The sequence below is a fragment of the Aquarana catesbeiana genome, linkage group LG13 (assembly GCF_042186555.1).
Source record: "Aquarana catesbeiana isolate 2022-GZ linkage group LG13, ASM4218655v1, whole genome shotgun sequence".
Lineage (NCBI taxonomy): Eukaryota > Metazoa > Chordata > Amphibia > Anura > Ranidae > Aquarana > Aquarana catesbeiana.
Genome location: NC_133336.1, coordinates 121,462,078 through 121,534,166, shown reverse-complemented (window position 1 = coordinate 121,534,166; position 72,089 = coordinate 121,462,078). Strand labels below are relative to the sequence as shown.

At 45.5% G+C, this 72,089-nt stretch overlaps 1 protein-coding gene across 1 annotated transcript; it reads left to right on the top strand.

Annotated features, from left to right (window-relative positions):
* Positions 1 to 26,130: 26,130 nt before the first annotated feature.
* SPTSSA (serine palmitoyltransferase small subunit A) lies at positions 26,131 to 41,117 on the top strand. Its single transcript, XM_073610139.1, has 2 exons — positions 26,131 to 26,417; positions 40,437 to 41,117. The coding sequence occupies exons 1-2, from the start codon at positions 26,138 to 26,140 to the stop codon at positions 40,538 to 40,540; spliced, it is 384 nt and encodes a 127-aa protein (XP_073466240.1). The 5' UTR covers positions 26,131 to 26,137; the 3' UTR covers positions 40,541 to 41,117.
* Positions 41,118 to 72,089: the final 30,972 nt, after the last annotated feature.

Sequence of the window (72,089 nt, the reverse complement as noted above, 5' to 3'; positions counted from 1 at the left end):
CCCACCAGACATGAAGATACGTGCCCGTGGCTGCATTGCATCGCCAACAGGTAGATGGAGTGGAGGGGAATATTTTCCGCAGAGTAGCGGGGTCTCTGTACCATCTCAACATAATCTTAAAATTCTTCTCTTGTGAGTAACAAGAGATTGAGGACTTGTGTGCGAAATGGAATGCAGTTTGCCATTCCGCTCCGGAGATGGTCTTTCCCAAGTCTGCCGACCACATCCTAGTGTAAGTGGGTAAGTCAGTTTGTGTGAGGGCTTGAATCAGACTGTAAATATGTGAAAGTAAATGTCTAGGTAATTCTTGAAGAGAGCCCAGGTGTTCAAATTCAGTCAGAGGGCGATGAGTCTGGGAAGAACTGAACAAGTGTTTAGTGAAGGTTGTTAGGTGTAGGGAGGTAAGCCAGTCCTGGGTTCCCGTCGGGATGTTTGGAGTGCCATTGTCTGCATGAATGAAGGTATGAGCTTGTGGCCAAGAGGTGCGAAGGAAAGAACCTAGAGCGTGTGCCCCTATACCTTGTGGGAAGGCTAGGTTATCAAAAAGTATAAGATAAGGGGGACGGATCCGAGGACAGAAGCTCACATAATCCTCTCCTATACCAGAGCACCAGGGCAGCTATAGTAAGTGGTGAAGAGCTGGATAAATCAGGTAGGTTGCCCTTGTAGCCCCAGAGGAGAGCCCTTAAATCGACTGGAGACATATCCTGTTCAAGGCTCATTCCCCTGTCGCCATTCTAGCCTAAGCCAGAGCGAAGAGTGCCTGATCTGATACTTACATCACATCTCCCAGGAAGCTGTATGATCAAGCACACAGAGTGGCTGGGGGTAGACCAGAGGGTGGGCCCGGTACATCAACAGTAGCTGGCTTCCTGCAATCAGAAGAGACAGCAAGCTGAAGAAGACCAAGATGGAGATAGAGGTCCCAGTGTATGTCACCTAAACAGCGAATCAGCAATGGATTTGCTGTGCAGGTATGTGTTTTGAAGAGAACCCAGCAATACAGATAAGAGGAAACATTAGAGCCCTTTCACATGGGGGTGGTGCGGGTATTAGCGGTAAAGTGCCGCTAGTTTTAGCGGCACATTACCGCTGTTATAGCAGCACTTTTTTTTAACCCTTTATTCGCTTGCTAGCGGGGCGCTTTTAACCCCTGCTAGCGGCTGAATAAAGGGTAAAAGCGCTCAGGCTTTCACACTGGGGTTGGCTTGAGAGGTGCTTTTCAGGCGCTTTACAGGCACTAAAACGCTTGAAAAGCACCTCAGTACGAAAGGGGTCTAAATGTGTGTGTGTGTGGGGGAGGGGGTTGTTGAGTTGAATACTGCTTTAAATAGAGGAGCCTGTCCATCAATGACAGCTGCACAGTGGGAACCTTGCTTTTCTTGGGAAAGCAATGATGTCATTCAGTGATCCAACTCTCCTCCTGCAGAATCAGAGCTCTCCAATCAGCAGGGCGTATGAGCTGCTTGCAGCTATAGGTCTGACTCAGTAATGGGCATGTTGGACCTCTAAACAGAGACCACTGCTGGCAGGGGAGTGGCCCTTTTTTTTCAGGCTGTAGCTGCTTTAGGAAGAAATTTACCTGTAAGGACTTTGGTTTTGATGTACCTGGAATGTATTTAGCTGAGGTTCAGTTGGGCTCCAAGAAAAGTAGTAAAACTGATTGCAAAAGCATGAAGGCACTCAATCTCTACAACAAACATTTATCTAATTATTGTGAACTAAAAAAGTTAGGCGCTGTTACTTATAAACATAAGCCTTACTATGTACCTAATAATTTACCTTTCTTCCCTTCTCAAAAAATAAACTCAATATGGATATTATCATGTGAAAAAACCATTAAGTGAGAAATAGCAGGGTGAAAATGCAAGACACATAATACAACATTAATAAGTTCATGTGTCGCAACCAATACTAGAATTGTGCAATAAGTACAGTAATTACTAAATGTGTATGTAGCAATAACTCTCGGTGGAGCTGCTGGTTTAAGCGGGCTGTTACCGTCACCTTCTTCACCTCTATTTCACCGGAACCGGGTCTAGGGTCCCGTTGAGTTTACCATATACACTGCAGACACCGGACACTTGAGTATCTTTTCCAATGCTTTAATAAACGTAAATTGAAGGAAGTAGCAGGAAAGAGGTAGAGGGAAAGTTGCAGGGAAGCTCAAATACCTTTTCTTAATATTCTTTATGTAGCATTAGGGATTGAAACTTGTAGCTGAATATACTCTCTCTGTAGAGTTGAATCTTTGCCCGCCTGGATGGGTTCCTCTCACTAACCTAGCAGCCAGTAGGTAGCACGAACAAAAGTCTCTGCCACAGACTTGATTGAAATAAAACCCGTACAATCCTCTGCCACAGGATGTATTGGTTCTCGATGAACAGCGAACACAGCACCAGGACCTTTAAGCCAACCCGGCAGTGCTATGCGGTAGGATTACTTTAGGATACGTCCTCCAACTGAGTCACCAGGCCCCTCTCCAGACCAGTACTCTGCATGATCCTTCCGTGACGGGTCCTCCCCTGTGATCTTCTCAGTTGTCCAGCTTCTTCACACAGGACAGACAGCTCAGGACCACTCCTCTGCCGCTGTAGTAGGCCCCAGACAAGCCTCTGGGCCCACCCACATGCCGCAGCGCCGTGGGCCTCCCGGTCGGAGGACCACGAGGTAGTACTCTTAGCGCATACCTGTCGGCCAGGAGGGCCAGCAGGTGGACGGAAAAAAACCCTGAAACATGGCGTCTGTCCCATAAATACCCTCTCCCAGAATGCAACTCGGAGGACCACCTCCACCGAGTTATCTCCGGGACAAAGGAGCACTTATACACTTCAACGTGTTGCCTTTCCAACACTGACCCATAGTAACAACGACACCCACAGGCACAGTGTGAAATTACATGCAACTCAGCTGAGCTGGAACAGAGGCAAATCTGACTATGTATGAACAGATAACCCACTAAATTTACCTATCAGCAGTAGATTAAAAATCTACCAGCGCTACATACTCCCCCCACTACAATAGACGTTGTCCCCAACGTCTGTCAAAACAACTCCCAAGCCTGAGAGTAGGTATTTGAACTTAAAAACTTGGATAAGGGCAAAGAAGAAGGAAAGACAGTATAGATATGTTACAGTTTCAACATTTATATAACAATATGCTCACATCCGCAAACAAAAATCACATTATAATTGTCACAACCCCCACTATCTATCTAGCTGAAAAGCCTAACAGCTTGATAAGGGATCCACTTGTTCCTGAAAAAAAACAAAGTTAGACACGCACTAAATTAAACATTTTTAGGAGCAAAGTCTCATTCCAAAAGAAGAATGACACTCTCTTCCCGTATATCTTTTAATGAAACAAACTAAAGTAACTTTAGAAGTCCGTCCCTATTTTTAGGCAAATCACGTCCTTTCAATAAAGAAAATCCAGCTAGCAAAGAGTCTTTGGATTTAGAAGTGCTGGGATAAACATTATCTCTTGACCAGGAAGATCTCTAGACACTAACACTATCTGACTATACACCCCAAAGTTCTTTGTTCATAATCACCAATAAAACCGGGGATCTGGCAATGTCAGTTTCTTTCCCAGTTTATCCACTGTAGTGATAAAGTACACAATATCATCTTTTCCAGGCCTGCAAATGACCACTTTGTCAGCATAGATGTGCCGACCATAGTTCCAGTGTAGGAAACATCCACTGAAGCGTTCGTCCATGGCAACAGAACATCCAGTTTTCCGGAAAGGCTTAGGCACAGACAAATAGTCCCAAACAGCTTCACTGTACCAGAGCTCCCGGTTGGCCTCAATTTCTTGCATAATGTCCTGAGTAACATAGGGAAACTCCAGGCCATATTCCGTAACAACACGTTTGTTAAGCACTCTCTGCGAACGTGCAAGTTTAGGCAAAGATCTATTTTTTCCCAAACCAGGAGGCACACAAGAGTTTGGTGATTTACTCACCATAGACCCGACGGGTGTCGGAAGCAAAGTAGCAACTTTAGGCAATGTCTCCTTGATAGTACGATGTGGCTCCACACAAGGTGATGTCTTCCCAGAATCCAAGGTTGTCCACTCTGAGAAAGTCAAGGCAGAAGCAACATCTTCACCCTGAGCCCATAACAGTTCCTGTGACATAGTCTCAAATAAGTAATCATCACCGGAGAGATCCGACATGGAATCTATCTCCGAATCTCTCAACTCCTCTGTTGGCAAATATTTACACAGAGTCCCAGACATGTCCCCCTCTGATCTCTCACCCGTTCCTGACGCGGACTTCTCCGGATCCATATATTTCTCCGGCTCCGGTTCGGGCAGTCTCCGGGGTAGGCCTCGACCATGGCCGCGGGAAGCCTTCACATATCCCACCTTCCTCTGGACAGGTGCAACGGGGATAGGTGTAGTGGACGCAGAAATCAAAGTAATGTCTGCTGATAAAGTAGTGACAGCGGTATCTCCCTCAGGAACACTCTCGGTGGCAACAGACGAAATCACAGCCTGTCGTTCTTCAGAAGCAATAGTAGCAGCTTCTACTGTGGCAGTACCTGTAGCCCAGTCCACCCGATAAGCACAGGGCGACATAGTAGGTTGCTCCACTATGAACAAATATTCTCCGCACTGCAAACAACGACCAAATGGACGGAGATGTATGGCCAGTCCTTCACACTTGTGACAAAGCATGCCCAGCCCTTCAATATCTCTGACTGTATAGAGAACAAACCTCCCCTGCGGTTTCAGACGAATACCGGTATCTGTCAGCAACATCCTAGGTCCCACAGTTGGCTGTATCAATGAAAAAGACATGGCCGCACTCTGATCTTCTCAGCACGATCAACGGACAATTCCTCTGCCGCTGTAGTAGGCCCCAGACAAGCCTCTGGGCCCACCCACACGCCGCAGCGCCGTGGGCCTCCCGGTCGGAGGACCACGAGGTAGTACTCTTAGCGCATACCTGTCGGCCAGGAGGGCCAGCAGGTGGATGGAAAAAACCCCTGACTCATGGCGTCTGTCCCATAAATACCCTCTCCCAGAATGCAACTCGGAGGACCACCTCCACCGAGTTATCTCAACGTGTTGCCTTTCCAACACTGACCCATGGTGACAACGACACCCACAGGCACAGTGTGAAATTACATGCAACTCAGCCGAGCTGGAACAGAGGTAAATCTGACTATGTATGAACAGATAACCCACTAAATTTACCTATCAGCAGCACATGTACAACACTACATGTATACTTGATTAAAATTTAAAAATAGGAAAATTAAACTACAAAATCAATTCCATTATAATGTATTCTCAGTCTTTATGACCATCCACCGTGCTGAGTGCAAGGGAAACCCTACGGCAGGGGTCTTCAAACTATGGCCCTCCAGTTGTTCAGGAACTACAATTCCCATCATGCCTCGTCATGTCTGTGACTGTCAGAGTTTTACAATGCCTCATGGGATGTGTAGTTCTGCAACAGCTGGAGGGCCATAGTTTGAGGATCCTTGCCCTACGGACTTGAATCGTGCTCCACCAACAATCTAATTGCACTCACCAAAGCCACAAGGTCACTAGGATCAATCACGCCTTTTAATTTTATGTCATTCCAATCACATCAAGTATACACATTTAGTACCGTAATTACTTATTGCACAATTCTACTATTGGTTGCGACACATGAACTTTTGAATGTAGTATTATGTGTCTTGCATTTCCACCTTGCTATTTCTCAGGTTGGCGCCTTCTTTTATTGATTCTTGATTCATCTAATTATGCTGAGATGGCCAGTGACACCCTAGAGCTATATAAAATTTAGCATTGCAATGACCCAAATGTATGAATGAGATGAAGCGGACCTGCCAGAACATATCCTTGATCATAGGCATGCGCAAGGGGTGTGCCAGGTGTGCTTGGGCACACCCTAATTCTGGAGTTGGCAACCTGTCAATCACGATCTACCTGTCAATCAAGTTGGTGATGGGTAAACCGCGATCCTTTCTTGCCAGCCCCCAGAACCTGGACAGGAAGGGCAGTGGGGGTGAGATGAAAGTAGGCTTCTTCTCCTCTCCCTCTCACCGACATTCAGCTGCCACAGGAGGAAAATGCAGGGGATCAGTAACAATATATGCCCCCGCCAACCCTCCTGTTCCTCTTCTTTCTGCTGCCTCAGGCCCCCTTTATGCTCCCCTGGTCCCCCCTGTCTTCATCATTTCAGACTGGAGAGCGGAGAAAAGGCCGGTAAATATTTAATTTACCGGCCCCTTCCTTTTCTGAATGAACACAATGAGTGATCGATACTGATCGCTCACTATGTTCATTCATAGCTGAAGCATAGTAAACTATGTTTACTATGCTTCAGTTTGTGAATGAACAGGAAACTGCTCAGAACAGGGCACTTCCTGTTCATTCACTGTCCACTGCAGCTGAGGCAGCAGAGAAAGGGACTGGGGAATCTCTGTCCTCAGTCCCTTTTTCTATCTCAAAAGTGAGAATCAAGGGTCTGTTTAGACCTCTTACATTTCACCAAAGCCCCCAACTAGGCTCCTAAAAAAAATGTAAAAAAATAAATTAAAAGCAATATTGAAAAAAGTTATAAAAAATAAAATTGTCAAAAAAAAAATATATAAATATAAAAAACTACTGCCACTAATCTCTGCCTACTGACACCATCCACTGCTTTAGTGACTTCGTCCTCTGCCCTACTGACAAAGTCCACTGCCTTACTGACACTGTCCACTGCTCTATTGACTGACACCAACCTCTGCCCTACTGATACATCAACCTGACTGACACCATCCACTGCCATACTGACACATCAACTGCTCTACTGACTGACACCATCCACTGCCCTACTGACACATCCACTACTGTACTGACTGAAACCATCCACTGCTCTGACTGATATCATCCACTGCCCTACTGACACATCCACTTATCAGGGAAAGAGTGGCATTCCCAGGCACAATAGGAATCACGAACAGGAGGTGTAAGCAGAGGCACGCCGTCGCGAAACAACGCACAAGGATGTGCAGCAACGTGAACAGGCAAGCGCATGCACGGCGGCACATGGTGCAGTGCTGGTTTATCGTCAGCTTCCCTCTGTGTTCCTGTGCCTTGTTTATCCTGCTTATCAGACTTCCTGTGTACCCGGCTTGCCTTGACCTGCTCTCCTTGATCTCCCGGCTTGGCCTTTTGGCTTGTATCCTGACTTGTTCCTGCTTGCTCCCTACATCTGACTTGCGGACTCTGCCTTACCTATCTCCTGTGCATAGACCCGGCTGGCTCCTGTTTACGCTTATTCTGGACTGTCTTACTGTGAATGACCCCTGGCCTGGCTCCCGACTCAGCTGTCCGGTCTGCTCCACTGGTCCGCACTTCCTGGACCATCCAAGCACGCCTGCCCTGCAGTATACCTGGCCTGTTCCAGCAAGCTCCTGGCAACCCGTGCTTCTGTGGGTACCACACCCCCTGTGTCACCTCCAGGGGTGTGCTGCCCTCGGCCACAAGGGGAGCCCTCCCAGCATCTCGCCTCATACCAAGTTCCTGACACCACTGCTGTACTGACATTGTCCACTGCCCTACTGGGACACCGTACATTTTTTAATACATTTTATTGTAAATCAAGTCCATGGGTGTGGTCTTGGTGGTAAATAATGTGGTAAGTAAATCATATAGTCCAAATATAGAAAATACTATGTAGATCAGGCATGTCCAAAGTCCGGCCCGCGGGCCAATCGCGGCCCGCGGTCCGGTTTCGGACGGCCCGCCTGGTAATTTTGACATATATATCTTTTGTGGCCCCCAACGAATCCCCGAGCGCCGGGGGCCATAAAAGATAGATATGCTGGCTGCCTTGGAGGGGGCGGGACAAGCGCCGTACAGGATACAGGAGAATTTCCTGTTTACACGGCGTCCTGTGTAAAAGGAAGTCCCGTCTCCTGCGCTGCCATTGGACAATTGTTTTGTCCATCATAGGAGGCGGGACTTTCAATTAAAGAGGCCGCCGTGTAAACAGGCATTTCTCCTGTATATCTGTTGGCGCTCGTCCCGCCCCCTCCCTGTCTCCTCCAAGGCTGCAGATGGACATGAATCAGGCTGCACTGACAGCAATGGTGAGTCTGCATTCATGTCAATGTGGTGGGGGCTGCCGTATTTATGTCAGTGTGGTGGGGGCTGCATTCATGTCAATGTGGGGGCTGCATTCATGTGAATGTGGTGGGGGCTGCATTCATGTCAATACGGTGGGGGCTGCATTCATGTCAATACGGTGGGGGCTGCATTCATGTCAATACGGTGGGGGCTGCATTCATGTCAATACGGTGGGGGCTGCATTCATGTGAATGTGGTGGGGGCTGCATTCATGTGAATGTGGTGGGGGCTGCATTCATGTCAATACGGTGGGGGCTGCATTCATGTCAATACGGTGGGGGCTGCATTCATGTCAATACGGTGGGGGCTGCATTCATGTCAATACGGTGGGGGCTGCATTCATGTCAATACGGTGGGGGCTGCATTCATGTCAATACGGTGGGGGCTGCATTCATGTCAATACGGTGGGGGCTGCATTCATGTCAATACGGTGGGGGCTGCATTCATGTCAATACGGTGGGGGCTGCATTCATGTCAATACGGTGGGGGCTGCATTCATGTCAATACGGTGGGGGCTGCATTCATGTCAATACAGTGGGGGCCACATTCATGGCAATGGAGTGGGGGCCGCAGATGGGCACTGATTAGGCTGCATTGATGGGCACTGACCCTTATTTTGCTTCACAGTTCTTTATTTAAAATTTAAGATTTTTTTTCCTGAAACTTCATTTTTAAAGTGAAGGTGCATGTTATAAGCAGATTAAATCCGGTATATCCAAATAACACGCCCAAGCTCATCTATTCACCACACACAGCACAAAGGCAAGAGAATTCTTGTTGGGCCGTGTATTAGTGCTCGGATGGACACACTTAGACCAAATTTTAATGGTTTAAGAATGTCAGGCAAAATGGTCGGCCCTCAAGCATGTTCTATTCATCAAATCTGGCCCTCTTGGAAAAAAGATTGGACACCCCTGACTTAAAGTGAAGCAATACCTTTTTTCACTTTTGGGGGGATAGGGGCTGTAGTGGGGTGTCAGGGGCTGTAGAGGGGGGGATCAGGGCCTATAGCAGAGGGTCATGGGTACAGAAATCCACTTACGTTTAGGCCAGGCATGTCCAAAGTCCGGCCCGCGGGCCAATCGCGGCCCGCGGTCCGGTTTCGGACGGCCCGCCTGGTAATTTTGACATATATATCTTTTGTGGCCCCCAACGAATCCCCGAGCGCCGGGGGCCATAAAAGATAGATATGCTGGCTGCCTTGGAGGGGGCGGGACAAGCGCCGTACAGGATACAGGAGAATTTCCTGTTTACACGGCGTCCTGTGTAAAAGGAAGTCCCGTCTCCTGCGCTGCCATTGGACAATTGTTTTGTCCATCATAGGAGGCGGGACTTTCAATTAAAGAGGCCGCCGTGTAAACAGGAATTTCTCCTGTATATCTGTTGGCGCTCGTCCCGCCCCCTCCCTGTCTCCTCCAAGGCTGCAGATGGACATGAATCAGGCTGCACTGACAGCAATGGTGAGTCTGCATTCATGTCAATGTGGTGGGGGCTGCCGTATTTATGTCAGTGTGGTGGGGGCTGCATTCATGTCAATGTGGGGGCTGCATTCATGTGAATGTGGTGGGGGCTGCATTCATGTCAATACGGTGGGGGCTGCATTCATGTCAATACGGTGGGGGCTGCATTCATGTCAATACGGTGGGGGCTGCATTCATGTCAATACGGTGGGGGCTGCATTCATGTGAATGTGGTGGGGGCTGCATTCATGTCAATACGGTGGGGGCTGCATTCATGTGAATGTGGTGGGGGCTGCATTCATGTCAATACGGTGGGGGCTGCATTCATGTCAATACGGTGGGGGCTGCATTCATGTGAATGTGGTGGGGGCTGCATTCATGTCAATACGGTGGGGGCTGCATTCATGTCAATACGGTGGGGGCTGCATTCATGTCAATACGGTGGGGGCTGCATTCATGTCAATACGGTGGGGGCTGCATTCATGTCAATACGGTGGGGGCTGCATTCATGTGAATGTGGTGGGGGCTGCATTCATGTGAATGTGGTGGGGGCTGCATTCATGTCAATACGGTGGGGGCTGCATTCATGTCAATACGGTGGGGGCTGCATTCATGTCAATACGGTGGGGGCTGCATTCATGTCAATACGGTGGGGGCTGCATTCATGTCAATACGGTGGGGGCTGCATTCATGTCAATACGGTGGGGGCTGCATTCATGTCAATACGGTGGGGGCTGCATTCATGTCAATACGGTGGGGGCTGCATTCATGTCAATACGGTGGGGGCTGCATTCATGTCAATACGGTGGGGGCTGCATTCATGTCAATACAGTGGGGGCCACATTCATGGCAATGGAGTGGGGGCCGCAGATGGGCACTGATTAGGCTGCATTGATGGGCACTGACCCTTATTTTGCTTCACAGTTCTTTATTTAAAATTTAAGATTTTTTTTCCTGAAACTTCATTTTTAAAGTGAAGGTGCATGTTATAAGCAGATTAAATCCGGTATATCCAAATAACACGCCCAAGCTCATCTATTCACCACACACAGCACAAAGGCAAGAGAATTCTTGTTGGGCCGTGTATTAGTGCTCGGATGGACACACTTAGACCAAATTTTAATGGTTTAAGAATGTCAGGCAAAATGGTCGGCCCTCAAGCATGTTCTATTCATCAAATCTGGCCCTCTTGGAAAAAAGATTGGACACCCCTGATGTAGATGAAGTGTTTGCTCGTGTCCATACACTGAAGGAAAACCAAAAGTGGATGGTTGAAGTCCCAAAGGACTGGTGAGTGTGATGTAGATCCGTGGGAGTAAAACAACATCGATGGTGCTCAACAGCAAATAAGTAAAAGAAGATGGGTACTCTTACTGGATGAGGTGAACTCCCTTGTCAGCGACAAGGAGTCAGTAAGGCAATAAGCCCCATCAGGCTAAGGAAAGGAAATCCGGAATGCTGGAACTGGCGGGGTGAACCTCAGCTGGCAGAACCTCCAAAGGTCATTCGGTGGGTACTCAGGGTGGAAGTTTCCAGGTGCAAAGCCTCAAAGTCACAGCCCAACACACATGCCCCAGTTGAAGACCATTGGAGCGAAACGCGTCGGGCGGTTACCCCCCTCTCCATGCTGCCCTTGTTATTAACTTTGTGATCACTGTTTTATGTTGTATGGCTTTTTAGCAATAAAAATCCCCCTGTTTTTATTTGCACTATGCGGAAGCAGTGATTTTTTCTTTTACATAACCCCTGGACAAGAGCAATATTCCTTCTGGGCGATCTGTGTCGGGCTGTGACTTTGAGGCTTTGCACCTGGAAACTTCCACCCGAGTACCCACTGTCAGAGAAGCTCTCCAAGAAGATCGGCTATTGGGCGCTCCGGTGTGCGCCGGTTCGCGTCTGGGTGCGCCGGCATGGGCGCGCCATGGCGCTTGGCGCCAACCGCCCTATTTAATGTGCTGGAACCTTCTGCTTGGTGCTGTCCAATCTGCTGCTCCCAGTGCCTGAGTTCCTGTTTCCTGTCCACTTACTGTTTGCCTGTCTGATCTCCTAGTGACCCCGGCTTGTCTTGGACTTCTCTTGTTATCCGCCTGCACCTGACCACGGCTTCCCTTGACTACGTCTCTGCCTGCTCCTCTGTACCATGTTGCCCGCCTGCTGCCAACCCTGCCTGTGACCCGGACTTTGAGCCTGCCTGTTCCTCTGTACCTTGCTGACCGTCTGCTGACAACTCTGCCTGAGACCGGACCTGCCCTTTCTGCTCCTGCTCTGCACCAGCCGCTTAGTCCCTTACTTCCTAGGACTTCCAGACCATACGCATCAGGATCCTGGGCCTTACCTCCGCCAGGCTCTCTTACCACTCTGCGCTCCTGTGCCTTCTGTTTACACTACCAGGGGCCGGGAACCAGATACGTACGGGAGGCCTCCCCTGCTATACCGGGTTCGTCATTCAGGTCCGTGTAAGTCTGACACCCACCGAATGACCTTTGGAGGTTCTGCCAGCTGAGGTTCACCCCGCCAGTTCCAGCATTCCGGATTTCCTTTCCTTAGCCTGATGGGGCTTATTGCCTTACTGACTCCTTGTCGCTGACAAGGGAGTCCACTTCATCTGGTAAGATTACCCATCTTCTTTTACTTATTTGATGTTGAGCACCATCGATGTTGTTTCACTCCCACGGATCTACATCACACTCACCAGTCCTTTGGGACTGCAACCATCCACTTTTGCTTTTCCTTCAGTTTAATTTTTTAGAGCTGCATTTTTCACCTTTACCCCATTTTTTGTCACAACGTATGCTGCTGCTGATTTATTTTGTTTTTTTATATAGAGCGCAGTGTTTTTTTACACATTTTTTAATACATTTTAAAATGTTGCTTTACACTTATTTATAAGCGTGTATGTATGCGTGTGTGTATGTATATATATATATATATATATATATATATATATATATATATATATATATATATATATACATATATATATACAGTCGTGCTCAAAAGTTTGCATACCCTGGCAGAAATTGTGAAATTCATTTTGACATTAATATTGAAGATATGACTGATCATGCCAAAATACTGTCTTTTATTTAGGGATAGCAATCACATGAAGCCATTTATTATCACATAGTTTTTTTTTTATCCTTTTTAAATCATTAAATGATAACAGAAATCACCCAAATGGTCCTTATACAAATTTTACATACCCTGGAATGTTTGGCCTTGGCACAGACACAGAAGGTGGCACACACACAGGTTAAATGGTTAATTTCCCACATTTGTGGCTTTTTAAATCACAATTAGTGTCTGTGTATAAATAGTCAATGAGTTTGTTATCTCTCACAGGGATGCACTAAGCAGGCTAGACACTGATCCATGGGGAGGTAGAAAAGAACAGCCAAAAGACCGGCGTAACAAGGTAATGAAACTTTACAAAGATGGAAAAGGTTATAAAAAGATATCCAAAGCCTTGAATATGCCAGTCAGTACTGTTTAATCATTTATTAAGAAGGGGTTTATAGAACTCCTCAATTTTTGCATACCATTGGCCTGAGATCTGAGCCAGCCTGTGCTAGGTGTGGTAACATAGGTACGTTGATACATCTTCTCTGGCGGTGTCCTAAACTCCATAGATACTGGGTGGAGGTGATTGGTACCTTACATGGGCTACTGGATATCAATATCTCAGCCGAACCATTTATGTGCCTATTGGGCTACTGTGATATCTCTACTTATACTTTTTCAGGCAACACTATTAGGTACGCATTCTTTGTTGTACGCAGACAGATTGCCCTTAAGTGGACCTCTCCCCATCCGCCAACTGTATCTGACTGGATTTCAGATCTTAATAGGATTATGATATTTGAAAAACATACATATTTTTTAAGGAACGCCATTAATAAGTTTGAAACTATCTGGTCAAAGTGGCTTGATTCTATATCCCTGGCATTGGTATAGACCAATCTGTACTATGTATACTGCAATATCAGATATTGGACTCTAGGTGACCATCTTTATATAGGTATCTATGGGTAAATATATATGTTTTTGGTTTTTCTTTTTTCCAGCGAAAGCTGTATTTTGTGGCCACCTTCAGTGTTTCTAAGCATTAAAGGTTTTTTCTTTTTTTTTTCTTATACTCTAATGCCGCGTACACATGAGCGGACTTTACGGCAGACTTGGTCCGGCGTACCGGATTTCGTCGGACAATTCGATCGTGTGTGGGCTCCAGCAGACTTTGTTTTCTCAAAAGTTGGACGGACTTAGATTTGAAACATGTTTCAAATCTATCCGACGGACTCGAGTCCGGTCGAAAAGTCCGCTCGTCTGTATGCTAGTTCGACGGACAAAAAGCCACGCTAGGGCAGCTATTGGCTACTGGCTATGAACTTCCTTATTTAAGTCCGGTCGGACGTCATCACGTACAAATTCGTCGGACTTTGGTTGATTGTGTGTAGGCAAGTCCGTTCATTCAGAAAGTCCGTCGTAAAGTCCGTCGAAAAGTCCGCCGGGCAAAGTCTGCCGTAAAGTCCGCTCGTGTGTATGCGGCATAAGAAACATTGCGGGGGTGGGGGTTTATCTTTTTTCTTTTTATGTAGTGTCTGTTTTGGTTTATGTGATTCTGTTTGGATAATTTGTTTGTATTGTTTTAATGTTCTTTGCATACAAAAATAAAAAGAACCTGATTTAAAAAAAAAGTGGAAAATTAGGGGCTCTTTTGATACCAAGCCAAGGTCAGATAGACCAGGAAAGATTGCAGCCACAACTGGCGGAAGAATTGTTCAGGATTCAAAGAAAAACCTACAGGTAAAACTGCAGGAGAAATACAGGCTGCTCTCCAAAAAGATGGTGTGGTTGTTTTTATCTCAACGATACTTGAACAAAAAAGAGCAGCATGATTGAACTGCCAGAAGGAAGCTTTACTGCGCCAATGCCACAAAAAAACCTATGAGGCATGTCAGGGTGTTGTTGGGCATATTGTAACCAGGCTTTTTTTGTGGAACTTGTACAGTAAAGGTTTCTTTCTGGCAACTTGACCATGCAGCTCTTTTTTGTTCAAGTATCATCCTATTGTGCTCCTTAAAAACAACCATCTTTTTCCAGAGCAGCCTGTATGTCTCCTGAGGTTACCTGTGGGTTTTTCTTTGTATCCCAAACAGTTTCTATGGCAGTTGTGCCTGAAATCTATCCTGATCTACCTGACCTTGGCTTGGTATCAAGAGATCCCCAAATTTTCCTCTTCTTATTAAGTGATTGAACAGTACTGACTGGCATAATCAAGTCTTTGGATACCTTTTAATATCTTTTTTCCAACTTTGTAAAGTTTCATTACCTTGTTACGCAAGTCTTTTGACTGTTCTTTTCTACTTCCTAATGGCTCAGTGTCTAGCCTGCTTAGTGCATCCATGTGAGAGCTAACAAACTCATTGACTATTTATACACAGACACTAATTGTGATTTAAAAAGCCACAAGTGTGAGAAATGAACTTTTTAATTGCAATTTTAACCTGTGTGTGCCACCTTCTGTGTCTGTACCAAGGTCTAACATTCCAGGGTATGTAAACTTTTTTTGGGTGATTTCTGTTATCATTATGATATATATATATATATATAAAATCTATACACACACGCATATGTTGGAGCTTTGAAGTGCACACCCTAATGCAGTAAGCTGCGCACACCTATGTCCTTGACGAATGCATAAACAGACAAGACAGTCTCAGTCTTGCTCATTTATCACCGCCCACAATTTTATGTGCACGTGATTTTGATGTAAACTGGTATTCGTCAATGGCTGGCAGTTAACCAATACCTCTCTTGAAGTAGGCTTTTGTACATAGATGAAGGATCCACACCCTAATAAAGCACATACACAAACAGCTATATGCTATAGTTACTGTGTAAGTAAACTCTAACAATACATTTCTCTTATTTTATACATTTTGGTTTGTTTAATATACCTTTAAAGGCATTTTATTATATCACTTAAAAAAAACTGTTTCTTCAGACAGAAATCTTGTGAGCTGACAACTTCCTGCACTCTACCTCTGGACTGTTATCAGTTGGCATTGTTCCCTGTTATCTTTACAGACCACAAAACACCCTCCAGTGTTATGGAGAAGAGAGTAAAGCCGAGTACACACTATTTGTTTTTTGTTCGTTCAACCCCCGTGGGTTGAAAAAAAAAACTGTCAGCTCTGGTCGGGGTCGCCGTACTGACCACGCGAGGTTAGTTCAGCGATCTCCCCCTTTTTTTTTTTTTTTTTAGAACTGGCTGTTGTCTCCCGACATTCTGCCCATTTGTACCTGGCTTAAAGGGTAACTCCACTTTTGTTGAGAAGAAAACATTTCCCTCTGGGTGATCTATGTACATTACAAGGATTTTAACAAACTTTGTTGCAGATTCCTACATTTTGTTATTCTGAAGAAATCCCTGTGTGTTTGTTTGTGCCCATGTGGGAAAGTGAGTCTAATGGGAATGGTTTCATAATTATCAATCAGCTGCTGCACCTGCAGGGCTGTAATGAGGAAAGCTGTTGGGCCTGCATGCCTTTAGCTGTGATTTTCTATTGAAAGTATTGACTTGTATCTTTGTGTAGACTTCTGGGAAAATTGGTGAGCCAATCACACAAGCAGGAAATTATGTTTCTGGGGGGCGTTCTGTACACATTCTGTGTATAGAACACCTCCAGGTAGTCATATTGCATTGCAATTTCAGAAAATTACAGAGCTGCAGATTGAAAAAGAAAGGTGATTTTGAATAACATTCAATTAATATATGACTTGTGTTGCAATTGTATACGCTATATTATTTTTTCTTTATTTGCTATTTTTTTCCCCACCAAAGTGGAGTTACCCTTTAAGTCACTCTCCCTCTCTTAGGGTGACAATGGTGCCCAGTACAGTTGTTACCCCAGGACAGGAAGTGTGTTAATGGCAGGATTGCCAAGTGACAGATGAAAAAAGTGTTTAAAAAAATGAAAATGAATGCAGCCACTGTACTTAAAGCGGAATTCCACCCAAAAGTGGAACTTCTGCTCATTTGTCTCTTCCCCCCTCCATTGCCACATTTGGTACCTTTCCGGGGTGCGGATACCTGTCCCCACTTCCGGGTGAATTACGTCACTGCTTGGCTCCCTCCTCCTTCACCCGCCAGGTAGGAGAGCGCATCGGTGCCTCGCGCATGTGCAGTAGGGACCCGGCCTAGTATCAATACCTGTTTTAATGATCATGGTATCACTGTGCTTGATTGGCCAGCAAACTCACCTGACCTAAACCCCACAGAGAATTTGTGGGGTATTGTCAAGAGGAAAATGAGAGACATCAGGCCCAACAATGCAGACTAGCTGAAGGCTGCTATCAAAGCAACCTGGGCTTCCATAACACCTCAGCAGTGCCTCAGGCTGATCGCCTCCATGTCACACCGCATTGATGCAGTAATTCATGCAAAAAGGAGCCCCGACCAAGTATTGGTGTAGTGCATACTTTTCAGTAAGCCAACATTTCGGTATTAAAAATCTTTTTTTTTTTTTGTTGGTCTTATGTAATAATGTAATATGTACTTTTCTGAGATACTGAATTTGGGGTTTTCACTAGCTGTAAGCCATAATCATCAAAATAAAAAATAAAAAATGCTTGAAATATATCACTATGTGTGTAAACGCATTTATATAAAATATATGAGTTTCATTTTTGAATTGAATTACTGAAATTAACTTTTTGATGATATTCAAATTTTTTGAGATGCATCCCATATGTAAGTTGGTACAGCGAGAGAACAGACTTGATAAGCTGTTTCCATTCAGAGAGGGTTACCGGGAGGACCTTTTCCAGGTGAATAAAATACTCTTTTTGGTGTAAAAGTAAAGTATACAAACTAGATTTTTGGTATGAGAGCTAACCAGTAGGTCCTCCACGAACCCCATCAGACAGACTCTAGGGCACTGAATATTTGAGAGACCCATAGCCAAAAAAAAAATGCTAGTTGTTTTACTACTATGATGATCATGCATTGACTTGACTACTTCCTATATAACTGACCCAGAGCAAGCATGCACATCAGGGGTTATAACTTGTCTTCCTGCATGCTTGTACAAGGTCAAGGACTTAAGTTTTTGAAGCCAGCATTATCCAGGCAACTAGCAACTTCAGTCAGGGGTTGTACAATGGCACACTTGTCACATCACCCGCCACCAGATGCGTATTGTCACTTGCCAGGTCGCCTGCCACCAGATGCAAATTGTCGTTTGCCACGTTCACCTGCCACCAGATGCAGCTTGTCACTTGTCACGTCGCCTGTGAAACGGATGGGGATTTTCACTAGCCACGTCACCTGCCACCAGATGCAGCTTGTCACTTGCTACGGCGCCTTCCACCAGATGCGGATTGTCACTTGCCACATCGCCTGCCACCAGTTGCTGATTGTCACTTCCCACTTCGCCTGCCACCAGATGCAGATTGTCACTTGCCATGTCACCTGCCACCAGATGGGGATTGTCACTTGCCACCAGATGCAGCTTGTCACTTGCCACTTGCCACATCACCTGCCACCAGACGCAGCTTGTCACTTGTCATGTCCCCTGCCTTCAGATGCATCTTGTCACTTGTCACGTCACCTGTCTTCATATGCAGTTTGTCATTTGTAAAGTCACCTGCCTTCAGATGCAGCTTGTCACTTGCCACCAGGTGCAGCTTGTCACTTGCCACCAGATGCAGATTGTCACTTGCCACAATGCCTGCCACCAGATGCGGATTGTCACTTGACATTTCACCTGCCAGCAGATGCAGATTGTCCCTTGCCATGTGGCATGCGAAACAGATGGGAATTGTCACTATTCTGCCACCAGTTGAAGCTTCCCACTGTTGCCTGCCACCAAAAAATACCAGATGCAGCTTGTCACTTTTTAAATGTAAAGGCAATTTGGTGGCAGGCAACAATTAGAGCAGATCTGGCAGTCTCTACCCAGCTTTTCAGCACATGGCTCCCAGAGTGAGGGCAGGCTCAGCTGCCCGTGGCTGCACAGTAAGGGCGGAACTGTGGTGATGCAAGGAGGGCGGTGAGAGACAATGTCATCTATCTGCTTGCGCGCCTGCCGGCCTGCCGCACTCGTGGCCCGGCTGCAGAGAGGCCGCGGCACGGTGGTTGGGGACCCCTGCTGTAGAGTAAAACCGCTTAGCTTATACAAAAGTATGACACTCACAACCATAAGGCGTAATCAGGCATAGTATTGGGTGAACGGTTCAGGCCAAGCCCAAACACTTGAATTTTCAATATGTTGTTAGGAGCGGAGCTGGGAAGCCATCCGCCACGTCCCTAACAACGGTTGAGTCATCAGCAGTCAGCGGGCTTTCCCACTGACAGCTGAAAGAAAAAAAAAGTGCTGGTAAAAAAGTCTGGCCAAAATTTTTTAAAAAAGGGAAGGAAGGGGGGGGGGGGGGTGTTTGCATTCCTGCCAGGTGACAATTCTTAAATAGGTAAAGGGTGGGGGCCACCTGTTGATGTCACCTGGTGGCCCCGCCCTTTGTGACATCACCGACCCCTAACTAATTTAAGAACTGTCACCTGGCGGAGGAGGCACTCGGCAGTCGGCCCTCAATAAATGCAGCGGTGATGCAGCGGGCGCCGTGATTGACGATAGATTTACATAGTTACATAGTCAGTCAGGTTAAAAAAGACGCAAGTCCATCTAGTTCAACAAAAAAAAAAAGAAATCATACAATCCCATATACACAATCCTTCAACCACAGTTGATCTACATCGGGGGACATTGGTTTTTAATTTTTTTTAATAAAGGACTTGTCAAAAACTTTTTTAATTTTTTTTTGGTGAATGAGTAGGGGTATAATGTACCCCAAACTCATTTACATGGGGGGGGGATCTGGTGGCTCCCTTGTTAAAGGGGGACTTCCAGATTCTGATAAGCCCCCTGCTCGTAGACCCTCAAAACCAATGGCCAGGGTTATGGGGAAGAGGACCTTGTCCCCATCAACATGGGGACAAGGTGCTTTTTGGGTGGCCCCAAAGCACCCACCTCTCATGTAAAGACCTGGTATGATTCAGGAGGGGGGTTTTGCTTGTCACCTCCTTTCCTGGCCTGCCAGGCTGCATGCTCGGATAAGGGTGTCGTATCAAAGGGACCCTTTGATAAAGTCAACACGTCAGGGAGGAGCCAGGTGCCGCTGCTTCTGGGTACGGCCGAACCCGGAAGCCCTTGCTTTTACTGTGGAACGCTTTGATTTTAATGTAAGTTGCTACTTTTTTTTTGAATAAACATCTAAATATACTACACTAAGGAGCCACTTCTTCTCTTTTTATCATTCATCTGAGGACATCCGCTGAGTGCACAAGAGTGTTTACGCTGGCTCGTTTACGTGTGTCCCCCGGGACCTGTGACAACTACTTGAAGCTTATCCCTAACATACAGTTCTACCACTTGTTGGTCCATACCTGATTCGGCCCATTGGGGGCCGCGACTACAGGTGAGAGGCTGGGGGAAACAGTTACCGCACTCCGGAACAGGATCGGATCAACACACTGAATATTAGACACTGGTTGTTACAGTGTTTGCCCACTGCACATGCACTTTTGCATCACCCGTAGAAGATTTTATTGTGCTGATATCGGGAGTCGCACCGTATGCGTCTTTGAAATGCACTTTTTGCCCCTTTTTTTCATTTAATATTTGGACATTCATTTCATGGCAATATGTGTTATTAGTTCACACACTTTTTGCACATCTTTATTCATGTATATTATTGCACTTGCACTTTTGCATCACCCGTAGAAGATTTTATCGTGTTGATATCAGGAGTCGCACTGTATGCTTGTTTGAACTGCACTTTTTGCCTTTTTTTTCTCATTCAATATTTGGACATTCATTTCATGGCATTATGTGTTATTAGTTCACACATTTTTTGCACATCTTTATTTATGTATATTATTGCACATAATTTTTATGCACATTGCACTTTCATCATCGAGTTCACTTTATTGCTCTATTGTACTATATTACTGTCAGTGTTTTATACCCATTGATCATTGCACATGTCATTTATTAATCATTTTTATTACATTTTATTGTGTTATTATTTTTGAAACTATCGATGCCCCCCGCTGAAACCACCGCCTGTGGAAGGGAATTCCACATCCTTGCCGCTCTAATGCGCTTACACACGATCGCACATTCCGACAACAAAATCCATGTTTTTTTCCAACGGATGTTGGCTCAAACTTGTCTTGCATACACAAGGTCACACAAATCTTGTTGGAAATTTCGAGCGTCAGGAATGAGGTGACGTACAACGAGCCGAGAAGAATGAAGTTCAATAGCCAGTGCGGCTCTTCTGCTTGATTCCGAGCATGCGTGGAACTTTGTGCGTTAGAATTGTGTACACACAATCGGAATTTACGACAACGGATTTTGTTGTCGGAAAATTTGAGATCCAGATCTCAAATTTTGTTTGTTGGAAATTCCGACGGAAAATGTCCGATGAAACCTACACACGGTCGGAATTTCCGACAACAAGCTCCCATCGAACATTTCCCTTCGGAAAATTTTACCGCGTGTACGCGACATTATAGTAAAGAACCCTCTACGCAGTTTAAGGTTAAACCTCTTTTCTTCTAATTTTAGTGAGTGGTCATGTGTCTTATACTTTAAGCTAGTCCCATTATAAGCCTTCATCCAACTATCATGCCTCAGTTTTTTGCTAGTGTCCAAGGAGGTTGGATGCCTTTTCCTCAGCTTTGCAAAGACATTATTTTTCTACCTTTTTTTTTTTTCATTTTCATGTCTCTTAATCAAGAAACTTTGTACACTGTAGATCTTTTTCTTCTATGTCTTCAATCAAGACTTCCAGTACACAGCTTGAGCTAGTCTCTGCACAGCAGCTATATGGATCAATTTATTCTCAGTAACAGCTTTGGATTCTGGATTCTGCTGGATGGAAGATTGTAGGGCTAGCCTGGCATGTAATCTTTATGCATGGGGCTTTGCATTGTGGTGCCTTCCAGACCTTTGTGCACTTGGTGTCCAGACCCATGGCACAGCCTCTGGTGTGCCCCCGTCTTTTGAGGACTCACATATTGAGTAAAGCCGGTTGGGCTGAGTGACCTACATCACAGTTAAGTCTGATGGAAATGAGCGCTGATGTCATCTGCTAGGTGGAATTTTGTGCAGGCATACACACTTCTTTTGACACCATTTAGCCAAGAGAAAGCACTATCCTCCTGGATCATATACTGCCTTCCTTAAGTTGATGTTTTCAGACCAAGAAGTCCTGGATGCTATTTGCTTGACTCTGCTCAGGGAGGGGATGGTTTCTTCCCCCCATCCTTGGAGGGCTTTCCTAATAGATGTATCCCCTTACCTACTCCTTGGGACTGGTTCTCTGAAACATGCAATTTTCAAATCACCTGGGGATTCATCTGTTGGTTAGACAATGTTCAGCAAATCATTTGTGATCACACTGCCTTTCCTAGAGCCAAGATATTGTCTTTTGGATCCCCCACTCTGATGATTCCCATTTTGAATAGCGGGAGCTCTGCACAAGAGTACCCCACCTTCTTGCTTGCTATGAAGGTCCTGTACTTCTCTGGAGGTCAGCAGAGTAAACACACTATTCACGTGCATACAATTTCCCCCAAGAGGGACAGTGTAAGTCTGGAGGCCTTTGAGAGATCCTTTTCTGTAACCTTCTGAGGAAGTCTCCTTAGGGTTCAGTACTCTCCCTATTCTCTACTAGGTGAACATTTCTAGTACAAACACTAGGTAAGATTCCTACCCTTTTCAGGATTCTGTTCTGTACTGTGGTAGGTTTGATTATTCCTATGAGCATATTGTTTTTAACTGGTTAGGCAGGCTTGCAGTGTGATTATCATACTCCTAAAACACCTATGAGTCTTAGTTGGAAGGACTCGGTCTCATCCATTTGATCCTGATGTTGATCTTTAACAGTTTCTGTGTTTAGGGTGGTATATGTTCAGGGATGTATGCCCAGAACACAAATCCTCTACACTGTGGGCATATCTCCCTGATATTATATCCCTTATATGAATATCTCCCTGTTATTTACTTTTATTATTTATTTATTATAGTTACTTATATAGCGTCGTCAATTTACACAGCGCTTTACATATTTATTATCCATTCACATCAGTCCCTGCCCTCAAGGAGCTTACAGTCTAAGGTATAACCCATATATTAATATCTCCTTAATGTTATATTCCTTATATTAATATCTCCCCGAACCTGGGAACAGCTCCAGAGAGCGTCCAGCTGCCACCGCAGATTTCAGCTAGTAATAGGTTTTCATGGGTTGCTGGCACTGGGCTGGATGCTCCAGCTGGGCCTCTGAGACAGCCATAAACATCAGGATTTGACGCTGAGGGCAAACCACTCACAGGTACAGGGCCTGTGGAAGCCACTTGTGTGTACAGGGCCTGAGAAACCATTTGTGTGTACAGGGCCTGAGAAAACCACTTGTGTGTATGGTGCCTGAGGAAGCCATTTGTGTGTATGGGGCCTGAGAAAGCCACTTTTGCGGAAAGGGCTTGAGAAAGCCACTTGTGTGTACGGGGCCTGAGGAAACCACTTGTGTGTACGGGGCCTGAGAAAGTCACTTGTGTGTACGGGGCCTGAAGAAAACACTTGTGTATATGGGGCCTGAGGAAGCCACTTGCGTGTACGGGGCCTGAGGAAGCCACTTGCGTGTACGGGGCCTGAGGAAGCCACTTGTGTGTACAGGGCTTGAGAAAGCTACTTGTGTGTACGGGGCCTGAGGAAACCTACTTGTGTGTACGGGGCCTGAGAAAGCCACTTGTGTATACGGGGCCTGAGAAAGCCACTTGTGTATACGGGGCCTGAGAAAGCCACTTGTGTATACGGGGCCTGAGGAAACCACTTGTGTGTACGGGGGCTGAAGAAAACACTTGTGTGTACGGGGCCTGAGGAAGCCACTTGCGTGTACTGGGCCTGAGAAAGCCACTTGTGTGTACGGGGCTTGAAAAGGCCACTTGTGTGTACGGGCCTGCGGAAACCACTAGTGTGTATGGGGCCTGAGGAAGCCACTTGTGTGTACGGGGTCTGAGGAAACCACTTGTGTGTACGGGGCCTGAGGAAGCCACTTTTGTGTACGGGGGCCTGAGGAAACCACTTGTGTGTACAGGGCTTGAGGAAACCACTTATGTGTATGGGGCTTGAGGAAGCCACTTTTGTGTACGGGGGCTGAGAAAGCCACTTGTATGTACGGGGGCTAAGTAAGCCACTTGTGTGTACGGGTGCTGAGAAAGCCACTTGTATGTACGGGGGCTAAGTAAGCCACTTGTGTGTACGGGACCTGAGGAAACCACTTGTGTGTACGGGGCCTGAGGAAACCACTTGTGTATACGGGGGCTGAGAAAGCCACTTGTGTGTACGGGGACTGAGGAAACCACTTGTGTGTACGGGGCCTGAGAAAACCACTTGTGTGTACGGGGGCTAAGAAAACCACTTGTGTGTACGGGGGCTAAGAAAACCACTTGTGTGTACGGGGGCTAAGAAAACCACTTGTGTGTACGGGGCCTGAGGAAACCACTTGTGTGTACGGGGCCTGAGGAAACCATTTGTGTTTACAGGGCCTGAGAAAACCACTTGTGTGTATGGTGCCTGAGGAAGCCATTTGTGTGTATGGGGCCTGAGAAAGCCACTTTTGCGGAAAGGGCTTGAGAAAGCCACTTGTGTGTACGGGGCCTGAGGAAACCACTTGTGTGTACGGGGCCTGAAAAAGTCACTTGTGTGTACGGGGCCTGAAGAAAACACTTGTGTATATGGGGCCTGAGGAAAACACTTGCGTGTACGGGGCCTGAGGAAGCCACTTGTGTGTACAGGGCTTGAGAAAGCTACTTGTGTGTACGGGGCCTGAGGAAACCACTTGTGTGTACTGGGCCTGAGAAAGCCACTTGTGTATACGGGGCCTGAGAAAGCCACTTGTGTATACGGGGCCTGAGGAAACCACTTGTGTGTACGGGGGCTGAAGAAAACACTTGTGTGTACGGGGCCTGAGGAAGCCACTTGCGTGTACTGGGCCTGAGAAAGCCACTTATGTGTACGGGGCTTGAAAAGGCCACTTGTGTGTACGGGCCTGCGGAAACCACTAGTGTGTACAGGGCTTGAGGAAACCACTTATGTGTATGGGGCCTGAGGAAGCCACTTTTGTGTACGGGGGCTGAGAAAGCCACTTGTATGTACGGGGGCTAAGTAAGCCACTTGTGTGTACGGGGGCTGAGAAAGCCACTTGTATGTACGGGGGCTAAGTAAGCCACTTGTGTGTACGGGACCTGAGGAAACCACTTGTGTGTACGGGGCCTGAGGAAACCACTTGTGTATACGGGGGCTGAGAAAGCCACTTGTGTGTACGGGGACTGAGGAAACCACTTGTGTGTACGGGGCCTGAGAAAACCACTTGTGTGTACGGGGGCTAAGAAAACCACTTGTGTGTACGGGGCCTGAGGAAACCATTTGTGTGTACAGGGCTTGAGGAAACCACTTGTGTGTATGGAGGGCTGAGAAAGCTACTTGTGTGTGCGGGGGCTAAGGAAGCCACTTGTGTGTACGGGGCCTGATGAAACCACTTGTGTGTACGGGGCCTGAGGAAACCACTTGTGTGTACGGGGCCTGAGGAAACCACTTGTGTGTACGGGGCCTGAGGAAGCCACTTGTGTGTACGGGGGCCTGAGGAAACCACTTGTGTGTATGGGGCTTGAGGAAACCACTTATGTGTATGGGGCCTGAGGAAGGCCACTTTTGTGTACGGGGGCTGAGAAAGCCACTTGTATGTACGGGGGCTAAGTAAGCCACTTGTGTGTACAGGACCTGAGGAAACCACTTGTGTGTACGGGGCCTGAGGAAACCACTTGTGTATACGGGGGCTGAGAAAGCCACTTGTGTGTACGGGGACTGAGGAAACCACTTGTGTGTACGGGGGCTAAGAAAACCACTTGTGTGTACGGGGGCTAAGAAAACCACTTGTGTGTACGGGGCCTGAGGAAACCACTTGTGTGTACGGGGCCTGAGGAAACCATTTGTGTGTATGGGGGGCTGAGAAAGCTACTTGTGTGTGCGGGGGCTGAGGAAAACACTTTTGTGTACGCGGCCAATAGGGGATAGGGCTGCTCTATAGAGGCCTCCCTGAATGCATACAGCTGGTAGTCATGAGTCAGTCCATAGTGAACTATGACTAGGCTGGGCTCTCTGGACTTTGCTCTGTGTATGATATATGAAGAGTGTGAAGCCATTCACTAAACAGGCAGGCTGGGCTTTCCGTCAGCAGTAGCAGAGAAGCCACTAGCAGGTCACACGTTGTTCTGGCAGATGCCGGTCTCTATATGTGACAAGTCTGTCTAATGTCACCCTCTGTAGTTATATCTCTCTCTCCCGGCCAGCTCCTTCCTCCTCCCTCAACTACACACACCATGACACGAGGATCACCCCATCCGGCCACACCCGACCCAGCCTAACACACGGATCACGTGACCGCCCTCCTCCCACGTGACGGCGGAGAGAATGTGTCATCCCCTCTGCTATAATGGCAACAAGGTGGGCGTGGCGGGCGCGGGGTCACGCGGTGTGTTGTGCTTCGACAATCATTACGTCACCGGACTCCGGCACTGGGACAAGGAGGAGATCGGAGTAGATCGCACACAGCGGAGGATGAAGGTGTCGTGTGAGGCCGGGGAAGGGGGCTCTCTGGGCCGGGCCTGGAAGCACATGTCCTGGCTCTACTACCAGTACCTGCTGGTCACCGCGCTCTACATGCTGGAGCCCTGGGAGAGGACCATCTTCAGTATCCTTCTAGACGGAGAGAGGGGCACCCACCCCACCCGGCCTCAACAGCTCCCCCCAGGGGAGAGGAGGGTGGGGGGTGCTGATGGAGTCTTCTCCCCTCTATGTATGTATGGGGCGGGGGGTGCTCATCACACCCTACAATCTGATTGTACAACCTCCTTTAGATCTAACATATAAGGGCACACCTGAACAACCCATTCAGTCTGTGTGCAGACAGACCCTCCTACTACATACATGTTGGTGGATCTAAAGGAGATTGTGCAAGCAGATTGTACAGTGTATGGCCCGTGTTGCTGACAATTTTGTTAAAGATCCTCCTGTCAGTCCCTATGGAGGGGCTCCCTCTGTAGCTGGATGCAGCAAGGTGTCACTTCCATCACCGGCTCTCCAGAGTCAGCAGATCGTCATCTGGCTGTGTGTACAGAGGGATCCCTCCCATAGGGACAGATGGTGGCCTCGTGGTGATCTGGGCACTGGTGGTTTGATTGTGGAAGCAGAATCGGTGATGGTGGTCTCTGAGGAGGCAGATCTCTCCGTCTGTGGTGTGTCTATAGATGTTTCCTGCTGGATGGTAATTTGCTGCAAAACGACTTTTTTATTATTGGTTTTGTGTCAGTTTGTAGCTGAGCTTGTCATCTGAACAATGTAATCCCTTTTGTGTATTCTATTTGTTTATTTTCTCAGCTGTATTTTACAAGAAGGCTCCTTGTGCAGCTCAGGTTATGACAGTCTGAACACTTACCTGGAAACATTTCTGAATTTATTTGTAATGGTTTTACCCAGGATTAACGCATTGGATTCAACTGGAAAAATACGTGAATCCTGGATGAAAACCTCATAAATAGACCCTCTAGAGGGGAATCCAAAACCATTTTTTCTTTTCCTTTTGGGTACAGTATAATATTGCCAGTGACATTGGTGATTGGGAGAGTTGGTGGTTAAGGGGTAAAAAAAAATCACCTAGAGTTGTGTGTTCGGGGCGGGGGGGGGGGACCATAGGGTCCCATTCGTGGTGTCGGTTGGGGAATGGTAATCCCAACATTTGTTGGAGGAATAGTGCTCCATCGTTAGTGTCAGTGGTCAGAATATTTTCCCATCGTTGGTGTCAGTGGAAGGAATGTTTTCCCCATCTTGCGTATCAGTGGGAGGAATAGGACCCCCGTTGGTGGGAGGAATAGGACCCCGCTGTTTGGTGTCAGCTGGAGGAATGGCGCCCCCAAGGGCTAGTTAAAAGCAAGCAAAATGCCGCAGTTAGGGGACCACTGCTTTAAGTTACAATCTTTGCAGTTGCCTTTAGATTTACCAGCCCCTGTGTAATTTTGCCTATATTCCATATATATCCAGTCGGGTCTGCCCTTGCACTATTCTTGGTAAATATAAAAGGGGGTTGTACAGTCAGATTGTGACTTCTTGTAGTTTTCATGTTCTTTAGCAGCCTGGGATCTCATTGTTGATGGAAGTACTTCTGTAAATCATGTTCTATTGACTTTATGCATCAGTGGTTACAAGGTCCCAGCAGGGGAATTAGTTTTCGGTGACACATGCTCCGAGGAGGGAGCGGCATTCAGCTTTCACCAGAAGACACATGATAGTCACCGGGCTAGTCCATCTAATGTGAGGGTTACCAAACCGAAGATATGCCATGATATGATCATGAATCATTTGCTGCCGTGTCTTCCTGATGTTGTCTTTGTGCCAGGAGCATTGCTGAGCTCAGTGTAGTATTTCCGCACTCTTCTAGCACACAGATCAATATGTCCTCATGCTGAGCACGGTATCTCTCCTGTAGTGTAGACAGCTGTTTAGATTGTAGATTAGGATAGCAGGATTCTGTTATCATTCACCAGGAAGAGGTCAGGCTTGAACTTCTCTTCCTTTTTTTTTTTTTTTTTTTTTTCTGTAGCCCAAATGTGCTACTAATATCACTAGTAACTACAGTGTATGTCCAGACAAAACTTCCATTTTCTTTGCTTTGGAAGGGTTAGATTCCCTGTTGGGTTTTTGTTGCCATTCAGGGTTCAGTTATACAGATGTCTTCCCACTTCCTGTCCCGGGAATATTCGTTTTATCAGACAGGAAGTGAGAGATGGTCTCCATCAGGGACATAAATAATGCAAAGCCTACCCCTGCAGTTTCCCAGTTGCAGACTTTCCTTTGCTTCTTGTCTAGTGAATCGGTTGTCACAGGGACAATAGGTTAGGGGAATCTCCAAGACTGAAGTCACAACTGAGCAGAGCATTTATTTATTTTTTAGATGGTTTCATTTAAGCGTTTTTTTGTGTGCGTATACGAGCATTTTCAAAATAATAAAGCTTCAGGCTTTTTTGCAAATGAAAAGCACTGGGGGAACAGACCAGTCCTCGTAGGCTCAAACATACTTGAAATGACTAGATTCAAGTTTATTCAGGCATTTATATTGAAAGTGGAGTTCCACCCAAAAGTGGAACCTCCACTCATTTGTCTCCTCTCCCCCTCCACAATTGGCACCTTTGGGGGGGGGGGGGTACCTGTCTTTGACAGGTATCCTGTTCCCACTTCTGGGAGTCGGTGTCCTAGCCCATTATGTCACCATGGGGCTCCCTCCTCCTCCCCATTTCGCCTGGCCAGTAGGAGAGAGGAGTGGGGCCTCGCACGTGTGCAGTAGAGTTCCTGTCATGAAGCCGTAAGGCTGCACTGCTGGGGTCTCTTACCCCCAATGGCAGCAGCACCCAACAGCTGTAGGAAACATCAGCTATGGTGCCGACATCACTGGACCCTTGGACAGGCAAGTGTCCTATTATAAAAAGCCAGCAGCTGCAGTATGTGTAGCTGCTGGATTAATTTTTTTTTTTTTTTTTTTTGGGGCGGACCTCCTCTTGACATTTTATGGCACAAAAAATGCCCAAATCTGCCTCAAAAGTAGCTTGTGTACCTTTTGGAACTTCAGAATTCGAGCTACAGGAATCTGGACTCTCATGTGTGAACAGCCACTGTTGTAATACATGAGGTTTTCAAGCTTCAAACTCCAAAAGCTTAGGTTAATGGGGCCTAACAGAGCCCCAGATAGCCGTAAAACCAGACAGGGGTTCTCATTCTGCCCCTATCCACAACTAAGAAATAAATCTGGTCGAAGTTAGTTAGCACTTGGTAAGAAGTAACAATTGTTCATTAAAGAGGAGTTCCACCCAGGGGGTCCATTAAAAAAAACAAAATAAATAAAAGTCAGCAGCTACAAATACTGCAGCTGCTGACTTTTAATTGGACACTTACCTGTCCCTGGGTCCAGCGCTGCGGGGGATCGAAGCCCCGCTCGCCCCCCTCTGCTCGTCGGCGCCGGCATTTCAACTGTGGGCGCCGGGCTGTGGCTTCACAGCCTGGCACCCACTGCGCATATGCGTGAGCGGCGCTGCGCGCCGTGATTGGCCGCTCAATCACCTGGAACCTGTGATGGGTCCCAGATGATTGACAGGAGGGAGGGAGCAGAGCCGAGCCCTTCCTGTGCCGAGGGGGAAGTGATGTCACCAGCCCAGGCAAAGAAAGAGGCAGACTACGAGGGACCACCTAGCAACAGGCATTTAGAGGTTAGAGGTAAGTAAAAAAAAAAAAAATTTGGATAATTTTTTTTTTTTTTTTTGTTTTAGAATTTTTCAGGTATTTTTGTTTTTTTGGGTGGAACCCCACTTTAAACAGATGGAATAAATGGCTTTCTGTAGAGTAAGGTATATAACTGTATGTAAGAATGATCAATGCTCCGATTACTACAAGATGCTACTACATTAGTGGCGGCCGGTGTTTTTTTGTTTGGTGGGGGGGCCGCGAACAACACTGCCCCCCCCCCCCTGTCTGCCGGTCCACTGGCACTTAACCCATCTAAGCTTCGGGCAGCAGCGGGCATGTTGGGCAGCAGCAGGGATCAGGCATCGTCGGGTGGGCTCATGCGCCATGAGCCCACCCTATTAGAGCCTCTGGCTCTAATCAGGTGCTTAAAAAACACCACCCACCACTGTAATTTATGCGCCCGGCATCCTTAAAGGGGCTGGACGCATGAATAGGGGTTGGCGGCTGTGGATCACGGAGCATCTTTTAGGATGTGGTGGCTGTGGATAGAGGGGGCGGCACCCCTAATGGACGGGCCGCCACTTTACTACATGCTACTTGTGTATCTACGGGGAACATGTTCACATGGTGATGGGAGCATTGTGCTTGGTGTCATTCAACCCAGAAGAGGAATGGATGGAACAATAGTAGACATACGGCAGTGGAATACGGAGAGGGTATATACTGCTTTGAAGGGGTATTTTTTGTAAACAAGTACTGTTTTTGTAGAGTTGGGTTTAAAATAAAGAGCAATACAAGGCATTACCTCCTCCTTAAATTCTAGCTGGCTGTATGTTATTCAGCTATAGCTTCTTTAATAATTCTCAACAGCAAGTCTGCAGGTTGGGGACGTTGAATTCCTTATTATGACAGGGACTCCGAAAGTGCTGTAGTCAGAGGATTAGTATGACAGCCAAGCAACTGGTGTTTTTAGAAGGAGAGGACAGCAATGGCAGCTTTCCTTTATCTCGGTACAGGTTTTTTTTAGTAAATGACTCCAGGCAGTAGTAAGTTTAAAAAACATTGGAGGGATTTACTGGAGCACACAGAATCTGGTGGATTTGTGCAGAGTAACCAATCAGCTTCTAGCATGCAAATACCACCACACACTGTATTCATTTCCAGTGTAAGGCGAATGAAAAACTGGCTTCAGCTCAGATCCCAGCCCATCGGTCACACCTAGGGTTGCCACATTATCCCTTTAAAACCAAACACATATTAATTATGTAGGTTCTGTGGCTGATTAAGGTGGTATTAAACTCGCTTGGTGCCTTTTTTGCATTCAGTTAGCCTCACAACCTGTGTCACTCCTTTTGGGTTTAAATAGATGAGGTGGCAACCCTAGTCACACCCCTCTGACATGTTTCACCCACCCTACTGGGGTTGAATACAGTGTGTGGCGGTATCTATGTTATATTACACTTTGGAGTGAGGTGTGCTCTTTCTGCCAGCACCTGCATACAAAACCTGGGAGACTGACGCTGCAGGCTTGGAGCGGCACCGCTCTCCTATGGTGTTAATCAGAATTGAAATACTACAAAATGAAAGGGCCCTCAAGGAAATGCCTAACACAAAATTATAATGATCAAAAAAGTTCAAAAGAAAACAAACTTAGTTAAATTATTGAGATTTGTCAAACTCAAGTAAGGCGAAAAATGGAGTTCGAGCCTTCGGTAAATGCATAATTAGAACTGAGAATAAAAAACCTGTCTCGGTTCAACCAGCCCAAAAGCATAAAGACAGAACTAGCCCACTGCATGTATCAAAGATGGCAAACAATTTTATTAGATAAACCACAAATGTATGTTTAAAGCAACGATGAACAGACACAAACGCTAAAAAAACAAGCCAAGTCCACCTCTTGCAGACCCATGAATAAGACCAAGATAACAGCGGCATGTGGCAATTGGGCAATAATAAATCTAGTGTTGAGGGCTATACCCTTCAGTCCACAGAACCTCTTCAGAATGAAGGCCAAGATATATAAACTGTCAATGCTCATGGAGTAAAATGTGCATATCCCCAATGTCAGTCTGCTGCATGATTGGATCCAATGGTGATAAGGGTTACTGGTCACATATACACAAATTGTGCTGACAATGTCCTGCTGGTGTTTGGACAACCCAAGAAGGGAAACACTTTTGCAATGGTCTAGAGGAGGTATGTCAAACAGGATGGTTGTGTACACACAATGTAGAGCCACTAGACGCTCTCAGTGGTATATCCACTCCTATATGGCCTCCCTCACATTGTAGCATATGGCTGTAAAAAGCAGACTGATAGTCCCGATCCCATAGGGACCATTTGTAATCCAAAGGTTGTATATAAAATTATTGCATAGTTCCCAAGGTTTTGAGGTGTAAGGTATACTTATCAGATACAGAAATGTGGCCAACTCCTTGATGGTGCAGCAATCAGTATTCCTTTGCAGGGTGCATTCAAAACACTGACAAGTGGGTGCCGTCACAAGGTCAATAGGGTTATGAGGATAAGACTGGCAAGAAGGCCTGACCAGTTTCACTGGTCACGTCAGAGGCTCAATCAATGGTGTTAATCAGTTTCTAGGTTTTATTGTCAAATCCTAATTCAGAAAGCTGATTGGCTATTATGCACAGCTGAACCAGAATCAGATTCTGTGTGCTTCGGGTTTAGTAAATCCCACCCCCCTCAATGGGTGCCTCTTGGTTGATGAATTGAGGTGAGATCCTCCCCTGGAAAAATGAGCACTATATTTTTCATCAGCAGAGGGGGGGTGGGGACATTATTTATTTTATTACTGCCCATAGTTAGGCTGGCCATAAATGCATTGCATTTGGTGGAAATTTTGGTTTGTGGGTGAGCCTTTTTTTTTTTCAATCAACTTGTTGAAAGAGCCGTTGTGGAAAATTCTTGCCCAACAGTGCCTGCATCCAGTCAGATGCAGGCACTGTTTTGGTATTCTGAGGAATTGGTTAGATATTTTTCTTATTGAACAAAATACATCTGTAGATGTATGTCAAGCTTTAGGAGCAATGACGTGCTGTAAACCCGCAAGCCTTTGCCTTTTGTTTACTGAAACAAATCTGTGTTTAATCTCCCAGTGGAACAGGACTGGCCTCCGGCTGCACTAATACAGGATTTGTTCAGCTGTAACCTGCTTCACTTAAGGTTGTTGGGTCAACAAATTTTGTGTTCGCAATGCCGAAACAGCTCACTGACAGCCATGCTGTCACACACACAGCCAAGCTGTGTGATCTTTAGCTTTAAAGAGGAAGTAAACCCTGGTTTCCCTGCAAAGGTACCTTACTTACCTGACACCGAAGCCTGCAATGTCTCCGTTGTCCCCACTAGCAGGGAACGTCCATCTTCGCCCCTTTTCCTTCCGGGGCCGTGAACTCCAGCTTTGTGACTGGCTGGAGTCGCATGACGTTGCTCCTGCACATGTGCGCGGGAGCCGCCAGTCACGGCATGACCCCTATCAGAAATGGCACGATCATGCGCCGTAGTCATCAGCGCTCGGCTTTTGGAGGTTTAGGAGATATTTCCAGCACCTTCAGGTAATCCTTAATATAGGCTTACCTGTAGGTAAAAGTGGTTGTACAGGGTGTTCAACCACTTTAAGAACTTTATGGCATGTTGCTGTTAATGAACACAGAGGATAAAGCTAAGGAAACCTGACTCTTCCTAAACTAGTTGGATTGCTTTTGTCTAAAAGCCCCAGAGGGATGGAAAACCCTGCACAAATGGCTCAGGCAGATGTAATAAATCTCCCCGATCAAGCCATGTTTTCACTTTTTTTTTTTTTTTTTTTAATGGCTACTATTTTAGGCCCCTTTCACACGGGCGGATCCCGGGAGGATCCGTTTTTGGACATCTGCTTGCTCAGCGGGGATGGCTCAGATGGTCCCCGCTGAGCCGGCGGATGACTAGTCCATCTCTGCACAATGTGCAGAAATGGACCGGTCAGATCTCCGCTTTTTCTCTACAAGGGGATCGGATGAAAACGGACCATCTGTCCATTTTCATCTGATCCGCAGACAGATGAAAAAATAGGGTTTTCCTCCGTCTTCAGAAACGGAGCATAGTGGAGACTGATGTCAGCGATTGTTCATCCGCTATCCCATAGGGATACATGTATGTCCGTTTTTCATCCGAAAACGGATGGATGAAAAACGGACATACGGTCTGTCCGTGTGAAAGGGGCCTTACTCTAATATTTAGTTAGCAAATGGGTAATGGCAATCTCCAGTGTATTTACAATAGTGTGATCCTAGCAGGACTGCGTTAAGGGATGGCTTCATGAAGCAGCACATCTGCATAAGGAGGATCTGACAACTTTTTGGTTTCTCATGAGATAGAGGTGTGCAGAAATTATTATGTTTGCCCTACCTGTTTCATAAAATTCAGCTCTAGGGTAACATTCATACACATGCTGAATATTGGTTAGGACAGGTACAAACAAATTGCCACTGCCCCCACCCGTAACCAGCCCCTGCAGAAAGGAGCACATGGAAGGGTGACACATGTCAAACAAATCTACACCCACTCGATCGATTGTTAAAAAAATTGCAATCTCAGTTCAGTTGAACCCTCCTAATGATCTTAATGCAGATTTTTTTTTTTTTTTTTTTTTTTCACGATTCATGTAACAAGTGCAGAGCCGTTCTCTGCTGAAAGCTGTCAAAAAAAAAAGGCAGCTGGCAAAGTTTATCACAACATTGCTCAGCGCTGAGAGATAAAAAGAAACATTGTATCATTTGGTTCTTTTAGATCATATCATATATATCTATCAGAGACCCTAGAGAATTAAATGGCGTTCGTTGCAATATTTTATGTCACACTGTATTTGTGCAGCGGTCTTTCAAAAGCAATTTTTTGGGGAAAAAATATACTTCAATGAATAAAAAAAAAAAAAACACTAAAGTTAGCCCGCTGAGAATCGTGTTCTCTATTCTAAGCAAAAAAAATTGTGATTCTCATTTCTATCCAGAATCATGCAGTTCTAAAAAAAATGAAAGAAAATTCTGGTTATGGGTGGGGGCAGTGGCCATTTGTTTGTACTGTTAAATACTGGTGAGGGGGCGCACTGGACACCTATGCTGGTTGTCCAGTGTGCCCCTGTGCCTTTGAGGAGTGGGCTCCCTCCCAGGATCACCTGCCCTCAATCCATCCATTAATATATATGTGCTCCTCCTATGGAGGCTGTCAAAATTTAGAGTTAGGATGCAGATAATACTGGGGTGCCATGAAGTGGCTCTGCAGCTTATGCATGTATTTGCAAATGTGTGCAAACTAAACCCCTGTTTTTAACTCCAATTTTTTAGGCAGGATAATTTGGTTTGTTGCAGGCTGGTCGGTAAGTTGAGCTGGGAATTTGCTTTGGTTTTGTTTGGTAAGGACAGGTGCAGCTGATGCCAGAATGCCTACCTTCCTTTTTGATTAGAACTATATATGAAAATACTTATCAGCCGATTAATAGGTTCAAGTGTTGCTTCCTAAAGGTAGGTGCAGCTGGCCTGTTCTTAAAAAAGTACTCCAGTCACATTCATTATATAAGGTATTAATAACATTGCCTGACTCAAGACACTGTAATAGTAATGCTGAATTTTTTTTTATTTGAAAGTGTGTTGATGGCCCTCATCCATCCTGGTAGCTACAGCTGCGTTTTTGTTTTTGTTTTTTTTTTTTTTTTTTTTTGTAGTTGCGGCTCTTTATAACAGATTTTAGGAAATGGGGTATAGATCAGCTTTCTGATGATTGCAAAAGTGAAAGGGCACATCCCCAGGCAACCTTTCATACTTTACGACAGAATAAAAATCCAGAAGTGATATAATGTGTTGTAGTGTATTTGTATTGTATTTTCAGATTACAACTGTTCTGATTAAACGAAAATCATACGGTCTGATATTGTACAGGGGCGGACTGACCACTCGGGCGCTGCCTGAGGGTCCCGTGCCACTAAGGGGCCCCATCAGGGTTGCCAGCCTCAATAAAACCAGGGACAGTATGTAAAAATCTGTGTTTTTTTTTTTTTTTTTTTTTTGAAAATACCAAGATTATAGCTGCCCCACCTCTCCAGTACCTTTTACTGTGTGTATAGTGTGTGTGTGTGTGTGTGTGTGTGTGTGTATACACTGTGTGTGTGTGTGTGTGTGTGTATACACTGTGTGTGTGTGTGTGTGTGTGTACTGTGAGTGTGTATACTGTGAGTGTGTGTGTATATACTGTGTGGCCCCATAATCTCCTCCTATTGCCCGGGGGGCCCTATGAGTTGTCAGTCCGCCCCTGGTATTGTGCATGAAAACATTTTGTGCTCGTCCGATCGGATAATATCGGATGAACGGTTGTGATCGGCACTCAAAAGCTGTGTACTAACGATCAGATTATCGTACGATCGCTTCGAAAGCGGTGATTTTTGGATCGGGCCATTAGTTGATGGGTGAAGGTTTGTAATGAGGTCAGCTGGTAAACTCCTTCCTGTGTCTTACTGGTTCCTCTGTGTCTGTATACCAGGGAGTCGCTGAAGCGTTCTGAGAAATATAGCCATAGCCAAGGTAAGGCCTTAAGAAATCTGGTATTTTTCTGCAACTGAGGTACATTTATTGGTATATTGGGGAACTGGATTATAGAAAAAGAAAAGGTGAACTTGGCCTTTGAGTAATGATAAATAGTATCGGGTGGGTCTCGAAGCTTGGCAGTAGGAAACTGGGCAGGGTTGACAAAACTCGGGCTACAAAAAATGCTTTTGCTTTCAGTTCACAACAGGATTTAGGAGCAGAGTGCATTTCTGGCAGATCAGAAGATATTTTCCTGTACTTGCAGGATTTTTTAAATGATAAAACATGGGGAAATGTAATAGTATTACCAAGATGTACTGCATATGTTTTTTTGCTACTTTGTTTTGTTGAGCTTCTAGAGCAGTGGGAACCTGCATGCATGGATTTTAGTTGTGTAATAGTTTGCATGGATAAGGTTCAGTTTATATGTTACAGATACTGTATCAGACTATGGTCATAAAAGCGCATATTTTATGGCATTGTGAATATTCTGACTAGATAGATTCAGTTTAATGTGTATCAGTGCACATGGTGAGTAACAAGATAACGTGCTGATTGTGAAAGTGTAAAATGGGTTAAAAATTAATTTATTGTAGGCAAGTTCCATTGAAGTGCTTATGCCTCTCTCCTGTCTGCTGAAACTGATAAACCATGAAATACAGTTTTAAACTGTAAAAAAACTGGCCGTAAATGATGCAGCGTTCCAGGCATGAATGCAATCAGATGTGCTACCATAATAGCCATCACTTTATTATGAGGCACTGAGGGTTCTTGTTTTAAACTCAGAATTTACAGTTTCCTCAAGATAGCTTATGTCGGGCAGAAATGGCACTGGCTATTCACGTCATATAAGCTGATTGGGTTCTTTGCAGAGCTGCATCCGATTTTGCACTTTTCAATTTTAATAAATCCACCCCATAGTTACATAGGTTGAAAAAAGTTAATCTAATTCGACCAAAAAAAAAAACACATTTAAAACCTCTATATACAGAATCTTATACCCCCAGTTTATACAGAGAAAAGTAAAAAGAAAACTCTAATCAGAATCCAGTTTGCTCAAGTGGAGGGTAAAAAATCCTTCCTGGTCTATTATGTGCATTTAGGAATACATTCAGCTCCTTTTTTTTTTTTTTTTTTTTTTTTTTCTTTTAAACTACTGAGCTCGCCACTAATTTTTTTTTTTTTTTGTTCAGCCCCCCCCAAATATTTGAAATCCAAATGGTCTCATATACAGCACGAGAAGTTCCCCGTCTGTCATCACTCTTAAAGTGGTTGTAAACCTAGTTACACCACTAGTGCCTATAATAAGGCTTACCTGTATGTATTATTATTATTATACGCGATTTATATAGCGCCAACAGTTTACGCAGCGCTTTACAATGTATAGGGGGGACAACACAATAACAGTACAGTTCAGTACAAAAGGTACAGGAGGGCCCGGCTCGTAGAGCTTACATTCTAAAGGGAGGAGGTGATGGTACGAAAGGTAATAGCTGCAGAGAATGATTTGATGGTGGTGGCTCGGGGATAGTTGTTATGTGGATGTGGGATAACCTTCCCTGAATAAATGAGTTTTCAGGGATCTCTTAAAGGTGGACAGGGTAGGGGCTGATCGGACATACTGGGGCAGGGAGTTCCAGAGGATGGGAGAGGCTCTGAAGAAGTCCTGAAGGCGTGCATGGGAGGAGGTAACAAGGAAGCTAGAGAGCAGGAGGTCCTGGGAGGAGCGGAGGGGACGATTTGGGCGATATCTGCAGATGAGGTTGGTGATGTAGATAGGGGCAATGTTGTGAATGGCTTTGTATGTTGTGGTTAGTATTTTGAATATTATACGGTGGGGTAGGGGAAGCCAGTGAAGGGATTGGCAGAGAGGGGCGGCAGTCACAAATCGGTTAGTGAGGTGTATTAGTCTAGCAGCAGCATTCATAATAGACTGAAGGGGGATAGCCTGCTTAAGGGTAGGCCATTAAGGAGAGGGTTGCAGTAGTCAAGGCGAGAAATAATCAAGGAGTGAATAAGTTGCTTTGTGATGTCATTAGTCAGGAAGGGTCGAATTCTGGAGCTGTTGCGGAGGTTAAGGCGGCAGGATTTAGCCAGTGATTGGATATGGGGGCTAAACCTGCACGGTTTAGGAGATATTTACAATATACACTTGTGCCGTGAAGAAACGGGCCTCTGTGCTGGTTCTTCACTAGCAAGTGCCCTGACTGATGGCTCCCAGTGGACTCCGGCCAGTCACAGAGCCGGAGTCCGCAGCCCCAGAGAAAGAGGGGCGAAGATTGGTGCAGCCACCAGCGGTGACATAGCAGGCTTCGTTTGCAGGTAAGTGCCATATAATGGGCTAGTATGCAATGCATAGCCCATTATGCTTTACTTTGCAGGGGGAAAAAGAGGAAGTAAAACACGTTCTTCCTCTTTAAGCTGACCATACTCATTCAGATCTTTTAAGTGTTTGGGCAAAAATTTAAAAAATTGTTTGTTGAAACATCCTTGCTTGCCATTTATTAAAGGCTAAGTCCACCTTTTAAAAAAACAAAACAAAATGCACATGATTTTGGATGTAAAAAAAAGGTGTTTATTTATTTTTTTAGAAAGCCCGGTCAGTGAATCACGGGTGCAAGGTCAGGCTTCTTCAGACACCGCTGAGAGCTCTGTGCCCATACCTCCTTATGAACAGACTGTTCCTCAGCTGCAGGAAGTATCAGTGAACTACGAGGGAGCTGATCAGCATCCTTGTAGTTCATTGAGAACTTCAAGCCATCGGCTGTTGTGGCAGGCAGCGCTTGTAGTTCATTAATTTACAGACTGCTGTAAATGAATGATGTGGCTGTGCTGATCCTAAAATGTGACCGCAGGTGTGGGGAGAAGAGCCCTCTCCCGTTGTCATTGGGGAGAGGGGGTTGTGCTGCATAAATGCTATGCTAAATATAGGTGTAACATGGCACTAAAGATGGACTTATCCTTTAAATCCACCAAGTTTGTTCAAAAGCCATAACATTTTCCTCCAGAACTGCTATTTGAACAGAATCCCAGATGTATTAAACAGGTTTTGCTACAAATATATGTAACCCCCTCCCCAATAAAAACCACATTCACAGTTTTGAATTTTCTTCATGTGAGGCATATTTCTAAAATTTTCTTGTCACGTTGGTTGAAAACTAACAATAATTTGTCGACACTAGCCAGTAGAGAAAGAAAAGAACGTTCCAAAAATTGAAATTTTCAGGCAAAATTCTACTGTTATATGACTGACTTTACCAAGAAAACATGGTGTGGAACAGTGAGGTCCTGCTGACATTTGAGGGTTCTTGTAGCTGTGTGTTTTTGTATGTATTTATCATACTTCTAACACTGGTCATTGTACAGGCGGTCCCCGGGTTACAAACAAGATCAGGTCTGTAGGTTAGTTCTTAAGTTGAATCTGTTTGTAAGTTGGAACAGGTACAATTTTTAAGTGTAGCTTCAGCCAAAAAAACTATTTTTAAGCTTTTTGGATAACGTAGGGAAGGGTTAACACCGCTGTAACGTTTGTTTTGCTGTCTGTGCCCCTGTTCAGAAGATTTCACCTCACTTATTGTGCCTGTTATAATTGGATTTTGAAAATTTTGGGTTGTTGTAGAAACAATCCTTGGTGATAAAGCATCAGTGGACACCCCTTTTTCCCATGATAACTTTTACAGGAGTGAATTTCCGTTCCTAGGGTAGATTTCCTCTCACTTCCTGTTGTCTCCCTCTGTAGGAGTCATTTGTAAGTTGAATGTTTGTAACTAGGGGACCGCCTGTACTTCTACATTTAATTCCCTCCCTTTTTTTAAGAACAATCTCTATGGCTGGGACGCCTGCCAGCATTGAACAAAACTGAAATCTACTCCTTGTTACTGAATTCCTTAACTCTCATTCTTCAGATTCCATGTTGGTCTCTATTGTTGGAATGGCCCTGTATACAGGATATATATTTATGCCTCAGCACATCCTTGCAATTTTGCACTACTTTGAGATTGTTCAATGACACAGAAGAGCCTTGCTTGGCAAGGGCTTTAAGGACAGAGCGATAACATTGTGGGATTTCAGGCATCAGACAAGGATCCAGAAGATGGCACGAGTGCTTCAGCCTGCCAAGATGACCTAGATGGAAGGTGCAGGATCTCCAGTGGAGTGGCCGTGTACTTGATCCAATCAATAAGGGCACTTAGAAGCTCCTTCTAAAAATTCTCAACCACCATTATTCCAGCTATTGTTAACTAAGGGTTCTGCAACTCATTGCCTTACTCGCAGGGTTTATGGCAGTATTTTTGTTGTGTATTTTGTAATAACAGTAGCTGTTTTAAATATTGCACTGCACTGTATATGTATTTTATTTAGTTGCTTATTTTTAAAGATGGCAGATCACAATTTTGTATATATCAGTGCTAGTTAGCTTTGTACACAATTTCCTCTTTTGTGACTGAAACACTTCTTCTCACTTGTACATCTGTTGTAATTACGATTTTGAATGTTTACACTTTAAACTTTAATTTGTTTTCACAACAAACTAAAATGCAAATAGATGTTTTCAGCATAAATAAATCTCTTTTGTGACCTCTAAATTGGTTGTCTTTAAAACGATGCCCCACTAACCCCCCCCCCCCCCCTTTTTTTTTTTTTTCCCTGCAGCAAAGATAGTTTAAAGCAGGAGTAGGCAACCTTACAGAGGTGAAGATCTACCTGACCAACATGGGAGAAGTCAAAGATCACCAGGCATAGTGTTTCCTCCTCACACCTGATTTAAATCTCGAATTGCCGTACTACCGTCTTACAATCGCGTTCATTGCACGGTAATCATGCGTTTAAATCAAGTGGTGAGGAGGCAACATATCGCCTCCTAACCACCTGTCAACACACACTCAACACTTTTCAGCGAAGCAGCAGTATTGCTACACTTGTGAATGAGCTCTTAGTTGCTTTTGGCAGCAGCACCCTTGGGGTTTGTTGCGGGGTGGTAAAACATCAGGCTATAATAGAAGTCTATGGCTAAGCGCAGCAAACCCACAGGAAAGCTTGCAGGTGCACTGCAGTGCACCCGCCGTGTGGGTAAACCGCAGTTTATCAGTGTGAAAACAGCCCTATACAAATATGGCCAGTGTATTGCTTCACACTGACCTGAAGATCTTTGTTCCTGCTGCTGGCGTTGCTCATTAGCTTATGCAGCTCTTGTTCCCTACTACAGCTCCAACTTTACAAATAATCCCTCTGCATTGCACTCTGTTTGATGCTCTGGGATGGCAGGTCAGCAAGCCCAGACTGAGATCTACCAGTCACCTGTCCGTGATCTACTGGTAGATCGCGATCTGCTGACCCCCGGTTTAAAGAATGTCTGGTATGAACTCTTCTTAAAGTGAAGTTCCACCCAAAAAAAATGTCATCATTGTGCATGAAATTATAAAAAAAAAAAAACATTTGGAGAAATTTTTTTTTTAAACTTTTTTTATGCCTGTTGCTATGTGGTCCCTCGACATTTGCCTCCTTCAGCACCTGGGCTCCTGACGTCCCTTCCCTCGGCGCCTCCGCTCGCTACTGCTCCTGGGAGATGTGTGTCATTTCCCAGGAGTCAGGGGCTGTGCCGAGGGCTAGGTTGCCATAACAGGGCGGGCACTTCCAACGATGCTGCCCGTTGTTATGGAAACCTGTATACTTTACAGCGCATTACTGCGCATGCACATGAATGGGGCGGTGGATGCTGGTCCAGCAGCACTGTAACCGGGAAGATAGTGCTTGTGGGCTGAGCATGCCCACAAGTAAAATGGGAACGACCAGGACACGGATATATAATCTTCTAAACACGTGAGTGTTTATATGTTAATTTTCTGACCTTTTAGAAGTGTTTAAAAAAAAAAAATAGAACATGTGGTTGGAACTCTGCTTTAAATTGTCCATTTTTGATCTGCTAAGCCAGCCACACGTGGGTTGAAATTCAATACATGTTGTTGTTTGTTTATTTTATTTTTTTTTGTTTTGTTTTGCTTTTTTTTTCTTCCCCCTCCTGGGTGGGTTATTGTGGTTGCCTGCCTCTCAGGTGGACTAGCCTGGCTGTGGGTAAGGCCCTGGTTCCCTTTTTACCTGAGAGCATCCCTGATCTTTTCCTGGATCTCGCTCTCCGAATTTGGTGTGGATTTACTCCAGTAACCTCTTTCTCACTCGACCAGTGGGAGTCTCTCAATGGCGGTCCACGTCCCCAAGAGGGCAGTAGGATGAAGATCTGGGGCCTGCATGGTACTGGCACTGTATTAGCAGCTAAGGATACCAATCAGTCATTCTCAGCAGCGGGAGTGGCACCAAATTCTTGCTACCCTCCTTTTTAAGGCCTAGCTGTAGCCTCTGGGACCCTGACTCCTCCGGGGCTTGCTTGTACTAAGATGGCACTGGGCATCGCTTCCGATGGCGGTGATGCATTTCTAGTGCTGCTGCCTTTTGGGTGCACCCTGGACAACCAGGGGAGGGGGTGTTCTAAGTTGACGCCCGCACATCACTTCCAGGAGAGGATGGCATATTTTTGAGTACTAACCCAACATCTCAAAGGCAGCATTTTAAAGAGAGGAGCAATTCTCAGGGCATTTGTTGTGGGCTTACCAGCTATCTGTACTGTACCCTATTCTTTTATGGATGCCTGAGAATCTAATTTTCTATTTGCCCTGCAGGGAGTGGCACATGTTTCTGAGCACACAGGACGTCCTGGCATGGTGGAAGGGAACACTGTGGACACCAAAGGAACTGTCCCTAAGGGGAAGAGCAGAAGAGTTTCCTCCTTCCCCTTCTTTTTTTTTTTTTTTTTTTTTTTTTTTTTTTTGTTCTAGGCCAATTCAGCAGAGTAGCCTAGCAAGCCTAAGAAAAGGTGAGGAAACTGCCGTTCCAAGCTCTGACTCTTATACTAAAATGTTGTGAAAAAAAAATGCATTTCTTTCTCGTACATCATGGGACACAGAGTCTCAGTAATCACTGATGGGTTATATAGGGTATTACTAGGTGACTGGACACTGGGACACCCTAGACAGGAAGTTCAACCCTCTATATAACCCCTCCCCCTACTGGGAGTACCTCAGTTTTTTCCCCATTGTCTTAAGTGTTGGTCACGAGTGAAGATGGGCTATGCTGGGCTCCACTGGAACATCCTGCACTGGGGCAAGCCATGCAACCAGATCCATTCAAGGTGTCTTTTCCAGGCCGAATTGGATGGTACCTGGGCCTTGTGTCCGAAGAAACGAGGTTTTACCTGTAACGCTGTTTTGGATTCAGAACAAAGTCTGATATTATTATATCTACCCCTTTATCAAATTAAAAAGTATGCATGCCATGAAGTAATCGAGCTCTGACACTCAGTTCAGAATAAAACTTCTGATCTCTTTATTTCCTCTTTCACAGTTTTTTACATTTTTGTCAGACAAAAGTAAGGCACTTGCAAAACACTTTATTGTGACATTGTCTGAGTTTTTTAGCAGCTTCAGTAGTTTTAGCAATAATTTCAGCAAACTTTTTTTATAATTTTTTATTTGTTAACATTTTCAATGATAATACAACAGTACAAAATGTACCAAATAAACCCCCCACCTCCCTCTCCCATTCTTGTGCAGCTTCCACTAGTTACAAAATCATACTCTATGCTCATTCTTCCAAAAACAATCATTTGGTTCTCAAGGAGTCAGTGGTGTACATAATCATCACACAGTCAGCTATTCAGCTAATTAGGATTACAAAAACCTTCTACCAATGTGCAAAACATACTCTTGTAATGAGTCTCCCCTCCTCAACAGGTCAAATCACAGTGTTCTTGGCATCAAACCAGCATTGCCACACTTTCTCAAATTTTTTAGTACATCCCCTCCTCAGGTATGTCGCTTTATAGAAATGAAGGGCTTTATTGATTGAATCTTTCCAGAAAGACACCGTGGGTGGACTAGGTTTTTTCCAACACAAACAAGATAGCTTTGCATGCATGAAAAAGGGAGAGTGAGATCATGGTTCTTTGCGCCCTACGTGGCGTCAACTGCTCCACCAGGCCCAGCAAACAAACTGCAACTGTTACGGGGACCAGCATCGAAAGCACTTTTTGTATAGTGTGCGTCGCCCCCTTCCAGAATTCCTGTATCGGCTGGCACTGCCAGAATATATGGTCAAGATTAGCATTATTAGTTGTGCAGCGCCAGCACTCAGCTGCACCTGTACCATATATACCAGCTATCCTTGCAGGGGTATAATAGACCTGGTGCAATAATTGAAACTGAATGAGCCTATCTCTGGCTGACACTAAAGTCTGGAAGGGGTGATCCCACATATCATCCCATCTTCCCCCCCAAAGTCCGTCACCAGTGCACTCCAGGTATCCCTACATTTGGCAAGCATTTTTGGCCTTACTACAAATAATTCCTTGTACACTGCTGATAACGTTTTGGGTAAGTCTTCCGCACCCAGCATATTCTCTAGTGGTGATGCACCCAGCTCCAGCTTATCTGAGCTGAATTGGGTTAGAAAAGGGTGTCTTGATTGGATGTATCGGAACATATACCAGTTCGCAAGGTTAAATTTATCCTTAAGTTGGTCAAAGGTGAGTAATTTTTGTCCTCCCACAATTTGTTTAATACCAACCCTGGCCCATATTTTTGGGTCAGGGATTGCACTAAAGTGGGGTAACCTGGGGTTGAACCACAAAGGAGTGTCCTGTGACCAACTCTCTTCTGGAAATTTCGTAAACTTCTGTGCCCTGTCCCATGCGCAAATAGTGACGCGCATCGAGGCAGTCAAAGATGAGAGGCCTGAGGTCCCCTGTGTACTAAATAAAACAGACTCTCATATGACCCCATGAGGGCTGCCTCTAGTACTGTCGCTGAATCCCCATCATCCCTTGTCAGCCAGTGTCTAACACCATTTGTCCAGCTATGAAGTATTTAAATAAATCAGGTAGCGCCAATACACCTTGACCCAAGGGCTCCTGCAAGTGATGGAGGCTGATTCTAGGATGTGCATTGGACCAAAGAAAGGTACTAAATCAGCTATTCACCCTCCTAAAAAAAGAACAGGGAATCCAAATTGGAGAGTTCCTTAGGAAGTACAGAAAAACTGGAAGAATCTTCATTTTCAATAAATTGGCCCTGCCAATCAAGGACAGTGGCAGGTGTCTCCATGCCTCAAGCTGCAGCTTAACCTTATTCAATAGGGGGAGCAAGTTTAGGGACATGAATTCCCCCACCCTGGGTGATATACATATGCTCAGATATTTGATTTCCGACACCCAGAGAATGGGAACTGTTTTGGTTGCCAAAGTCTGGGCATCACTGTCAGCCATCACACTAGACTTTTCCCAGTTCACTCGCAGTCCCGAGAACGTGGCAAATTTGTCTAATATTTGAAACACTGCTTCTAGTGATGATCCAGCATCTCTCAGATAGAGGAGCATGTCATCAGCATAAAGAGCAGTGCATTCCCATATGCCTCCCACTTCCAGTGCTCTCACCTCAGATGACTTTCTTAAAGCTATAGCCAGGGGTTCTATCACTATTGCAAATAAGGATGGTGACAGCGGGCATCCCTGACATGTGCCTCTACCCACTGAAAACTGAGGGGAAACTGAGGTACCCAATTTTATGGCAGCTTGAGGGGTACTATATAAAAGTGAGATCCAGGTCATGAATACTTCCCCAAACCCCATATGACGCAGAACTGCTAACATATAATTCCAATCAACTGAGTCAAAGGCTTTGGCCATGTCAAGAGACACTACCACCCTAGTCCACACGTTGTCATGATCAATCTGCAAGTGAGCGAACAATTTGCGTAAGTTAGTGTCCATAGATTTTTGAGGTATGAAACCTGTCTGATCTATGTCCACTAGGGTAGTGATAACCTGTGACACTCTTGTAGCTAATATTTTCGTTAGAATTTTAAGATCCTGATTTAAAAGTGCTATAGGTCTGTACCAGTGTTTCTCAACTCCAGTCCTCAAGGCGCACCAACAGGTCATGTTTTCAGGGTTTCCCTCAGATGAAACGGCTGTGGTAATTACTAAGGCAATGAAACTGATCAAATCACCTGTGCAAAATAGTGGAAATCCTGAAAACATGACCTGTTGGTGCGCCTTGAGGACTGGAGTTGAGAAACACTGGTCTGTACGAAGTGCAAGACAATGGATCTTTGCCTGGTTTCGGTAAGAGAAATACTTGTGCCTCTAACATTGAGTTTGGTAAGTAGTTGTGTTCAAGACAGTATTGAAATAAGGCTTTCAGTCTGGGAACCAAGTCCTCAATATGTAACCTATACCACTCTACACAGAAACCGTCTGGTCCATGTGATTTATGTGGAGGGAAAGCCCTGATAGCTGTTTCAATTTCTTTTTCCGTTATGTTCACTTCCAGAATATCCTTATCCGAAGCAGACAGGACCAGGATATTCAAGGACGACAACAATGCGTGTAAATTTTGCTTGTCATACTCTGGGATAGGAGTATACAAGGCCTTATAATAATCCACAAATGTGTCCATAATGTCTGTTGGTTTCGTGAGAATGTCTCCCTTGCAGTTTTTGATACATGGTATATTCGTCTGTATTCTCTGATCAGCTACTAGCATAGCCAGTAATTTGCCATTCTTATCACCCTGCTCAAAAATGGATTCAGCGCTCTTGTCCCTAGACGTGTGTGTTTGGTCAATGAAGTGCAGAGCCAGCATGCGTCGTGCCTCTAACAAGTCTTTGTAGGTTGTATCAGACTTATCATTTGCGTGTGCAAGTTCACAAGTCCTTTTCCTGTTCTTGTAATTCTTGTTCCTTTTTATTATGAGTCTTTTTAACCTGTTGCGGTTTGGCTTCAGACTGAAAATAAGGAACTAGCAGATATCTGAAAATTGTGAGAGTTAAGAGTTTAACAAACCAGGCTTCTGATGCAATATTACGTTTGAAATAGCCATTTTAACATTTTTACCTGGTAACACCATTACAGTTCCCCCCTTGAAAATCTGTCCCCTACACTTAAAATCCTATCCTGGCCCGTTCCCCTGCAACTCTTTTCAATATATATGTATATAGAGGAAAGCAATGACTAACTCATTACCCTACTCGATACAGCTGGGAGGGGCAATCAGGTGCTATCTGTCCCTGTAACCTTATGGTGTTGCATCACGAGGGGAGGTGACTAACGGAGTGCATTTCATAATTTCCATAAATGTAGGAGAACATTGGTCAATGGCTTTCCCTACACACTTTTTAAGACAGGGGAGAATACAGCAAACTATGACAGCCAAGGTTACCAAAATTATCAGGATGGTTATTCCTATCTGTTTTAGTAATCCCTGCCACCCTCCCCTAATCCAGGTGAAATATTGATCCCAAGGGTTGGTGAGCCCTGAATTCTTTCTTAGTTCTTCGGACAAATCCTCAAGTTTCCTGATGGCCAAAGTCACCTTACCATTTGGGCCAGTGTTGTCTGGGATGTAGGTACAACATGTACCTGTTTTAGGCACCATTTTACACACACCCCCCTTTTCAGTTAGGACCATATCTAAGGCCATACGGTTTTGGAAAGTCATTTGTGACGCGGCTTCTAGTTGTTCGGCTAAACCAGGGGTCCTCAAACTTTTTAGACAGGGGGCCAGTTCACGGTCCCTCAGACTGTTGGGGGGCCGCACTATAGTTTAAAAAAAAATATGAACTAATTCCTAAATTCCTATGCACACATCTTTTTTGTAGTGCAAAAAAATAAAAGAATGAATAATAAATAATAATATATATAGGGGATGGACAGGGGGACAGGGGGATGGACAGGGGGACAGAGGGATGGACAGGGGGGGGGGGACAGTGGGATGGACAGGGGGACTGTGGGATGGACAGAGGGATGGACAGGGGGACAGTGGGGTGGACAGTGGGATGGACAGAGGGGTGGACAGGATGACAGAGAGATGGACAGGATGACAGAGGGATGGACAGGATGACAGAGGGATGGACAGTGGGATGGACAGGGGGACAGAGGGGTGGACAGGGGGACTGTGGGATGGACAGAGGGACTGTGGGGTGGACAGGGGGACAGAGGGATGGACAGGGGGACAGTGGGACAGTGGGGTGGACGGGGACAGTGGGATGGACAGAGGGGTGGACAGGGGGACAGTGGGGTGGACAGGTGCACAGTGGGATGGACAGAGGGGTGGACAGGGGGACAGAGGGATGGACAGGGGGACAGAGGGATGGACAGGATGACAGAGGGATGGACAGGGGGACAGTGGGATGGACAGGGGGACAGAGGGGTGGACAGAGGGATGGACAGTGGGGTGGACAGGGGGACAGTGGGGTGGACAGGGGGACAGTGGGATGGACAGAGGGGGGGACAGTGGGATGGACAGGATGACAGAGGGATGGACAGGGGGACAGTGGGATGGACAGGGGGACAGTGAGATGGACAGAGGGGTGGACAGAGGGATGGACAGGATGACAGAGGACAGAGGGGTGGACAGGGGGACAGAGGGGTGGACAGGGGGTCAGAGGGATGGACAGGGGGACAGTGGGATGGACAGTGGGGTGGACAGGGGGACAGTGGGATGGACATAGGGGTGGACAGGGGGACAGAGGGGTGGACAGGATGACAGAGGGATGGACAGGATGACAGGGGGACAGTGGGGTGGACAGGGGGACAGTGGGGTGGACAGGGGGACAGTGGGGTGGACAGGGGGACAGTGGGGTGGACAGGGGGACAGTGGGATGGACAGGGGGACAGTGGGATGGACAGGGGGACAGTGGGGTGGATAGGGGGGCAGAGGGGGGGACAGTGGGGTGGACAGGGGGACAAAGGAGTGGACAGAGGGGGGGACAGGGGAACAGAGGGGGGGACAGTGGGGTGGACAGGGGGACAGTGGGGTGGACAGGGGTCCTCACTTGTTAGGAGCCTGTTGCCTGAAGCCTCCGCTCTCGCTGTCACTCTCCGCGCCTCCTGTCTGCGTGAGGAAGACGTGAATCCGCGCGGGACTGTGCTGGAAACTACACTTCCCAGCATGCAGCGCGGCACACTGAGCCCTCCATTACTGGGGTGGGGGAGGCGGCTTGAGCGGCGCGGATATGCTCCCTGCCGAAGCCGAGCCGACCTGGCCCCGGCCCGAGCCTGGCCTGTCGGGAATCCGGCCCTGAGTGGGGTGGGCCGGATAAATGTCCTCGGCGGGCCGCATGTGGCCCGCGGGCCGTAGTTTGAGGACCCCTGGGCTAAACCTTGGAGTGCATCTCTGGTGTAATTGACAAACCTTTGTTGGTTATAGTAGATGTAATCTATCCAGTCTACATTCTTATTTACAGTGATGATGGGGATCAAAGAGTCAAATCTATGGTGTCTATGTATACATGAGGGTCAAAGCTTCCTGCTGGGGCACTCCTATGCCTCCTGTTAGGCCTGGGTGTGTCGTTAAGTCTGGTTCTATTTGTGGAGTGGCCTCTGGAAAAATATGCAGAGGCATTATGGCCTTGGCCAATGCGCATTCTCCTGTCCACTGTCCTGTCAATCTGCTTCTAATTTTCATGGCTCCGCGGATTCAGTACACGTCTCCCAAAGACTGGACTTGATTTTGCACTAGATCTGCAGAGGCCTTACTATAAGATCCACAGTAACCCCTAGTGAAATTCCCAAAGGGTTTCCCCACTCCCTGATACCATCCATAGCATGTGTAATTGCCAGAATATATGGGGATACCTTCTCCTGGCTTGGGAGTCTTGGTGACTATGGGATATTCCTTCTTCCAATGTTCACACAGGGAGTGGTTAGTGGTTGTGTTGGTAAACAGACTAAGGAAACATGTCTCATGTTCAGGGGGTATGCTTAGGGGTACTGTTCCCAAATGAGGCCTAGCCCCCCCCCCACACACACATACATAACAGTTGGTCTTGTTTCTCTGCATTGTACCTCATCCACTCTAGCCACAAGTTGACACCTGAGAACCCGGCCATCGTGTCCTTGAAGGTAGGGCCTGCTATGGCCACCATGTCCCCTAACTTCTGTATATGGGGCCTCAGAGGGTTTGAGCTAGATGTGGATTGGGGAACTCCCCACTCAGGGTTATTGAACATATCTTTCAGTTGGAGGGGCTTTCTAAAACCGAGATACCCACTTCCCAACCATAGGCCCAGAACATAGGTCACACTGTCTTCTGGGCTAGGATTCTCAATGGTCAGCCTGAACTCTTTGGTGTAAGGCTGATCTGTGTGTTTGTTGATTGTCATTCTATCTAAGAGTGACTTCCCATTGTCGTCTTTTCTATTTTGGGCGTTTTCAGGTTTGTACCGCCAGTGTTCCAACCCACTGCTCCCCAGGAATCACAGTTGTCACCCCAATAAGTGTCAGTGACGCATACATACGCAGTCATGGGTCTTACTGCTTCATTCCAGGACTGGATCCCGTACATAGTACCTGGAACTATCTGTTCATAAGAGGATATAAAAGTGGTAATGTGTACTGGATGAGTTATACCAGAACTGGGTTACACCATCTTTTTGTTTGATGGCTATCTCTTGCGCCTGGGCAATGATTATTATGAAAAGGATATACAGAATCATTTGGTTCCCTCGGCCTCTTCCTCAGGTACAGGGACTTTCTTGCAGTGGGAGGCATGTGTTCACGTGTTCTTCCCGGCCACCTTGACTGATGTGGCATTGTTAGGGGAACCCAGAGAGGACCATCATGTCTGGGTTCAAGGGTGTGTTTCCTCAAAAACTTCTTTACCAGGACCCAATCTCTGGGGACCAACTTGTGTGATCCTGTATCTCGCTCAGGATCTGGAATGGAGGAGAATACTTCCGAATGGATATAGGTTAATTCTCAAGATAAAGCAGTCACATAATCAGTTATTACATCAGATTAGAGCTGCAACTGTTGTAGGAAATAACAACCTAGTCTGGGGGCTGAACCAAACATTATCCCATAGGGTGACAGACCATGGTTTCCCGTTGGAGTGTACCTAACACTGAATAAGGAAATGGGTAGGCCGTCTAAGGCCAACTGATTCCCGTTTCCTGAGACATTTTTAGCATTCTAGATTTTATTGTGCTGTTTAATCTTTCCACCTTCCCACTGCTCTGAGGATGGTATGGGGTGTGGAAAGATCATGTGACCCCTAAAGCTGCCCATATCTCTTTGGTTACTGAGACCGTGAAAGCCAGCCCCTGGTCACTCTCTATAACCTTTGGGACACCATACCTGCACACTGTTTCCGTTAAAGGTCTTTTAGCCGTGGTTTTTGCTGTCAATCAATGCATACTCATATCGGCCACTCTTTGGCATCTGGATGTGGTCAATCTGTATCCTTTAAAAGGGGTACTGGGACTTTGCTAGATGCTTCAAAAGGTACCTTTTCCATTCTTCCTGGGTTACATTTAGCATAGATAGTGCATAACTTGCAAACGTTGTTAGTAAGTGGTGTAATGCCCGGGGCTAAGTAATATTTATTGATCAGGGCATTCATCAAAGTTTTTGACAGATGAGAGGCACTGTGGGCCCACTGTACCACTGCAGGAAACTGATTGTGGCAGACACAGCCTCTTGTTTAATTCCATGATCCCTTCAGTTTCTATGGCTCCTTTCTCGATCCACACTTCTTTTTCTTCTTTGTCAGCTGCTTCTTGCTGCTCCTTGAGATGGGTCCTGCTCACAGGAGGGTTTTGTAGAATCATATTGATCTGTACAGTTTCTTCAGGGGTATCCACTGTACCATCCAGGATGGGTGCATCCACACCACTGACCAATTCTTGTGTTTTGTTTGCAGCTTGCTTCGCAGCAGTGTCTGCCAGGTGATTGCCTTGTGCGTCTTGGGAATCCAGCTTGCCCTGCACCTTTATCTTGAGTATAGCCACTTGTGCTGGTAGGAGTAGGGCATCCATTAAGTCCTTGATAGCTGTACTGTGTTTTACAGGTGTTCCTGCTGCTGTCAGGAACCCTCTGGTTCTCCGGATGATCCCAAAATTTCAGGCAACGCCAACGCCGAGGGCGTATCTTGAGGCTGTATAGATGTTAGCTCTTTTACCCTCTGCCAATTTGCATGCCATTGTCAGGGCCTGGAGTTCTGGGCAGCAAGTCAGGATTCTCAGGGGCTGTTTCACTGACTGTCGGTAAATGTGAAGTCTCTTTCTCCAAAAAGGTTCCCCCCTCGAGAAGTGGAAGTAGAGTGGATGGGTTGGGAGTATCACATCGGAGGAGAGTGATGTTATCAGGGAGGAGCAAGGCACACTGGAGTCTGAGGTGTCTTGCTGAAGACAGGTGCTTGGACTGTACTTGGTTTAGTATGGCAGTTATGTCATGAGGGACATTGGGCTTCAAAGACGGCTCTGAAGCCACTGAGTCCAGTTGACAGGAGTAATACCCAATGGGTCTGCGTCTGTTGCCATGGGCCTGAGCCAAAACTCCTGTGGCATGTTCTTGTCTCTCTGAGACAAACAGTTTGAAAATCTTTTAGTCCCAAAGCAGGGGTAATTGAGAGGATCTCCTTCAGAGTTTCAATATAGTCCACAGCTTCTGCAGAAAGCGAGAAAGGGCATCATAAAGAGGGAGGCTTCTGGGATCCAAGAGCGGCAATAGGAGATTAATCCTAGGAAAGCATGTAAGGGTTTATGACCTTGAGGCAAAGGGATGGCTTTGATTGCAGCAACTCTTTCTTCAGTGAGATGTCGGGTGCCTTGGGAGATGCAGAGGCCTAGGAAAATCACTTTCTCTCTGGACTTTTTGCTTTAAGGCCAGTCCCTTCATGGTCGCCTGCATCCTTGCTCAGCCTGGTAGTGGAGGAAGCTTCCAGAGAAGATTAAGGCATTACCAAGTGTATCTGCACAAGTAGGAAGTAATCTACATACTGAATGAGTACAACGTCTGGGCATAACTTCATCCAGTTGTCCTGAATGAGGGCCATTGCCTTGGCGAGTTGGGAGGGGGAGTTCTGGGCACCTTGTAAAGTATTATGCTGTGGGCGGTATTCCTGCCAGTAAGGTGTGTGGGTTGGCCACAACAGGTGTCTCCAATACAGTAGCTTCGTTCATAGCCCTAAGGTCTTGTACCATTCTGTATTTTTCTGGCTCTCCTTTTGCAGTTCGTTTCTTCTGGAACAGTGGTGTGTTGCACAGAGATGTGCAGGGTATCAGAGCTCTATTTGACAGAAGGGTCCTGATTTTCTTTGAAATAGATGCAGCTTGAGCTGGCTTCAAGGGGTACTGTGGTCTTCTGGGCAAGGGGGCCCCAGGCTTTAGCTGCACCATGATTGGTGGCACTTTTAGACACCCTACATCTTCAGGCCCTGTAGACCACAGACATGTAGGGACTCGATCCAAAACCTCTTTTGGGATTCGGGATTCCAACCTCACATTGTGCATCCAATGATAGTAAAAGGGGAACAGAGCATAGTGCTGAGGCATCATCGATAGTTAGCGGTGGGGAGAGTTATTTTTGCGAGAGGGACTTCTAAGTCTACAGAAGATACCATTGTAGGGGTAAGTGACACAGGTTTGCCGAAATCCTAGCGGAGAAGGTCTGTATGGTCTGGAGGGGGTGGAGGAGGAGTGTCATGACACTCCGATATTGGGCGTCTTCACGTGGGTCACGGTTGGGGCCTGGTTGCCTGTGGGCAACCTTCTGCGGTCTTCAGTATTCCCTTCTGAAATGGCCGGGTCTTCTGCAGTTGTAGCAGACACGTGAAGTTGGTACTAGTGGGCGCAGATAAGGTGTGCAAACGTGCTTCTAAATTCTTTAGTAAGTCTCTTGTGTCATATTCTTGTGCTGTGGTGATAATCCTTCACTTATAATATCTCTTTGCTCTGAAAGTGCAGCCACTCACCAGATCACTTCACCCCTGCGGGGGTAGTAGGCAGTTACAGTTTTATCGCCACTGTACAGCGATCGCTGGCGGGCTCAGGATCGTGGTATATCATATATAAAAAGAGAGGGAGTGCCCATAGCGTAAAATTGCTTTAAAAAAGTTTTATTACACAAAATGAAAGGGTACTCACACTTTTGCAGTAAAAATCAAGCGAAATGGTAAAAACGTCAAAACCGTCATTAATATCCTTCAGCGCTGGTACAGGAGGTGATGTTTGGGAAGCACAGATTAGGCCACGCCCTACGCGTTTCGTCGTTAGGACGTCTACGGGAGCGTGACCTGTGTTGTGTCTTCCCATCCTTATATAGTGTGTGTGGTGTCCCCTTGTTAAATTTTCATTTGGCATCCATTTTCCCGCGGACCGGAAGTTCGTCCGCGGCCATTTTGTTTGTATTTTGCAGACAGAAGTCCGACTTCCTGTGTTAATAGCAGTGGGACTACTAGTGGCCATTTTGCCTGAGCTATTTTTAGACAGTAGTTCAAGTTACCTGTCTCTGTGTATTTGTATTGCATAGTCCGGCGGCCATTTTGCCTGTGTTTTTGTGGACAATGGAGACCGGCGGCCATTTTGCCTATGTTTTTGTGGACAATGGAGACCGTAAACAATTCTCCCCATTGTTTGTATTGCATAGTCCGGCGGCCATTTTGCCTGTGTTTTTGTGGACAATGGAGACCCTAAATAGATCTCCCTATTGATGTCAACTGCAGATATATGGTGTTAAATCTATCACACACTATAAAAGGTTTATTGTACATTAATCGGCTTGCTTTATATGACGCTAAAAATCATACTAAATTCAAAATGATTTAAAACCCATAAGAAATACATAAAGAAACATAAAGAATACATAAAAATCAATGCAAGTAAAAATTAAAATTAAAATTAAAATCATGAGGAGCACATAGAGGATCATGAGGAATACTTAAATGGGAGCTTACTAAATACATATCGTTCTTAAATTAAAATAAATAAAATAAATTGGAAAAAATTGGAAAAAAATTAATTAAATAAATAAAACTTAACTTCATATATTATGTGGCATTTTTTGTGTATCTGAAGAGAGGGGGAACATATTTTTATTTTTAAGGGGGCTTGTTGTATATATTAATCTTTTAGGGTGTCCACATTTATACATTATATATCCTTATTTTTAAGAGTAATTACTTCTATAGTGCGTACGTGAGAAAGGAATCTTAGATTTTTTTATATTTAGCATTTCTTTCTGGATATTATGTCCCATACATGGACTATATGAAGAAGATATATGTAAAAAATTATAAAAATATTATAAAAGACAGTATAAAAATATATATATACTAGTATAAAATGGCTTAAGGAAGACAGGAAGAATAAAACGGGAGGAGAAGGGTTAATTTTGAAATCTGTATTATACTATTCGTGCGTGTATATATATATACTAGAGGGTGTACTGGGTCTGTTGGTTATTTTTCATGTTTATATCCTATTGCGGTACTTTCTGCTCATTTATAGGGAAGAAGGAAAAAGGGGGTAATTAGATGTCAGAGTGTTTATGTGTCGAGAGTATAGGTGCTCTATGTCTCCCATATTTGATATGAATATTAATAATTTGTATGGGACATAATATCCAGAAAGAAATGCTAAATATAAAAAAATCTAAGATTCCTTTCTCACGTACGCACTATAGAAGTAATTACTCTTAAAAATAAGGATATATAATGTATAAATGTGGACACCCTAAAAGATTAATATATACAACAAGCCCCCTTAAAAATAAAAATATGTTCCCCCTCTCTTCAGATACACAAAAAATGCCACATAATATATGAAGTTAAGTTTTATTTATTTAATTAATTTTTTTCCAATTTTTTCCAATTTATTTTATTTATTTTAATTTAAGAACGATATGTATTTAGTAAGCTCCCATTTAAGTATTCCTCATGATCCTCTATGTGCTCCTCATGATTTTAATTTTAATTTTAATTTTTACTTGCATTGATTTTTATGTATTCTTTATGTTTCTTTATGTATTTCTTATGGGTTTTAAATCATTTTGAATTTAGTATGATTTTTAGCGTCATATAAAGCAAGCCGATTAATGTACAATAAACCTTTTATAGTGTGTGATAGATTTAACACCATATATCTGCAGTTGACATCAATAGGGAGATCTATTTAGGGTCTCCATTGTCCACAAAAACACAGGCAAAATGGCCGCCGGACTATGCAATACAAACAATGGGGAGAATTGTTTACGGTCTCCATTGTCCACAAAAACATAGGCAAAATGGCCGCCGGTCTCCATTGTCCACAAAAACACAGGCAAAATGGCCGCCGGACTATGCAATACAAATACACAGAGACAGGTAACTTGAACTACTGTCTAAAAATAGCTCAGGCAAAATGGCCACTAGTAGTCCCACTGCTATTAACACAGGAAGTCGGACTTCTGTCTGCAAAATACAAACAAAATGGCCGCGGACGAACTTCCGGTCCGCGGGAAAATGGATGCCAAATGAAAATTTAACAAGGGGACACCACACACACTATATAAGGATGGGAAGACACAACACAGGTCACGCTCCCGTAGACGTCCTAACGACGAAACGCGTAGGGCGTGGCCTAATCTGTGCTTCCCAAACATCACCTCCTGTACCAGCGCTGAAGGATATTAATGACGGTTTTGACGTTTTTACCATTTCGCTTGATTTTTACTGCAAAAGTGTGAGTACCCTTTCATTTTGTGTAATAAAACTTTTTTAAAGCAATTTTACGCTATGGGCACTCCCTCTCTTTTTATATATGATATACCACGATCCTGAGCCCGCCAGCGATCGCTGTACAGTGGCGATAAAACTGTAACTGCCTACTACCCCCGCAGGGGTGAAGTGATCTGGTGAGTGGCTGCACTTTCAGAGCAAAGAGATATTATAAGTGAAGGATTATCACCACAGCACAAGAATATGACACAAGAGACTTACTAAAGAATTTAGAAGCACGTTTGCACTTTTATCTTGTCACTGTTGCCTTTTGGATTGCACCAGCACATTTGCACTTTATCTTGTTATTGTAATTTTCCTTAGGAACAGATTTCCTACACCCCTCCCCACCTCCCTATCTCACTCCCTTCTCCCTTTCCCCCTTTCCCCCCCCCCCCTTTCCTCCTCCCCCCCCCCCTTTCTTCCCTCCCTAGCAATATTACATATGTAAGCATTTAAGTTATGTCTATGTATCACCTATGATTGCACAATATTGCAACAGAATATTTAATTGACACATGCACGGTATACTTGGGAATTCATATTGTTAATTTGTATTTAATATTTGATATATGCACGGTGCACCTAAGAATTTATTTTAATCTAGTAACCTATATGGAGGTAGGAAACTAAATAGGAACAGCGCCAAACCCTTCTATCATTTCTAATATATCTCAGCTGTCCCCATTTTAGGGTGACTGCCTGTTGGGAGGCAGCAGTTCCAAACTTTACCAATTAAGTCTTTATGTCCACTGCGCGGGTTCACCATCCCTTTAGCAGATAAGGTGTGTCAGAGGCCATCATGAGAGGGAGCTACTCTCTACTGCTCTGTGAGGATTCTGGACCTAATAACTACTAATAACAACGTCTCAAGCTCCATTACTCCAGTCTCTTCGGAGGCGTGGACTCAGATCCTTTCGGATTAACTCTTTAAGACATGAAATAAATTAACATGTGTCTATGTGCTTTGTTCAGCACGCTAAAACCCAAATCAGTAAACTTCTTGTGCTATTTCTCAACAGATTCGCCTTTTCTTGTGTGACCTCCTGTACACATATAGCAGGGATATGCAATTAGCGGATAGTTCTGCAACAGCTGGAGGCATTGAGGCATTGCAAGACTCTGACAGCCACAGGCATGACTCCCAGAGGCAGAGGCATGATGGGACTTGTAGTTTTGTAACAGCTGGAGGTCCGCTAATTGCATATCCCTGACATATAGGCTTCAGGCGTTTCAAAGTGGATACATAAATACATACAGAATAAATGTTTTCTTTTCTCTTTTTTTTTTTTTTTTTAGAATAACCTACAAAATGCTCAGATGTGAATGGGCCCTAAATCTAGATATAGATTTACGCAAGGAAAGCACTTCCTCTTTCGTTCCTTCTCTTGGCATAACGCCCAGAATACATAAACTTCCTCTTTATCTGTACTACTCTTAAATATATTCTCGATTGAAATTGAACATTTTAAACTACATTTTAAAACCAGTTATTGCTAATACAGCTTAGACACAATTAAATTTGCATAAATATAGCACATTTGCTACATTCACTGTTATTAGGGAAACTCCTTAAAGTCAGACTCTCAGACTCACAGTGATGAACGGAAGGTACTGGGTAATGACTGCTGGATTGCAAGGGGCGTAAGAGGGACTGTAAACGTGTGTTACCATATAGGTGGTCAAATGGGTCGTTGGACAATGGCAAGAAGGAACCTATTGCCCCAGCTGATGAGTCATACATGGGGATGAATCCAATGCGGGGTGTGCCTTGAAATGTAACAGTCTGTCGTTTTGGGGTTGTACCTGTTCCGGCATGCCTGTCAGCTTGGTGCATCCTGGCAGGGCCGGCGTGACTCTGGTTGGGACTTTGAGAGGAGAGACCGGGTTGGGGCTGAGGTTGGGTCCCCTAGTCTCAGATCTGTTAGGGCAGGAGGGCCAAGGGGGAACCTCCTGAGGCTTGAGTGTCTGCGTTTCCCCCCAGGGAGCTGTCCGAGTCTTCCCCAGAATGTACACTTGTCATTAATGGGGTAGGTTGGGCTCTGTAATACGATACAGAGGACTAGTCTATCACCGGATATATGTGGGTAGGTTCCGGTGGGGGCGGTGGTACAGGTGGTACAATTTGGGTCGGGCGTGTGTGGCAGCAACCACCTGAGCCGTAGACAGTAGACAAAAGGGAATGTCTACTTCCTGGGGTCCAGACGCCATTATAGGGCTGTGGCTGGCTGTCTGTCTTTGATTTTGACCCCTTTTCTGGCTTTTTGTACACATACATAATACAACCATTTCAACACATTTCCTGTTCTGTCCACCTTTCTTCATGAATGGCTTTGGCAACTTTGAACCAAGCGTCTGCTGTTCGCAGCAGCCCGTGGTCCCACAACAAACCCCTTTCCCTTCTTAAAAGAGCACGCCATTCATTCGGCTCTAGCCGACCACCCAAATGTATAGTGACCCCACACACTTTTGACAATCTCTTCCCCTCCTTGACAACATCTTCTCCTTCTCGCTCTAATACCAAATCACAAGCCAAACTACCCTCTTTAGGTCTCTCTAACTTCTGCCCCATCGTTAGCTATTGGGAAGTTTATGTGTCCAGCTGTCTTGGACTCGAGGGTCCGACAATCCTCTGACCACTACCTGTCCTCTTTCGGACCACCTTCCAATATATAACACTACCTTGCTACGTTCTGTCTTGATGACAGAATATTTATGATATTTATGTGTGTCTGCTCAGGATTTTTTTAACAGGTCACGAGGCTGTCCTGGACTCAAGGGTCCGACAATCCTCTGTCCGTCACCTGGTACCGGTTCAGACCATATCACAGTCTCAAATTAATGAGGACAAGATGGATAGAGAGAGAGAGAGGAACATCTACAGTGTTCGACTGCCGTGCAAGTCTCCTTACACGCGTCTTCCCAAAACGTACACCAGTCACACAGCCCTGCCCACTCAGGTGGCCACAGGTAAGGGAGCAAGCGAGTAATACGTGACTACTTATTACCCTCAACCAGATAATTAACAAACAGATAAGGCGCACAGTAACTAATATTCAATGCACCACTTTAAGTGTCATCTACATTTCCCAGAACCATGCCCAAATTTCTCACTCTATATTTTTTTTCCCTTCCTCTTCAAACTGTTCTGGTTGTTGAAGTTGCGACGGACACCTTTTGGCTGCGTGTCCCCTCCTTTTAACTTCACTTTCTATAGCCTGTGGCGACTTGCCAATTTCAAGTTTAACTGGATAATGTACGTTTAATCTAAATACCAACACATCTGTGATCTCCGCTAACAAGGGTTTGTAACCAAGAGCTTCTCAATTATATCCTAGCTCTACCACTTTAACCAACCCCCAGCCCTCTTCATGTATCCCAAATAACAGACCCCACAAACACATTTAGGACATGACATTACCACCAACAACAAAATGTGACCAACAACAAGATATGTGACGGCCACAGTGAAGTACAGGATTACTCAAACTGTCACAGGATCCCCCACGCCACTATGGGTGTTCCTGACGCCCCCCCCTTGGGGTTTAATTGCCCGTACTTCCGTACTTATTGTACCTGTGCTTTGCCACACAATTATTTATTTATTTTTTATTCCCCCCCAGGAGGAGTTTAACCACGTCCTGACACCTTCTCCTAGTCCCAGGAGAAGTTTAACCACGTCAACTAATTTCATCCGTCATCCGTGACTGTATAAGCAATCCCCAACTCCCAACAGCCATCACAAAACACATGATCGATCAACAGAACAAAACAGGCGGTAGATATAATTGCAGGTTCCTTAACTTATCAACAGACTTGAGGCAAGATTAATACCCGTCTTTGAGGGCCGCAGGAAGCCGATATGGGCACAGAGATTGACCAGCCACGGGTACAGGATAAACAGTAGACTAGACATACATGATATCAAAAGTGTCTTAACGTTTCTCGAGGTGATCAGTCTCCTCCTGTCACTCCGCGTTGGCTTGTCCCTGTCCCCCTTCTGGATCGGCTACTTGGGACCCTAGCCTCGAGCCCCACGTTGGGCGCCAAAATGTTTTGGATTCAGAACAAAGTCTGATATTATTATATCTACCCCTTTATCAAATTAAAAAGCATGCATGCCAGGAAGTAATCGAGCTCTGACACTCAGTTCAGAATAAAAAACTTCTCATCTCTTTATTTCCTCTTTCACAGTTTTATACATTTTTGTCAGACAAAAACAAGGCACTTGCAAAACACTTTAACACATTGTCTGAGTTTTTTAGCAGATTTAGCAGTTTTAGCAATAATTTCAGCAAATTTAACAATTAATTATAGCTATTATTAAATATCTTGGTAATTCCCTCTTCAAGCATTGGATGTTGACGTCATGTCTGCCGTTGGTGCAACTTTGCGGAAGAGACAGTCTATTTATAACCTGTTGCGGGTTTGGCTTCAGACTGAAAATAAGGAACTAACAGATATCTGAAAATTCTTAGAGTTAAGAGTTTAACCACTTGACGACCGCCTCACGCCGATTTACGTCGGCAAGGTGGCACGGACAGGCAAAATCACGTATATATACGTGATTTGCCTTCCGCGGGTGGGGGGTCCGATCGGACCCCCCCCCCGGTGCCCAAGGCGGTCGTCTTTGGTCCCCCGGCGATCGGAGGTGAGGGGGAGGCCATACGTTCGTGGCTCCCCCCTCGCGATCGCCGCCGGCCAATCAGATAACTTCCTTTGCTGCTGTATGCTAAACAGCAGCAAAGGAAATGATGTTATCTCTCCTCGGCTCGGTATTCCGTTGCAGCGCCGAGGAGAGAAGACTTCACTGTGAGTGCACTAACACTACACACACAGTAGAACATGCCAGGCACACAAAACACCCCGATCCCCCCCCCCCGATCGCCCCCAATCACCCCCCCCCCGTCACAAACTGACACCAGCAGTTTTTTGTTTTTTTGTTTTTGTTTTTTTCTGATTACTGCATTGGTGTCAGTTTGTGACAGTTACAGTGTTGGGACAGTGAATATTACCCCCCTTTAGGTCTAGGATACCCCCCTAACCCCCCCTAATAAAGTTTTAACCCCTTGATCACCCCCTGTCACCAGTGTCACTAAGCGATCATTTTTCTGATCGCTGTATTAGTGTCGCTGGTGACGCTAGTTAGTGAGGTAAATATTTAGGTTCGCCGTCAGCGTTTTATAGCGACAGGGACCCCCATATACTATCTAATAAATGTTTTAACCCCTTGATGGCCCCCTAGTTAACCCTTTCACCACTGATCACCGTATAAGTGTTACGGGTGACGCTGGTTAGTTTGTTTATTTTTTTTTAGTGTGAGGGCACCCGCCGTTTATTACCGAATAAAGGTTTAGCCCCCTGATCGCCCGGCGGTGATATGCGTCGCCCCAGGCAGCGTCAGATTAGCACCAGTACCGCTAACACCCATGCACGCAGCATACGCCTCCCTTAGTGGTATAGTATCTGATCGGATCAATATCTGATCTAATCAGATCTATACTAGCGTCCCCAGCAGTTTAGGGTTCCCAAAAACACAGTGTTAGCGGGATCAGCCCAGATACCTGCTAGCACCTGCGTTTTGCCCCTCCGCCCGGCCCAGCTCAGCCCACCCAAGTGCAGTATCGATCGATCACTGTCACTTACAAAACACTAAACGCATAACTGCAGCGTTCGCAGAGTCAGGCCTGATCCCTGCGATCGCTAACAGTTTTTTTGGTAGTAGTTTGGTGAACTGGCAAGCACCAGCCCCAAGCAGCGTCAGATTAGCGCCAGTACCGCTAACACCCACGCATGCAGCATACGCCTCCCTTAGTGGTATAGTATCTGAACGGATCAATATCTGATCCGATCAGATCTATACTAGCGTCCCCAGCAGTTTAGGGTTCCCAAAAACGCAGTGTTAGCGGGATCAGCCCAGATACCTGCTAGCACCTGCGTTTTGCCCCTCCGCCCGGCCCAGCCCAGCCCACCCAAGTGCAGTATCGATCGATCACTGACACTTACAAAACACTAAATGCATAACTGCAGCGTTCGCAGAGTCAGGCCTGATCCCTGCGATCGCTAACAGTTTTTTTGGTAGTATTTTGGTGAACTGGCAAGCACCAGCCCCAAGCAGCGTCAGATTAGCGCCAGTACCGCTAACACCCACGCATGCAGCATACACCTCCCTTAGTGGTATAGTATCTGAATGGATCAATATCTGATCCGATCAGATCTATACTAGCGTCCCCAGCAGTTTAGGGTTCCCAAAAACGCAGTGTTAGCGGGATCAGCCCAGATACCTGCTAGCACCTGCATTTTGCCCCTCCGCCCGGCCCAGCCCACCCAAGTGCAGTATCGATCGATCACTGTCACTTACAAAACACTAAACTAAACTGCAGCGTTCGCAGAGTCAGGCCTGATCCCTGCGATCGCTAACAGTTTTTTTGGTAGCTTTTTATTGAACTGGCAAGCACCAGCGGCCTAGTACACCCCGGTCGTAGTCAAACCAGCACTGCAGTAACACTTGGTGACGTGGCGAGTCCCATAAGTGCAGTTCAAGCTGGTGAGGTGGCAAGCACAAGTAGTGTCCCGCTGCCACCAAGAAGACAAACACAGGCCCGTCGTGCCCATAGTGCCCTTCCTGCTGCATTCGCCAATCCTAATTGGGAACCCACCACTTCTGCAGCACCCGTACTTCCCCCATTCACATCCCCAACCAAATGCAGTCGGCTGCATGAGAGGCATTTTCTTTATGTCCTCCCGAGTACCCCTACCCAACGCCCCCCAAAAAAGATGTTGTGTCTGCAGCAAGCGCGGATATAGGCGTGACACCCGCTATTATTGTCCCTCCTGTCCTGACAATCCTGGTCTTTGCATTGGTGAATGTTTTGAACGCTACCATTCACTAGTTGAGTATTAGCGTAGGGTACAGCATTGCACAGACTAGGCACACTTTCACAGGGTCTCCCAAGATGCCATCGCATTTTGAGAGACTCGAACCTGGAACCGGTTACCGTTATTAAAGTTAGTTACAAAAAAAGTGTAAAAAAAAAAAAAAAATATATAAAATAAAAAAAAATAGTTGTCATTTTATTGTTCTCTCTCTCTCTATTCTTTCTCTCTTGTTCTGCTCTTTTTTACTGTATTCTATTCTGTAATGTTTTATTGTTATTATGTTTTATCATGTTTGTTTTTCAGGTATGTAATTATTTATACTTTACCGGTTAACCATTTTTTTGTCTTCAGGTACGCCATTCACGACTTTGAATGGTTATACCAGAATGATGCCTGCAGGTTTAGGTATCATCTTGGTATCATTCTTTTCAGCCAGCGGTCGGCTTTCATGTAAAAGCAATCCTAGCGGCTAATTAGCCTCTAGACTGCTTTTACAAGCCGTGGGAGGGAATGCCCCCCCCCCCCCACCGTCTTCCGTGTTTTTCTCTGGCTCTCCTGTCTCAACAGGGAACCTGAGAATGCAGCCGGTGATTCAGCCAGCTGACCATAGAGCTGATCAGAGACCAGAGTGGCTCCAAACATCTCTATGGCCTAAGAAACCGGAAGCTACGAGCATTTTATGACTTAGATTTCGCCAGATGTAAATAGCGCCATTGGGAAATTGGGGAAGCATTTTGTCACACCGATCTTGGTGTCATCAGATGCTTTGAGGGCAGAGGAGAGATCTAGGGTCTAATAGACCCCAATTTTTTCAAAAAAGAGTACCTGTCACTACCTATTGCTATCATAGGGGATATTTACATTCCCCGAGATAACAATAAAAATGATTTAAAAAAAAAAAAAAAATGAAAGGAACAGTTTAAAAATAAGATAAAAAAGCAAAAAAATAATAAAGAAAAAAAAAAAAAAAAAAAAAAGCACCCCTGTCGCCCCCTGCTCTCGCGCTAAGGCGAACGCAAGCGGCGGTCTGTCGTCAAACGTAAACAGCAATTGCACCATGCATGTGAGGTATCGCCGCGAAGGTCAGATCGAGGGCAGTAATTTTTGCAGTAGACCTCCTCTGTAAATCTAAAGTGGTAACCTGTAAAGGCTTTTAAAGGCTTTTAAAAATTTATTTATTTTGTTGCCACTGCACGTTTGTGCGCAATTTTAAAGCATGTCATGTTTGGTATCCATGTACTCGGTCTAAGATCATCTTTTTTATTTCATCAAACATTTGGGCAATATAGTGTGTTTTAGTGCATTAAAATTTAAAAAAGTGTGTTTTTTCCCCAAAAAATGCGTTTGAAAAATCGCTGCGCAAATACTGTGTGAAAAAAAAAAAAATGAAACACCCACCATTTAAATCTGTAGGGCATTTGCTTTAAAAAAATATATAATGTTTGGGGGTTCAAAGTAATTTTTTTGGAAAAAAAAATATCTTTTTCATGTAAACAAAAAGTGTCAGAAAGGGCTTTGTCTTCAAGTGGTTAGAAGAGTGAGTGATGTGTGACATAAGCTTCTAAATGTTGTGCATAAAATGCCAGGACAGTTCAAAACCCCCCCAAATGACCCCATTTTGGAAAGTAGACACCCCAAACTATTTGCTGAGAGGCATGTCGAGTCCATGGAATATTTTATATTGCGACACAAGTTGCGGGAAAGAGACAAATTTTTTTTTTTTTTTTGCACAAAGTTGTCACTAAATGATATATTGCTCAAACATGCCATGGGAATATGTGAAATTACACCCCAAAATACATTCTGTTGCTTCTCCTGAGTACGGGGATACCACATGTGTGAGACTTTTTGGGAGCCTAGCCGCGTACGGGACCCTGAAAACCAAGCACCGCCTTCAGGCTTTCTAAGGGCGTGAATTTTTGATTTCACTCTTCACTGCCTATCACAGTTTCGGAGGCCATGGAAAGCCCAGGTGGCACAAAACCCCCCCAAATGACCCCATTTTGGAAAGTAGACACCCCAAGCTATTTGCTGAGAGGTATAGTGAGTATTTTGCAGACCTCACTTTTTGTCACAAAGTTTTGAAAATTGAAAAAAGAAAAAAAAAAAAGTTTTTTCTTGTCTTTCTTCATTTTCAAAAACAAATGAGAGCTGCAAAATACTCACCATGCATCTCAGCAAATAGCTTGGGGTGTCTACTTTCCAAAATGGGGTCATTTGGGGGGGTTTTGTGCCACCTGGGCATTCCATGGCCTCCGAAACTGTGATAGGCAGTGAAGAGTGAAATCAAAAATTTTCACCCTTAGAAATCCTGAAGGCGGTGCTTGGTTTTCGGGGCCCCGTACGCGGCTAGGCTCCCAAAAAGTCCCACACATGTGGTATCCCCATACTCAGGAGAAGCAGCTAAATGTATTTTGGGGTGCAATTCCACATAGGCCCATGGCCTGTGTGAGCAATATATCATTTAGTGACAACTTTTTGTAAATATTTTTTTTTTTTTTTTTTTGTCATTATTCAATCACTTGGGACAAAAAAAATAAATATTCAATGGGTTCAACATGCCTCTCAGCAATTTCCTTGGGGTGTCTACTTTCCAAAATGGGGTCATTTGGGGGGGTTTTGTACTGCCCTGCCATTTTAGCACCTCAAGAAATGACATAGGCAGTCATAAACTAAAAGCTGTGTAAATTACAGAAAATGTACCCTAGTTTGTAGACGCTATAACTTTTGCGCAAACCAATAAATATATGCTTATTGACATTTTTTTACCAAAGACATGTGGCCGAATACATTTTGGCCTAAATGTATGACTAAAATTTAGTTTATTGGATTTTTTTTATAACAAAAAGTAGAAAATATCATTTTTTTTCAAAATTTTCTGTCTTTTTCCGTTTATAGCGCAAAAAATAAAAACTGCAGAGGTGATCAGATACCATCAAAAGAAAGCTCTATTTGTGGGAAGAAAAGGACGCAAATTTCGTTTGGGTACAGCATTGCATGACCGCGCAATTAGCAGTTAAAGCGACGCAGTGCCAAATTGGAAAAAGACCTCTGGTCCTTAGGCAGCATAATGGTCCGGGGCTCAAGTGGTTAACAAACCAGGCTGCTGATGCAATATTACATATGAAATAGCCATTTTAACATTTTTACATGGTAACACCTTAATCACATCCATTACAACGCTTCTCTTTTTAGAGAGCTGGACCCCGGGATCCAGTATTTGTTTTTTTCAGCCATCTTCCTGGCAGGGTGCTTTACAGACCCAGAACTGTGGGTCCCCCTATACAAAGGGGGCCCCAGTCTCTGAAGGTTTTTTCTAAACAGAGCCCACCATGAGAGGTGAAGATTGGATCTGTCACTCAGTCAGAACCCTGCAGCTGGATAAGGTAAGAGAGACTCCTTAAGAATTTTTCTAATTCTAGTAGTTTTCTCCTTCAAGTAAATGTATGCTATGCCTAAAGTCGCCACTGGGGCTGTCAAGAGCACATACCTTTTCATGCCTGATCTGTCAGCTCGGAGTCCATGCTGTATGCTCCACCAAGCCATGCTCCAGGTAGGATGTGGGAAGGGGGGTTTTCTCCTGCAGGGATTCTCCCCCCATGGCTTAGGTTAAGGCACAGGGAAGCGGTAATATACCGCCCACCGCCATTACAGCGGCTTCCCATCCACCGGCCCTCCTCTCTCCTCCACCCTAGCCTCCCCTCCATGCTGGTTCCGAGGATCAGAGCCTCGGCTCGCACGGGAAATCGGTCTTTTTTGAAAAGACGAGGGTTCCGGAGCATTAACGCGACGTCGGCATGGCTAGACGCCCACATTGTGGGCTACACACAAGCTATAAAGTGCACTCTTTTTCAGATGCACATGGCTTATGGATGGACACAGAGCAGACGGGCGCATGTGAGCATGGGGGACACAGGCATTCCCAGGCAACATTTACAGAGACAGAGGTAGACAGAGGAAAAAACTGGGACTTTGAAAGTGCTGAAACCACCTCTTAGAATAAGTAGTCATACACCTTATAGATATAAAACATTATTTTATTACAATCCTTAAAAATATGTCTCATAGAAAGAGAAAAATAGATATACATTCATAGATCTAAATATACAAATTCATTTAAATGTCATATTGGTAAGAACATTTACTTTTAATATATATTGGTTTTGGAATACCCTCTTGGGGCATATGTGAATCAGGCACCTAACCATGTCATATGGGCAGGCGGGTCAGCTTGCCCATGTGACATGGATAGGTGCTTGATTCACATATAGGTGTCTTGGCAGAAGTGTATTTATGCGCTAAGAGGGTATCCCAAAACCAATAAATATTCAATGTAAGTGTTCTTATCATTTGCATACCATTATGACATTTAAACGAATTTGTATATTTAGATTTATCTATGAATGTCTATCTATTTCTCTTACAGCATCTCTACTATACTCATCTCCATTAAAAACCCTGAAGAAGCTGACAAGGCGAAATGCGTTGGGTTGTGTTTTCCCTCAGTTGATTATATTTTTTGTATGAAATATATCCATACTACTTTACTATACTAGTTATCAGAGGGCATACTACCTATTGGAGACAAGGGGGAACATATGGGGTTCAGTAGTATGATGCTGGCATATTATGTTTTTTTATGTAGTGTTTGTCTTTCTAGGACAGTGGTCATCAATCCTGTCCTCAGGGCCCACTTACAGGCCAGGTTTTATGTATTACCTTGGGGAGATGCAGTATTCTAGTCACTGAGCAGCAAATGATATCACCTGTGATGTATTTCAGTTATCTTGCAAACCTGGCCTGGCCTGGCCTGTTAGTGGGCCCTGAGGACAGGGTTGATGACCACTGTTCTAGGAGACATATTTTTAAGGATTGTAATAAAATGATGTATGACTAAGAGGAGGTTTCAGCACTTTCAAAGTCACAATTTTTTCCTCTTTGTCTGATTTTTTCCGGGGGTGTGGTGCTGACGTTCTTATTTAGAAAAAAAACTTCTTTTAAAGTAGTTTGAGTTCTATGCGAGAGGAAATGATCACAACCTTCTGCTCATTTAGGACAACTATTTTAGACCTGGAGCCTTCCACATTGCAGTCCATTCCTCACCCGTTTGAACACAATTCCCTCATCTCGCCAGCTTTGGACACCCAGACTGTTAGTTCCCAGGCAATTTCAGATTTTGAGGAGGAGGATTTTCCATGCTGCTTGGTGAAGGGAGTTTGGAAGATGAGGAAGGAGAGGCAATTGAGGGTGCTGTTAATGGGTTCCTTTTTCCTGTTGAAGAAACCAATTAATTGCTTAAAGAGGAAGTAAACTCAAATTTCTCTTTTGTTCATTGACAGACACAGCGCTCCATTATTCAGAACCATAGGGTAATACCGCCCCCTACAGGAGTAGGACACTAGACAGGTAAAAAGACTTGGCTACGTCTATCGGCAGTCCTAGGTTGTATACACCCCCCTCTCTGCTATAGGCCTTCAGTTTTTTTTTTTTTTCCTGCCTAGTCAGGAGTAAGGACCTAGTTCCCTGCTGGGATCTCTAGTCATGGGAATTTGTTTATTAGTTACTTTCTTTTTTCCTGGATTTTTCTCTGGTGAGATCCACAATCAACTGCCGGGCTGGGCGACGGGCTGGACACTAAGATCCAGTGGTCTCCCCAGTCTGGTCAGCGAGTGCGTGCAGACCGCAGCTACTCGCTAGGTCGGCTGTGACATAGCCCCACTGGATGGGGGCTGGCCCTGCGAGTTAAATGTCTTGCGAGGCCGCATACGACCGGGTCTCGGCCTGAGTCGAAGCGCTCCTCATGGCCAACACCCCACGGGTGCGCGGCAGGAGGCCCTGTGAGGGGCCTCGGTTGGCGCCCCTTGTGAGGGGCCTCAGTCTGCGCCCCCTGTGCGGTGTCCCCGGTCTGCGCCCCTTATGCAGGGCCTCGGGAGGCAGAGGTCTCAGTCGGTGGCCCCCCTCTGAGGTTTTTTGTGGTGGCGCTTAGGCATATAGCCTAGTAAACGGCACCCCCCTGCCCTCCCCTACCTCCTCTGTCTTGAATGATCCTATATCTGGCTCTGTTGCCACAGACGTGGCCCACCTTGCGGGGTTGGTGGCCACACTCCCTGTCCTGTCAGGGAGTGAGGATGATTCCTCCAACTGCAGTGGTGCATGTAAAGGCGCTGGTTGTCGCACTTCTTACATCTGTGCAGGAACTTTTGAAGGTGGGGGATGCAGCGGTGGCTGCAGCGAAGGGCCTGATCCCTTTTGGCACCCATAAGCCGTCTTGCGCGACGAAAGCGTTCCCTTCTCCCTCTTATTTTACCAAATTTGTCCATGAATGCTGAGAGTGTCCAAAGTGCTCCTTTTGTGCTTCCAAAAATGCTTGCTGTGAGGTACATTTTTAGGGAGTCCCTCCTTCAGAAGAGGACTGTTCCACCAGTAGTGGACCCCCCCTGTCTCTAGGCTGCTCAAGGCAACCATGATTCCAATAGAGGGATCTCTGGCTTCTAAAGATCCAGCTGACATAACCGGGAGTGGGAACAGAATCCCCCTGCCTTTTCTGCATTGGTGGACCTGTTGGTCTAGGTGCTCCTGTTTGTCTGCTATGCCTTTGGCCGCAGTTCCCCTGGTTGCTAAACTATGTTTCTGCAGTGGTGCTTAGACATTTACTGTGGGGGGCTACCCTGGATGACATTATTACGCGTTTTTTGATCTTGTCCGGTTACAAGATAGTTTTCCGGCCTTGTTCCCCAAACATAGTTTTTTGCTTCCAATGTGCATCTGTTGCCAGACAGTTTGCGGTTCTCCTTGTGTGGCTGTGCAAGCCCTGTTTCTGCAGAGTGTGATGTCCCGGTTCCCATGTCGGGAACAGTTTCTGGGGTTTTAGTCAAACCTGTTCACACTCCACACTCCAAAAGATGGAGGGCATGGTACGTCCACATCGGGACCTCAAAGGCCTGACCTGCCTGTTGTGGGTACAGAAGTTCAGGATGGAGTCCATCCCTCTGGCGGTGGCATCCCTTCACCACGGGGACTTTCTGGCTTCTATCGCCATCACGAATGCTTACTTACGCATTCCACTATGCGCCTGAGCCCAGCACTTCCTCCGTTTTGCTGTAGGTGCTGAGAATTATCAGCGCGTGGTGTTCCCCTTTGGTTTTGCCACCACTCCTTGGGTGTTCATGAGGTGTTGGCCTCGGATCTGGCGTGGTTGCATCAGTGGGGGTTTGTGGTCCTGGGCTGCCTGGATGATCTTCTTCTGCGAGTCCTCGACTACCCTGAGGGGCAACGTAGCTCCTATACAGACCTTGACAGATTTCAGTTGGCTTCTATACTATCTGAAGTCTGCTTTGGCCCCTTCCAGAACATTGGATTATCTGAGCCTGACCCGGGCTTCAGCTCTGGCCAGAGTGTTTCTTCCCCTGCACAAACTCCAGAAGTTGCATGCTGCCTTTTTCATTTACTGTTGTCCTGCATGTGGGTGGTGGGTCTGATAGTATGTACCTTTTTTGAGGCAATTCCATTTGCACAGTTCCATACAAGATCCCTTCAAGGAGATCTTGGCATAATGGGACAAGTGCCCGAGGTCTCTGGACAATCGGATTTGGCTGAGCCAGGAAACCAGAGGTGTTCTGGTCTGGTGCCTTCGCTCTCCAGTTCTTTGGCAGGGTAAATCCTTTCTCCCCTTGTATTGAACAGGGTGACCACCAATGCCAGTTTGTCCGGGTGGGGAGGTATCCTGGGACTGAGCTCTGCTTGGGGTCATTGGACGCTGGTGGAATCCGGACTACTGAGCAATATCCTGGAACCTCGAGCGATCAGACTATTTCTGGATCATGGATGGATCAACTTTGGGGGCTCCCGGTACGGATCTAGACGGACAATGCAACGGCTTATGTCAATCACCAGGGCGGGACAAATAGGGTGTTGGCAGCCCTGGCAGTTGCCAGTATCCTCTGGTGGGCAGAACGTCTTGTTCCGGCCCTTTCCGACATGCGTATTCCAGGAGTGGGCACTCCTGAGGTAGATCTGTTTGCGTCCTGGCTCAACAGAATGGTACCAAGGTTTCTGGCATGGTCAGGGGGTCCTCTGGTGGGCACCTCAATCGCTCTG

What these genes read in the sequence shown, in the direction of transcription:
- SPTSSA (XM_073610139.1), top strand. Translation starts at nt 26,138, where the DNA reads ATGTGTCATCCCCTCTGCTATAATGGCAACAAGGTGGGCGTGGCGGGC. An exon ending in CTGGGAGAGGACCATCTTCA is followed by an intron (nt 26,418 to 40,436) that starts GTATCCTTCTAG and finishes CTCATTCTTCAG; the next exon opens with ATTCCATGTTGGTCTCTATT.